This window comes from Hevea brasiliensis, chromosome 8 (assembly GCF_030052815.1).
Source record: "Hevea brasiliensis isolate MT/VB/25A 57/8 chromosome 8, ASM3005281v1, whole genome shotgun sequence".
Lineage (NCBI taxonomy): Eukaryota > Viridiplantae > Streptophyta > Magnoliopsida > Malpighiales > Euphorbiaceae > Hevea > Hevea brasiliensis.
This window is the reverse complement of record NC_079500.1, coordinates 34,937,642-35,009,730: the sequence shown is the minus strand read 5'-3', so window position 1 is coordinate 35,009,730 and position 72,089 is coordinate 34,937,642. Positions and strand designations below refer to the sequence as shown.

The 72,089-nt window shown below is 35.9% G+C and overlaps 1 non-coding gene across 1 annotated transcript; it reads left to right on the top strand.

The window, feature by feature from the left end:
* Window positions 1-25,544: 25,544 nt before the first annotated feature.
* On the top strand, window positions 25,545-25,651 carry LOC131182729 (small nucleolar RNA R71). The gene has a single exon (XR_009150989.1). It is a non-coding gene; the product is annotated as a small nucleolar RNA R71 (small nucleolar RNA).
* Window positions 25,652-72,089: the final 46,438 nt, after the last annotated feature.

The window sequence follows — 72,089 nt, the reverse complement described above, 5'->3', positions numbered from 1 at the left end:
GGACCACCTATAAAAGACACTTTGGATAGATGAACATCATCTTCAACCTCCAGCAACTGAACCAGCCGAATGCATCCCAAAGAAAACTCCATGGCCATTCATGCATGAAGCTCCAATCCTCCGTGATCAAGCCTTAGTTTCTTCAAGAGTCCTTCACTAAAGTTGTTCTATACAACTTGGGCGATAGGTAGGCAGCAAAAAATTTAAGTTTTGGTGAGGTTTTAAGAATTTCAAAAGTGGTAAGTATGTAGTTTTGATGCTTGCTTCATTAAAGTTTGTGAGGAGGTTATGGGTACTTGAATTGTGGAAAGAATTTTGAGGTTTGATGTTTTAAGGGAGAGCTGTATTTTTGGCAGCCATGGAAACTCCTTGAGGGCAGTTTATTTTTGCTTGTAAATTGTGGATTAAAGGATTGATTAAATATTTATGTGTGTAGGAAATTATTTGGGTGATGTATACTTAGTATATGTGAATGTGTATTTAAAATTTAAAGCTTAGGAATTAATGGAATGTAAATGCATGAATCGGCAGCCTGGTTTGGTGACCCATAAGGATGTTATTTTATGTTTGGATTATGGTATATTAATGTTGAATTGTGATAGTTGTTAGGACAGCTTGGGTATATGTGTGATGGTGTGAGGTTGGGCATGTGAATGAGCATGAATAGGTGGTTAAATTATTGTAATTGAGTTTGACAAATTCTGCACTTTATGGTGTATGTTGAATGTGATTGTAAGCTGCCAAAATGATCAACAATATGTGGTAAAATATGTTTAGGTTAGGGTACAAACCAGAATTGGCATGAAGGTGAAGTTTGGTAAGTGTTAAAGGTGATCTTTGATGAGTATGAACAAAATACAATAGGGCAGTTTGTGTTTTGGGCTTAGAACCTTAAGTGTGTGACTCCAATTGGTATGAGACCAATTGAAGGTGAAACTAGGCACAAAATGTGCCAACTTTCATGAAGGAAGCTTGCCAAAATTCTGCTTGTAAGGCAACTTGAAAAGTGACCAGATCCGGATTAGTGCAATTAAGGCCTGAAAATTGACCAATTGGGCAGCAGTTAGTGTTTAGGCCATAAGTCACTCAAAATAGGTCCAATTAACCAGAAATTTTGACCATGAGTAGTTAAGACCTATATATACAAGTCTTATGAAGACACCAAAGCCCAGAAATGACCATAAGTAAGTCAAACAGCTTGCACAAGTTCGGGTCCAAAAACTGGCCGAACCAAAATTGACCTAAAACGACCTAAAGTGACCAATTTTGATGCACTTTGACCAGCAATAGTAAAATGACCATAACTTGGTCTACGTAACTCAGAATGACCTGAAAATTTTCCCCGCGTGCAACAAGACATAGATCTACAAGTTTGTAGCATTGACCGAAACCCGAAAACCGAGGGAACTAGGTCGTCCGGCTAGGTCAAACTAGTATCCCGGAATCCAGCAAATTGTAAGAAAATGCAAGATACATGGAAATGAATTTGGTAACATGTACCAACCCTAAAAGACTATCGAATGTGACATATTAGTAATATTAAAACCTAATTTACCTAGAATGCATCGAGGGTCGACATATTAGGTTGACTAAGCAAATAATAGAATTCAGTGAATTAATTATCAAGCATTATCGTTAGAGACAGTTTAAATGAGTACTGAAACACCTCAAATTGTGTTTCTCAGTTAGCAAAGACTCAGGGAAAGGGAAGGAAACACTGAGTCAAGGCTGGAGACGATTATCAAAGGTTTGTGCACTGTGATTTATTTCTTTTGAATTTTCAATTGAAATAAATTATGGCTATTTGTATATTATTGTTTTCAATTATGGAAATGTGTTTGAATGGATACTTATTGCTTGAAAAGCATTGTAAATGGTTTGAAACTGTGGAAAAATTGATTTAGTGTGATTTATGAAAATTGAAGTTAATTATGAATTGTGTTGCCATTTTGTGAATGAAATTATGACTTTGGAAATTTATTGGGTTCTCACGAATCATTTGAATAAAATGTTTGGAATTGATTTTGTATTCACACTTAGCATGACAGTATCACATCATTCCTTCTCCATTTATGGGGTTGTGATCGTTTATTTTCCTTCTCCATTTATGGGGTTGTGATCGTTTATTTTTCTCCCTCTCTGGTTTACCAGTTGAGGTGATCGGATGAGTACTCATTATATAGCTAGCTTCCTTCCTCATTGATTTCGATTAGTGGGGTCGTGATTGCTTTCTCGTGATGTACAACGCGGCATTGATCGGAAAATTGTGTCATGGCTTAAGTTGTGTATGAACTGGCAATACTGTATTCTTAAATTATTTGACTAAATTGTGTTATTATGAGCTTTGATAAATTGTGAAATGGAGTTTAAATTCTTATTGGCATTCACTGTCTTTGAATTTAACTATGTTTTGATTTCTGAGACTTATTGTGATATTGTGTTAAATTCCTTATGACATTCATTGTCTTGAATTTAACTATGGTTTTACGTATCCACTATTTATATGATTTATGAATTGTGATTTAAAGTTGTATTTGGTTAATGTTGTGCACCACTGAGACATTGTCTCAGCGATAGCTTTTTATTGCTATCGCAGTTAGGCAGACGGATAGGACAGCAGACTATGCTGCTAGTGCATTCAGCGAGAGATCATCGGGTATATTGAGCATACCACATTTGCATTTTGTACTGTAATGTATGTTCATTGTACGTATATATTGTTCTTGATTTTGAGCAGTTGTAAATTAAAATTGTACATTGAAGTTGTAAAATAAATTATGAGTTATTTTGACTTGTAAAAAAAAATTATACTGTATTTCTTTTATCTCAGTCTTTGAAAAATTATTGTGGATTCGAGTTGAAAAACTTATTGTGTTGAATTATGTTGGAGTTTGAGATTAAGAAAAATATTGAAGTACTTTTTACAGGTTTTCTGAAGAAATGTTTTGTTCAAAATACAGATGGCACTCTGCCAAAATTTTTACAGAAATCCCTACTAGTCCAAGTGTGTTAGCTGTTTCACTTCAGTTCAAAAAGGTTTTTAACACCTGTAAATAGTGCTCACCACTGTAAAAAGAAGTAAGAAAAGTTTTAAAATCCCTTGTAGTATACTTAATGGGTTATCAGTAGACGAAGTTAGTAATTCATTAGGTATACTACGGGATCATGTTATGCCTTACAGAGGGGTAGGGTGTGACTTGTTTTAGTGGTATCAGAGCAAGTTTTTAAATTGTATTTTCACCTATAATTTGAATATTATTTCTTCATAGTACAACTGCTCAATATCATAGTTTGATACATACAGTATATTACATTATAAATATGCACTAACGGGAGGAAATCTCCTTGTGTTAATTATTTGGGAGGTCTAAGATCCTCGAATTGACTATGGAAGAGAGTGATCGTTCAGTCGATCAACTGATAGAGGCTGAGGTACAAGTTGAGGCCCCAGCTCCACAAAGTGTCGTAAGCCCGACTGTACCAGTTTTACCGGTACAAATTATTGTACAAATGGCCCAGCAAATGGCCACTTTCTTTTAGCAAATGGCTGATAATCTATCAGCTCAAGCCTAAGTACAGACCTAACCCCCACAAGGGCAACATGAGATAGAGAAGAGGGAGAAACCTATGGGTCAGAGCTTAAGCAGTAATTTGAGAAAGAGAAAAGAATATGAGGAACCCCTAGCTCAGTGATATAACAGAGGTGAATCATCAAGGCAGAGACAACCAAAGCCCAGTCGTCGAACAACTAGAAGTTCCTACCCTCCCTGCCAATGCGAAACTTATGGTAGAAATCATGGTGGGGTATGCTACAAGGCCATAGGAGCCTGTTATAACTGTGGAGGCATAGGACACTTAGCCAAGGACTGCACCAGTAGTCACAGAGTTGGACCACCTCCTACTACTGCAGAAGGGTCAGTTCAGAGCCCTGTCACCAGAAGTTCACAACCACCTAGCAGAGGTAGAGGCATGGTTAGAGGTAGCCCAGCAGGCAGCCAAGGCACAGTGAAACATTAAGAGCAAGATAGTGCTCCAGTTAGAATCTATGCAGTGAGACAGATAGAAGAGGCCGAGACATCTAATGTTGTGGCTCGTACCTTCTCAACTTTTAATCAAGACGTGCTTGTGTTATTTGATCCGGGTTCTACCCATTCTTATGTGAGTGCAAGCATCATTGATTGCATTGCGGTTCCATGTACAAAAATGGACTTTGAGGTGCTAGTAACAAGTCTGTTAGGACAGGAGGTTAGGGTTAATAAAATGTATAGGGACTGTCATTTGGTGATCCAAGGAAACACTTTTCTATCTGATTTCATTGAAATGCCCTTCAGAGATTATGATATCATCTTGGGCATGGATTGGTTAGCTTGGCATCATGCCATGATTGACTGTAGGCTGAAGACAGTCACTTTTGGTCTCCCTCAGTACAGTGATGTGGTAATACATGGGGAGAGCAGCTATTGCCATCAAACATCATTTTGGCTGCACTAGCCAGAAAAATGATAAAAAAGGGGTGTGAAGCATACTTGGCACATGTGGTAGACACCCAAGTGGGGAGTCCAGCATTGAAAGACAACCCTACAGTACATGACTTTCCAGATGTGTTTCCTGATGAATTGCCAGGATTACCTCCGGAAAGAGAAGTGCAGTTTGAAATTAACATTATGCCTGGTGTGGATCTAATTTCCATAACACCATACAGAATGGCACCAGTGGAGTTGAAGGAGTTGAAGGTACAGTTGCAAGAACTACTTTAAAAGGGCTTCATTCGCCCTAGTGTGTCACCTTGGGGAGCACCAGTATTGTTGTTAAGAAGAAGGATGGCACTCTTCGTTTATCTATTGTTTGACCTGGAACCTGCATACTTTTATGTTAGTGTTAGAACTATATGTTCTGTTATTATTCCTTTATAGGGGAATAAATTTTGATGCATTAGTGATTAGTCCTTTAAGATAAGGATTGTGATAATAAGTGAAATTAGTTTGAAAGAGTTTATCGGTGAAAAGTATTTTCTAACACACCATAAATTATAAAGCTAAATGGCAAGCCTACTTAATGTAAGGCAAGAGGACGTAAAAGTAAGATGCGGTAATAGAATTGTTCTAGATGAAGGCAGAAAGGTTACTGTTAGTAATTGTTAATGGATATTGTAATCAGAATAAATTTCGGATATCAATGAATTCAAAAAGGATAAAAGATAGGAAAGTTTGATCCATTGGGATGTATTGTAGTAACTATGCAATGTTCTTGATGTTTACACTGTAACCTGCAGATTACAGTACTGACTTGAGATTATTGTGTAGAGTTACGTACCACCCGATAGTACACCTAGATGAGAATAGTTGCCAACAGCATCTATTTTGGTATAGTTATGCCAGGACAGAATTTAATTGTTAGAAATAAGTTTGAAAATCCTACTTAGGGATCTAAAACTCAAAAGTTAGAATATCGAAAGGTTATAGTCAGTACAAAAGGAAGTAAGTTATAGAATATCGACAGATAAAAAGAGTTATGGACATAAAAATTCAAACAGTTGGTTCAGATATAACAAAGAAATGTTACGAATGTGAGGAAGACTATGGCAAGTCTCAGAGTTTCTCCTTTGTCCATGGTATATGAATTGAAAGCACAGCATGCCAGTTTAGAGATTGATGATGAGGGACAGACAGTAGTTGCATGGCATGTACAGCCAGTATTGATTGATCAGATCAGAATGGCTGTTCAGAATGATGATAAATATCAGAAGCTACTGAAAGAAGTCCAGCAGGGCAAGAAACCTGAATTTTCTGTGAAAGATGATGGTTTATTGCTACATCAGGGCAGAATGTGCATTCCTAATGATGCTGATTTGAGACAGATCATTATGAAGGAAGCACATGAGTCTCCTTTTGCTATGCACCCTGGTGGAACTAAAATGTATAGAGAGCTGAAAGAGCTTTACTGGTGGATGGGTATGAAGAGAGATATAGCTGAATTTGTTTCCAAATGCCTAACTTGTCAGCAAGTAAAGGCAGAACATCACATCAAGTTCCAGCTGGTTTGTTACATCCTTTGCCAGTACCAGAGTGGAAATGGGAACGAATAAATATGGATTTTGTTACAGGAATTCCAAGAACACAGAATAGTCATAATGCAGTATGGGTTATAGTTAACAGACTGACCAAGTATGCTCACTTTTTGCTAGTTCGGATGGACTATAGCCTGAAAAGATTGGCCAGATTGTACATATATGAGATTGTAAAACTGTAACACCCCTAAGTTCGGTAGTGCGTTCTGCTGCTCCGGTGACCAGTGTTGTCCGGACAGCGAGGATGCCTAGAACTACACTTCAATATGAGTGAGGAGACATAAAATAATGAAATACAAGAAAAGAAAATACAAGAAAAACAAAGGAAAAATAATAGCAAAGAAATGTAATCAAGTTAAGCGAGCCGGGAACCCTAATGATGGGGGAACGCACCGGGAAGTCACGGCGTGGACCGTTGACTGGCCCTGGACTGCGGAGAACCCTGGAAAACATTTTTAGGACTTAAATAGACCCTTATTGAAGAATAAATATCATTAGAAATATCAAAGATAAATTAAATAATTAGTACAAAGAAAAGTGAGAAATCGAAAAACAGACAAAACCCGGTGTTATCGAAAAATCGGGAATGTAACCCGAACAGGGGCATTATGGTCATTTGACACCCCGAATTGTCTTTTGACCTAAATGTCCATTAAAAATAAATAATATTACACTTAGAAAATGAAATGAAAAATTAATTTGGTGGTACCTAAAGTAAATAACAAAAATTAATGGTTAAATGTGGAATAAGTGGGAGTTAAGTTTATAATATGATTAAATTTATGAGTGGACCACTAATAAATAAAATAAACAAATAATGGGCCAGCTTTAACTCCATTATCCAAGCTGAAATGTTCATCTTCTCCAAAACATCAAACCAGCCGAATTGAAGAAGGGAAGAAACCACCATTGCCGTTTTGCATGAGCTCTCCTAACTCCTCCATTTCAACTCCAATCACTTAGGGTTCTTCATGAAAGTTTGTCTACACATCATAAGGAAGAGCTTGATACCAAATTTAAGAAGTTTAATCAAGGTTTGGCAAGTTCCAACCATAAGGTAAGTTAGCATTTTTGAAGATAGCTTTGTTAAACTTTGTGTTCATGTTATGAGTGTTGGTTTTGCGAAGAAAATTTTTAAGTTTGAAGAATATTTGAGATGCTCATTTTGGACAGCCATGGAGTTATGTATTTGATGAAATATTTGTGCATATATTTGATGAGGAATTATGTTGGTTATGGTGATTTAATATCCTAGTAAATTACTTCATATGTATATGGTGATTTTTGCACTTGGATGGAAATTGATGAATTGTAGGATATTTTGGTGTTGAGGAAGTTTTCGGCAGCCTTGAGATTCTTGGATGAATGTATATGTTCATGAAAGTATTGGCAGAATATTGACCTTGAGAATTGATGGATATGTGTATAGATTGATTGTGTAAGTGTATGTAAAAATTTGTAATGTTTAGGGTATATGTGATTGTACTTAGAACTTGTAAATGTGAGTTTAATTGGTGTATTGAGGATAATTGCAATCTGCCCAAAGTGAAATTTAAGTGAAGTGGAATATGGTTTTTGGTAATGTACCAAAACAAAAATGGTAAGGGAAGTGGACATATAGTAATATAAGTGTGTAATTGATGTATGTTAAGTAAGGTAGTTAAGGGCAGTATGTATTTTAGTCTATACCTTTACATGTGTAACCTCAATTGGTATGAGACCAATTGGAGGTAAAACTAGGCACAAAATGTGCCAACTTTCATTGAGAAAGCATACCAAAATTCTGCTTGCAAGGTGATATGAAAAATGACCAATTCGGATTGAGTACATTTGAGGCCTGAAATTTGACCAATTGGGCAGCAGTTAGTTATTAGGCCATAACTCACTCAAAACAGATCCAATTGACCTGAAATTTTAACCATGAATAGTTAAGACCCATACCTACAAGTCTTATGAAGACACCAAAGCCCAGAAATGACCAGAAGTAAGTCAAAAAGCTTGCACAAGTTCGGGTCCAAAAACTGGCCGAACCAAAGTTGACCAAATTGACCTAAAATTGACCTAATTTGATGCCATTTGACCAGCAATAGTATAATGACCATAAATTGGTCTACTTAACTCGTATTGACCTAAAATTTTGCCCCGCGTTCCGTAAGACATAGATATACAAGTTTGTAGTTTTGACCGAAACCCGAAAACCGAGGGAACTAGGTCGTCCGGCTAGGTCAAACTAGTATCCCGAAATCCAGCAATTTGCAATGAAATGCAAGAAAACGCAATATACGTAGAATTGAGTTTGGTAACATGTACCAATCCTAAAACATTATCGAATGTGACATATTAATGACACTATAACCTAATTTACCTAAAACACATCGAGGGTCGGTATATTAGGTGATTAAGCAAATAAAGGTATTCAGTGAATAATTGAGTTCAGTGAATTACTTATCGAACATTATCATTAGAGACAGTTTAATTTAGTACTGAAACACTTCAAATTGTGTTTCTCAATTACCAAAGACTCAGGAAAAGGGAAGGAAATAATCGAGTCGGACAGGAGACGCTTATCGAGGTTTGTGCACAACAACTATTTCTTTTGAATTATTTTCAATTGAAATAAATTATGACTATTTGCATATTATTGTTTTAAGTTGTGAAATTGTGAAAAATGGTTTGAATGATATTTGATGGATACTTATTGATTGAAAAGCACTGTAATTGGTTTGAAACCACAGCTATCATGTACATTGATTGTATTCCTCGCTAGCTTGTCTAGTGGGGTGAATTGAATTCCCTCTCTGGCTGAAGTGTTGAGGTGTGTGCCTGTTGAGGACGAATAGAATGAGTACTCATATTTTTGCTAGCTAGCTATGTTATTCCTCATTAGTCATCGACTTTTGGGATGAATTGAATACCTCATTAGCCATCGGCTTTTGGGATGAATTGAACTTGGGAACATGATTAAAGCTGTGTGTGATTTATTGATATGTATTGTGAGATTGTGAAATGAATTTAAACTCTTATTGACATATACTGTCTTTTGAATTCAATCATGATCTGATTTATTGAAATTATTGTGATATTGAGAAATGGAGTTTAAATTCTGGTTGACAATTATTGTCTTGAAATTAACTTTGGTTTTAAGTATCCACTATTTATATGATTTATGAATTGTGATTTAAATTGTATTTGGTTAATGTTGTGCACCATTGAGACATTATCTCAGCGATAGCTTTTTATTGCTGTCGCAGGTAGACAGACAGATAGGGCAGCAGACTAGGCTGCTAGTACCTCCGGCGAGAGACTACCGGGTATAATGAGTATACCAATATTTTGTATTTTTTAATGTAATGTATGTTCACTGTATGTATATATTGTTTTTGGTTTTGAGCAGTTGTAAATAAAAATTGTACATTGAAGTTGTAAAGTAAATTATGAGATATTTTGGCTTGTAAAATTGTATTATATTTTCTCTATCTTAGTCCTTGAAAAATTACTGTGAATTTGACTTGAAAAATGTGTTGGATTGAGAAAAATATTGAAGTTGAGATTTGGAAATTTATTGAAGTGCTTTTTACAGGTTTTCTGAAGAACTGTTTTATCCAAAATACAGATGGCACTCTGCCAAAATTTTTACAAAAACTCCAAATAATTCAAATGTGTTAGTTCTATCACTACAAATTAAAAAGGTTTTTAATACCTGTAAATAGTGCTCACCACGGTAAAAGAAGTAAGAAAAGTTTTTAAAATTCCTTGTAATGTATTTAATGAGTTATCAGTAGATGGAGTTGGTAATTCATTAGGTATACTATGGGATCATGTTATGCCTTACAGAGGGGTAGGGTGTGACATGTTTTAGTGGTATAAGAGCAAAGTTTTTAAATTCTATTTTCACCTGTTATTTGATTATTCTTTCTTCATAGTACAACTGCTCAATATCATTGTTTGATACATACAGTACATTACATTATAAATATGCACTAACGGGAGGAAATCTCCTTGTGTTATTGGTTCAGGAGATCTAAAATCCTCACATTGACTATGGAAGAGGGTGATCGTTCAGTCGATCAATCTATTGAGGCTGAGGTGCAAGGGGATGCCCCAGGCCTACATAATGTCAGTGGTTCAAAGAAGACCACCGCAGCACTCCCGCCTCGATTCGCTCAGCAGATGGCTGCAATGTTCCAACAAATGGCTGGCAATGTACCTACTCAAGTCCCAATGCAGACACCAGTGGTACAACCACAATCTCGTACCAGGCAGTATGATAAATTGATGAAATATGGGGCTAAAGAGTTCAAAGGGACAGTAGATCCTCTAGAAGCTGAACAGTGGTTAAAGAGGATGGATAGGGTATTCAAGAAACTGCATTGCACAGAAGAGCTCAGATTTGAATACTCTGTATCTTTGTTACAGGGGGATGCTTATGATTGGTGGAAAACCATTCCCCACAGTCTGGTAGAACCTGCAGTGCTGACCTGGAATGACTTTCTCAGGGAATTCAGACAGAAATATGTCCCTGATGCTTATGTAGACCAGAAGCTGCAAGAGTTCCTAAGTCTGAAACAGGGGAACAGATCAGTGGCTGAGTATGAAAGAGAATTTTCCCGCCTTAGCCATTATGCAGTGAGTCTACTCTCTACCAGCAGGGAGAGATGCAAGAGGTTTGAAACTGGCTTGAAGCCCAGTATCAGAGTACAAGTAATCGGCTTCAAACACACTAACTTCTCTGAACTTATTTCTCAAGCCCTAGAGTTGGAAAGAATTGAGATTGAGACTGCTCCTGAGAGAAAGAAATCAGAGAAGACAGAGAAAGAGGGAAAATCAGTATAGTGATGTGGTAATACAGGGGGAGAGGCAGTTATTGCCATCAAACATCATTTCGGCTGCACTAGCCAGAAAAATGGTCAGAAAGGGGTGTGAAGCCTACTTGGCACATGTGGTAGACACCCAAGTGGGGAGTCCAACATTGAAGGACATCCCTACAATATATGACTTTCCAGATGTGTTTCCTGATGAATTGCCAGAATTACCTCCGGAAAGAGAAGTGCAGTTTGAAATTAATGTTATGCCTGGTGTGGATCCAATCTCTATAACGCCATACAGAATGGCACCAGCAGAGTTGAAGGAGTTGAAGATACAGTTGCAAGAATTACTTGAAAAGGGCTTCATCCGCCCTAGTGTGTCACCTTGGGGAGCACCAGTGTTGTTTATTAAGAAGAAGGATGGTACTCTTCGCTTATGCATTGACTACCGGCAGTTGAATAAGGTGACAATAAAGAACAGATATCCATTGCCTCGCATTGATGATCTGTTTGATCAGTTGAAGGGTGCAGCTGTATTCTCCACAATTGATTTGCGATCTGGTTATTATCAGTTGATGGTGCAAGAGCAGAGTATTCCAAAAACTGCTTTCAGAACTCGGTATGGACACTATGAGTTTCTAGTAATGCCATTCAGGTTGACAAATGCTCCAGCTGCTTTTATGGATCTGATGAACACTATCTTCAGACCATATCTTGATCAATTTGTGGTGGTGTTTATTGATGACATTTTGATATATTTAAGGAATGCAGAGGAGCATGACAAACATCTGCGGATTGTACTGTAGACTTTAAGGGAGAAACAGCTATACGCCAAATTGTCGAAATGTGAATTTTGGCTGAAAGAAATCTCCTTTTTGGGACATGTTATGTCAGCTGAAGGTATCAAGGTAGATTCCAGCAAGGTAGAAGCTATCCTTAATTGGAAGCCGCCCAGGAACATCACAGAAATTCGCAGTTTTCTAGGTTTAGCTGGATATTACCGTCGGTTTGTGAAAGGGTTTTCTATGTTATCCTCTCCACTGACCAAACTGCTTCGGAAAGATGTAAAATTTCAGTGGACTGATAAATGCCAGCAAAGTTTTGATGAGTTGAAGAGGTGTTTAACTGAAGCTCCAGTCCTCACTTTACCTACTCCGGGTAAAGAATACACAGTTTATAGTGATGCTTCTCACAATGGGTTAGGCTGTGTACTGATGCAAGATCGGAATGTCATTGCTTATGCATCACACCAGCTGAAACCGCATGAGAGGAATTACCCAACACATGATCTGGAGCTAGCAGCTATTGTTTTTACTCTGAAGATCTGGAGACACTATCTGTATGGGGAGAAATGCTATATTTACACAGATCACAAGAGCTTGAAGTACTTAGGCACCCAGAAGGAATTAAATTTGAGGCAGAGGAGATGGTTAGAACTCATTAAAGATTATGATTGCTTAATAGACTATCAGCCAGGGAAAGCAAATGTGGTGGCTGACACCTTAAGTCGCAAGACTATGGCAAATCTCAGAGTTTCTCCCATGTCCATGGTATATGAGTTGAAAGCACAGCATGCCAGTTTAGAGATTGATGATGAGGGACAGACAGTAGTTGCATGGCATGTACAGCCAGTGTTGATTGATCATATCAGAATGGCTGCTCAGAGTGATGAAAAATATTAGAAGCTACTAAAAGAAGTCCAGCAGGGCAAGAAACCTGAATTCTCTGTGAGAGATGATGGTTTATTGTTACATCAGGGCAGAATGTGCGTTCCTAGTGATGTGGAATTGAGACAAATCATTATGAAGGAAGCACATGAGTCTCCATTTGCTATGCACCCTGGTGGAACTAAAATGTACAGAGGGCTGAAAGAGCCTTACTGGTGGATGGGTATGAAAAAAGATATAGCTGAATTTGTTTCCAAATGCCTAACTTGTTAGCAAGTAAAGGCAGAACATCAAGTTCCAGCTGGTTTGTTACATCCTTTGTCGATGCAGTGGAAATGGGAGCGAATAACTATGGATTTTGTTACAGGACTTCCAAGGACACAGAGTAGTCATGATGCAAGATGGGTTATAGTTGATGATTGACCAAGTCCGATCACTTTTTGCGATTCGATGGACTATAGCCTGGAAAGATTGGCCAGATTGTACATATATGAGATTGTAAAATTGCATGGAGTGCCAGTATCAATTGTATCTGACAGAGATCCTAGGTTCACTTCTAGATTCTGGGGTAGTCTTCAGAGAGCCCTAGGAACTAGACTGAACTTCAAAGACAAAGATTCCACCCACGCATGGATGGCCACCGAGAGGGTTATTCAGATATTGGAGGATATGCTACGGGCTTGTGTGATTGAATTTGAAGGTAGTTGGGATACACACTTGCCTTTGATTGAGTTTGCTTATAACAACAGCTATCAATCAAGCATTGGAATGCCTCCGTATGAAGCTTTGTATGGCAGAAAGTATAGAACTCCTATATGTTGGGATGAAGTAGGTGAAAGGAAGATGATTGGGCCAGAAATTGTTCAGCAGACAGAGGAAAAGATCAGATTGATTAGAGATAGACTCAAGGCTGCATCAGACCGTCAGAAGTCCTATGTTGATTTGAAAAGAAGAGATATTGAATATGCAGTGGGTGATAAGGTATTCCTCAAAGTTTCTCCTTGGAAGAGGATTATGAGATTTGGCAGAAAGGGGAAATTGAGTCCTCGTTTCATTGGACCACATGAGGTTCTGGAAAAAGTGGGTCCTTTGGCATATTGGTTGGCATTACCTCCAGAGCTAGCAAGGATACACAGTGTCTTCCATATGTCCATGTTAAGGAGGTACAGATCCGACCCATCTCATGTAATATCAGTTGAAGAGATTGAGGTAAATCTAGACCTCTCATATGAGGAAGAACCCATAAAAATTCTGGCATATGAGGTGAAGCAGCTGAGGAATAAACAGATACACCTGGTTAAAGTGCTGTGGAACCATCATTCAAGCCAGGAAGCTACTTGGGAACGTGAAGAGGATATGAGGAGACAGTACCCACAGCTGTTCAGAGACTAATGCCAGGTAAAATTTCGAGACGAAATTTATTTAAGGGGGGGGAGAATTGTAACACCCCTAAGTTCGGTAGTGCGTTCTGCTACTCCGGTGACCAGTGTTGCCCGGACAGCTAGGATGCCTACAACTACACTTCAATATGAGTGAGGAGACATAAAATAATAAAATACAAGAAAAGAAAATACAAGAAAAAACAAAGGAAAAATAATAGCAAAGAAATGTAATCAAGTTAAGCGAGCCGGGAACCCTAATGATGGGGGACCGCACTGGGAAGTCACGGCGTGGACCGTTGACTAGCCCTGGACTGCGGAGAACCCTGGAAAACATTTTTAGGACTTAAATAGACCCTTATTGAAGAATAAATCTCATTAGAAAGATCAAAGAAAAATTAAATAATTAGTACAAAGAAAAGTGAGAAATCGAAAAACAGACAAAACCCGGTGTTAACAAAAAATCAGGAATGTAACCCGAACAGGGGCATTATGGTCATTTGACACCCCGAATTGTCTTTTGACCTAAATGTCCATTAAAAATAAATAATATTACACTTAGAAAATGAAATGAAAAATTAATTTGGTGGTACCTAAAGTAAATAACAAAAATTAAAGGTTAAATGTGGAATAAGTGGGAGTTAAGTTTATAATATGATTAAATTTATGAGTGGACCACTAATGAATAAAATAAACACATAATGGGGCAGCTGTGACTCCATTATCCAAGCTGAAATGTTCATCTTCTCCAAAACATCAAACCAGCCGAATTGAAGAAGGGAAGAAACCACCATTGCCGTTTTGCATGAGCTCTCCTAACTCCTCCATTTCAACTCCAATCACTTAGGGTTCTTCATGAAAGTTTGTCTACACATCATAAGGAAGAGCTTGATACCAAATTTAAGAAGTTTAATCAAGGTTTGGCAAGTTCCAACCATAAGGTAAGTTAGCATTTTTGAAGATAGCTTTGTTAAACTTTGTGTTCATGTTATGGGTGTTGGTTTTGTGAAGAAAATTTTTAAGTTTGAAGAACATTTGAGATGTTCATTTTGGACAGCCATGGAGTTATGTATTTGATGCAATATTTGTGCATATATTTGATGAGGAATTATGTTGGTTATGGTGATTTAATATCCTAGTAAATTACTTCATATGTATATGGTGATTTTTGCACTTGCATGGAAATTGATGAATTGTAGGATATTTTGGTGTTGAGGGAGTTTTCAGCAGCCTTGATATTCTTGGATAAATGTATATGTTCATGAAAGTATTGGCAGAATATTGACCTTGAGAATTGATGGATATGTGAATAGATTGATTGTGTAAGTGTATGTAAAAATTTGTAATGTTTAGGGTATATGTGATTGTACTTAGAACTTGTAAATGTGAGTTTAATTGGTGTATTGAGGATAATTGCAATCTACCCAAAGTGACATTTAAGTGAAGTGGAATATGGTTTTTGGTAATGTACCAAAACAGAAATGGTAAGGGAAGTGGACATATAGTAATATAAGTGTGTAATTGATGTATGTTAAGTAAGGTAGTTAAGGGCAGTATGTATTTTAGTCTATACCTTTACATGTGTAACCTCAATTGGTATGAGACCAATTGGAGGTAAAACTAGGCACAAAATGTGCCAACTTTAATTGAGAAAGCATACCAAAATTCTGCTTGCAAGGTGATATGAAAAATGACCAATTCGGATTGAGTACATTTGAGGCCTGAAATTTGACCAATTAGGCAGCAGTTAGTGTTTAGGCCATAACTCACTCAAAACAGATCCAATTGACCTGAAATTTTAACCATGAATAGTTAAGACCCATACCTACAAGTCTTATGAAGACACCAAAGCCCAGAAATGACCAGAAGTAAGTCAGAAAGCTTGCACAAGTTCGGGTCCAAAAACTGGCCGAACCAAAGTTGACCAAATTGACCTAAAATTGACCTAATTTGATGCCATTTGACCAGCAATAGTATAATGACCATAACTTGGTCTACTTAACTCGGATTGACCTAAACTTTTGCCCCGCGTTCCGTAAGACATAGATCTACAAGTTTGTAGTTTTGACCGAAACCCGAAAATCGAGGGAACTAGGTCGTCCGGCTAGGTCAAACTAGTATCCCGAAATCCAGCAATTTGCAATGAAATGCAAGAAAACGCAATATACATAGAATTGAGTTTGGTAACACGTACCAATCCTAAAACATTATCGAATGTGACATATTAATGACACTACAACCTAATTTACCTAAAACGCATCGAGGGTCGGTATATTAGGTGATTAAGCAAATAAAGGTATTCAGTGAATAATTGAGTTCAGTGAATTACTTATCGAACATTATCGTTAGAGACGGTTTAATTTAGTACTGAAACACTTCAAATTGTGTTTCTCAGTTACCAATGACTCAGGAAAAGGGAAGGAAATACTGAGTCCAGACCCGGAGACAGTTATCAGAGGTTTGTGCACAACAACTATTTCTTTTGAATTATTTTCAATTGAAATAAATTATGACTATTTGCATATTATTGTTTTAAGTTGTGAAATTGTGAAAAATGGTTTGAATGATATTTGATGGATACTTATTGATTGAAAAGCACTGTAATTGGTTTGAAACCACAGCTATCATGTACATTGATTGTATTCCTCGCTAGCTTGTCTAGTGGGATGAATTGAATTCCCTCTCTGGCTGAAGTGTTGAGGTGTGTGCCTGTTGAGGACGAATAGAATGAGTACTCATATTTTTGCTAGCTAGCTATGTTATTCCTCATTAGTCATCGACTTTTGGGATGAATTGAATACCTCATTAGCCATCGGCTTTTGGGATGAATTGAACTTGGGAACATGATTAAAGCTGTGTGTGATTTATTGATATGTATTGTGAGATTGTGAAATGAATTTAAACTCTTATTGACATATACTGTCTTTTGAATTCAACCATGATCTGATTTATTGAAATTATTGTGATATTGAGAAATGGAGTTTAAATTCTGGTTGACAATTACTGTCTTGAAATTAACTATGGTTTTAAGTATCCACTATTTATATGATTTATGAATTGTGATTCAAATTGTATTTGGTTAATGTTGTGCACCACTGAGACATTGTCTCAGCGATAGCTTTTTATTGCTGTCGCAGGTAGACAGACAGATAGGGCAGCAGACTAGGCTGCTAGTACCTCCGGCGAGAGACTACCGGGTATAATGAGTATACCAATATTTTGTATTTTGTAATGTAATGTATGTTCACTGTATGTATATATTGTTTTTGGTTTTGAGCAGTTGTAAATAAAAATTGTACACTGAAGTTGTAAAGTAAATTATGAGATATTTTGACTTGTAAAATTTTTATTATATTTTCTCTATCTCAGTCCTTGAAAAATTACTGTGAATTTGACTTGAAAAATGTGTTGGATTGAGAAAAATGTTGAAGTTGAGATTTGGAAATTTATTGAAGTGCTTTTTACAGCTTTTCTGAAGAACTGTTTTATCCAAAATACAGATGGCACTCTGCCAAAATTTTTACAAAAACTCCAAATAATTCAAATGTGTTAGTTCTATCACTACAAATTAAAAAGGTTTTTAATACCTGTAAATAGTGCTCACCACGGTAAAAGAAGTAAGAAAAGTTTTTAAAATCCCTTGTAGTGTATTTGATGAGTTATCAGTAGACGGAGTTGGTAATTCATTAGGTATACTATGGGATCATGTTATGCCTTACAGAGGGGTAGGGTGTGACAAAAACTACATGGAGTGCCAGTATCAATTGTGTCTGACAGAGATCCTAGGTTCACTTCTAGATTCTGGGGTAGTCTTCAGGGAGCCCTAGGAACTAGATTGAACTTCAGCACAACATTCCACCCACAGACAGATGGCCAGTCTTAAAGGGTAATTCAGATATTGGAGGATATGCTACGGGCTTGTGTGATTGAGTTTGAAGGTAGTTGGAATACACACTTGCCTTTGATTGAGTTTGCTTATAACAATAGCTACCAATCAAGCATTGGGATGCCTCCATATGAAGCTTTGTATGGCAAAAAGTGCAGAACTCCCTTATGTTGGGATGAAGTAGGTGGATGGAAGATGATTGGGCTTGAAATTGTTCAACAGACAGAGGAAAAGATCAGATTGATCAGAGATAGACTCAAGGCTGCATCAGACCGTCAGAAGTCCTATGTTGATCTGAAGAGAAGAGATATTGAATATGCAGTGGGTGATAAGGTATTCCTCAAGGTTTCTCCTTGGAAGAAGATTATGAGATTTGGCAGAAAGGAGAAACTGAGTCCTCGTTTCATCAGACCAAATGAGGTTCCGAAAAGAGTGGGTCCTTTGGCATATCGATTGGCATTACCTCTGGAGTTAGCAAGGATACACAGTGTCTTCCATGTGTCCATGTTAAGGAGGTACAGATCAGACCCATCTCATGTACTCTCAGTTGAAGAGATTGAGGTAAATCCAGACATCTCATATGTGGAAGAACCCATAGAAATTCTGGCTTATGATGTGAAGCAGCTGAGGAACAAACAGATACACCTGGTTAAAGTGTTGTGGAACCATCATTCAGGCCAGGAAGCTACTTTGGAACGTGAAGAGGATATGAGGAGACAACACCCACAGCTGTTCAGAGACTAATGCCAGGTAAAATTTGAAGACGAAATTTTATTTTAAGGGGCGGGGGGAGAATTGTAACACCCCTATGTTCGGTAGTGCGTTCTATTGTTCCTGTGACCAGCATTGTCCGGACAGCTAGGATGCCTAGAACTACACTTTGATATGAGTGAAGAGACATAAAATAATAAAAGAAAAGAAAAGAAAATACAAGAAAAACAAAGGAAAAATAATAGCAAAGAAATGTAACCAAGTTAAGCGAGCCGATAACCCTAGCGATGGGTGACTGCACTGGGAAGTCACGGCGTCGACCATTGACTAGCCCTGGACTGTGGGGAACCCTGGTAAATATTTTTAGGACTTAAATAGACCCTATTGAAGTATAAATACCATTAGAAATATCAAATAAAAATTAAATAATTAGTACAAAGAAAAGTGAGAAATCGAAAAACGGACAAAACCCGGTGTTACCGAAAAATCGGGAATGCAACCAGAACAGGGGCATTGTGGTCATTTGACACCCCGAGTTGTCTTTTAACCTAAATGTCCATTAAAAATACATGATATTATATTTGTAAAATGTCATGAAAATTAAAATTGTGGTACATAGTATAAATGATGGAAGTTTGGGGCATAAAAATGAAAATTAAGAAAGTTTGAATAATTAAACATTAAAATAAGTTAAGTGCTCCACTAAGGTAGCTTGGACCACCTATAAAAGACACTTTGGACAGATGAACATCATCTTCAGCCTCCAGCAACTGAACCAGCTGAATGCATCCCAAAGAAAACTCCATGGCCATTCATGCATGAAGCTCCAATCCTCGGTGATCAAGCCCTAGTTTCTTCAAGAGTCCTTCACTAAAGTTGTTCTATACAATTTGGGCAGTAGATAAGCAGCAAGAAATTTAAGTTTTGGTGAGGTTTTGAAGAATTTCAAAAGTGGTAAGTATGTATTTTTTATGCTTGCTTCATTAAAGTTTGTGAGGAGGTTATGGGTGCTTGAATTGTGGAAAGAATTTTGAGGTTTGATGTTTAAAGGAAGAGCTGTATTTTTAGCAGCCATGGAAACTCCTTGAGGGCAGTTTATTTTTGCTTGTAAATGGTGGATTAAAGGATTGATTAAATGTTTATGTGTGTAGGAAATTATTTGGGTGATGTATACTTAGTACATGTGAATGTGTTTTTGAAATTTGGAGCTTAGGAATTAATGGAATGTAAATGCATGAATCGGCAACCTGGTTTGGTGAACCATAAGGATGTTATTTTATGTTTGGATTATGGTATATTAATGTTGAATTGTGATAGTTGTTAGGGAAGCTTGGGTATATGTGTGATGGTGTGAGGTTGGGCATGTAAATGAGCATGAATAGGTGGTTAAATTGTTGTAATTGAGTTTGACAAATTCTACACTTCATGGTGTATGTTGAATGTGATTGTAAGCTACCAAAATGATCAACAATATGTGATAAAATATGTTTAGGTTAGGGTACAAACCAGAATTGGCATGAAGGTAAAGTTTGGTAAGTGTTAAAGGTGATCTTTGATGAGTATGAACAAAATACAATAGAGCAGTTTGTGTTTTGGGCTTAGAACCTTAAGTGTGTGGCTCCAATTGGTATAAGACCAATTGGAGGTGAAACTAGGCACAAAATGTGCCAACTTTCATGAAGGAAGCTTGCCAAAATTCTGCTTGTAAGGTAACTTGAAAAGTGACCAAATCCGGTTTAGTGCAATTAAGGCCTGAAAATTGACCAATTGGGCAGCAGTTAGTGTTTAGGCCATAACTCACTCAAAACAGGTCCAATTGACTAGAAATTTTGACCATGAATTAAGACCTATATCTACAAGTCTTATGAAGACACCAAAGCCCAGAAATGACCATAAGTAAGTCAAACAGCTTACACAAGTTCGGGTCCAAAAACTGGCCAAACCAAAATTGACCTAAAATGACCTAAAGTGACCAATTTTGATGCACTTTGACCAGCAATAGTAAAATAACCATAACTTGGTCTACATAACTCAGAATGACCTGAAATTTTGCCCCGCGTGCAACAAGACATAGATCTACAAGTTTGTAGTTTTGACCGAAACCCGAAAACTGAGGGAACTAGGTCGTCCGGCTAGGTAAAACTAGTATCCCGGAATCCAGCAAATTGTAAGAAAATGCAAGATACATGGAAATGAATTTGGTAACGTGTACCAACCCTAAAAGACTATCGAATGTGACATATTAGTAACATTAAAACCTAATTTACCTAGAATGCATTGAGGGTCGACATATTAAGTTGACTAAGCAAATAATAGAATTCAGTGAATTAAATATCAAGCATTATCGCTAGAGACAGTTTAAATGAGTACTGAAACACCTCAAATTGTGTTTCTTAGTTAGCAAAGACTCAGGGAAAGGGAAGGAAACACTGAGTCAAGGCCAGGAGATAGTTATCAAAGGTTTGTGCACAACAGTTATTTCTTTTGGATTTTTCAATTGAAATAAATTATGACTATTTGTATATTATTGTTTTCAATTATGGAAATGTGTTTGAATGGATAATTATTGCTTGAAAAGCATTGTAAATGGTTTGAAACTGTGAAAAAATTGATTTAGTGTGATTTATGAAAATTGAAGTTAATTATGAATTGTGTTGCCATTTTGTGAATGAAATTATGACTTTGGAAATTTATTAGGTTCTCACGAATCATTTGAATAAAAATGTTTGGAATTGATTTTATGTTTACACTTAGCATGACAGTATCACATCATTCCTTCTCCATTTATGGGTTTGTGATCGTTTATTTTCCTTCTCCATTTATGGGGTTGTGATCATTTATTTTTCTCCCTCTCTGGTTTACCAGTTGAGGTGATCGGATGAGTACTCATTATATAGCTAGCTTCCTTCCTCATTGATTTCGATTAGTGGGGTCGTGATTGCTTTCTCGTGGTGTACAACGCGGCATTGATCGGAAAATTGTGTCATGGCTTAAGTTGTGTATGAACTGGCAACACTGTATTCTTAAATTATTTGACTAAATTGTGTTATTATGAGCTTTGATAAATTGTGAAATGGAGTTTAAATTCTTATTGGCATTCACTGTCTTTGAATTTAACTATGTTTTGATTTCTGAGACTTATTGTGATATTGTGTTAAATTTCTTATGACATTCATTGTCTTCAATTTAACTATGGTTTTACGTATCCACTATTTATATGATTTATGAATTGTGATTTAAAGTTGTATTTGGTTAATGTTGTGCACCACTGAGACATTGTCTCAGCGATAGCTTTTTATTGCTGTCGCAGGTAGACAGACGGATAGGGCAGCAGACTAGGCTGCTAGTGCATTCAGCGAGAGATCATCAGGTATATTGAGTATACCACATTTACATTTTGTACTGCAATGTATGTTCACTGTATGTATATATTGTTCTTGATTTTGAGCAGTTGTAAATTAAATTTGTACATTGAAGTTGTAAAATAAATTATGAGTTATTTTGGCTTGTAAAAAAAAAATTATACTGTATTTCTTTTATCTCAGTCTTTGAAAAATTATTATGGATTCGAGTTGAAAAACTTATTGTGTTGAATTATGTTGGAGTTTGAGATTGAGAAAAATATTGAAGTGCTTTTTACAGGTTTTCTGAAGAAATGTTTTGTTCAAAATACAGATGGCACTCTGCCAAAATTTTTACAGAAATTCCTACTAGTCCAAATGTGTTAGCTGTTTTACTTCAGTTCAAAAAGGTTTTTAACACCTATAAATAGTGCTCACCACTGTAAAAAGAAGTAAGAAAAGTTTTAAAATCCCTTGTAGTGTACTTAATAGGTTATCAGTAGACGAAGTTAGTAATTCATTAGGTATACTACGGGATCATGTTATGCCTTACAGAGGGGTAGGGTGTGACATTTTTTCTACCCATTTAGTCTTTTTAAATAAACTTATGCCATGTGTCAACATTGGATTGGGTGGGAGAATTTTAATGACATCATTATGATGTCAAAATTCGATTTTCTTTCATTTTCTATCCTTTTCTTGTATATTTAATTTCAATTAAATTTTTAACAATATTTATTCACATTTTATGTCATATAAATTATTTATTTAACTGGACAAGTTGGCCAAAAATCATCTCTGAAGATAAAATGACGAAAATGCCCTCCATTTGGCTTAACGAGCCAAAATTGTGTGTATCGATAGAAAAATTTTTCTAAGCATTTTCTTGGCATTCTAATGCCATAAGAACCTCAATGACCCTTCTCTGGAGTCCCAAAAATTATTTTATAATTTTTTCCCCAGTCTAGGGTTGTTAACGACCTTCACCGTTACTTCCCCTTCGGGTTACTCATCACTGGGGTTTCGGCTTGTTTAACCTTAGTGTATTTGGTTTCTAAAATTTTCCTTGATTTTTATGAGCATTATTTAGTTTCATTATAACTCCTCACTCTCATCTATTTATAATTTCAAATATTCTAGCTGCCCGGACTGACATTGGTTACCGAAACAGTAGACTGTATGGACTTGCTAAAATGAGGATGTTACACTAAAGGTAACTACAACATGTCCAATTAAATTGGAAAAAGGTAATTCCAAAAACAACCTAATTAAAGAGACAGATTTGGAAAATGAACCAGTTATGGTTATTTGATCATAACTTGAGCTAGAAAACTCTAAATGGGGTGATTCAAAAAGTGAAATGTAACTAGACATAATAAAGAACAACTTTGATTAAGAACACTTGGCTAAATTCTCACTGTAGAATGGTCTAATAGAACAGTGAACTCTAGCACCCAAAACTAAAATTTTTTATTTATTTTTCATTGGTTAGAAGTATGGATTGGCAACTAATGCCAACACTTTTGGGAACCAAAATGTGGTAAATCTATGCGATTAAAACTCATGTAACTATTATATAAGAGAAAGTCAATATTTTGACTTAATGACCAAATGAATAGTAACCACACATGTTAAGCATAAATATTCAAGAAATAACTTTGTAATATGCCCTAGTAGGCCTAATGTGATTGGTTTGGATAGGTTGGCATGCCAATAGGGTTCTGATAGCAGTACTGCGTATGATGTGTGGCTCCATGCCATTCTATAATATGATAGCCTATGGCTATACTGATTATGATGTTATACTTGGCTTTATGCCTTATTACTTTTATGGCTTATTAGCCATTCTGTTTGCACACCGGGAGACACATTGTGACTGATGGTGTAACGGCCTGAGGTACCTGGTACCCAGTGCTAGTTTACCTATTAGGCATAGAAAAGTATAAATGTAATTGAATTGATTATTAAAGGAAGTAAGAAAATTAAATATCAAGATAAAGAACAAGAATAATTACAATAAAATGAGGCTCAAAATCATCAAAGAAAATGATTAATAAAATGCTAGAAAGAATTGAAATGAACTGGACTAATGACAAAAAAAAAAGATATCAAATTTTAGAAACCTTATTGAAGCATAATTACATCTAAATTATCTGAACCATGTTTTATTTCCATATGTATTTTGTATATTATTTTCTTATTATATTATTGCACCACTAAGCAGCAATGCTTAGCACGATGGATTTGTTTCATCGCGCAGGTACTGAAGGTAAAGCCCAGTAAATATTAAACAGAGATTTTGAAGTTTTGATCTGTAGAAGTGTCTAAGGTATTCAAGGCTGTCACCTCCTCAGCAATGCATGTAGATAGGGCCCATATAGGTCATAATTTGCATGTTGTATAAAATGCTTAGTTATAGTATTGTAATGTAGATTATGAAAACGTAATTAATAGGTGTAAGATGTAAATTAATAAATCGGTTAGTTTATATGTGATTAAATTGTATATCATGTAAATTAATGAAGATTGAAAATTTTTATATAACAGTTGAGCAAGAATGGGAATGTATGGAAATGGATATGAATGAAATTGTATAGATTTGAATACGGAATTGAAATATGTAGATGATGCATGAAATGATGAGATTTTTATTTTAAAATATTATTGAAATTTTCAAATAGGTAAATAGTAAAACACGTCAAACGATAATAAAATAGGGGAAACTCCGTTAGTTTCTCCGTCGAAAAATAATTGATATTAAAAGATAATAACTTGAAAATGATTAAAGGAATAAGGTAAGATAAGATAGGGTGCTCCGACACCGAATGTAGCACACCTCACTCGGCTACACTGTAGTTGGGTGAGGGGTGTTGCAAACTGCTTTGCAATACTCCCTGGGTTCATCTTCGATTGACTAGGTAGTTTACCAGCAGCCTTACTTGAAGAACTTACTTGCTGAACAATTTGATTCTCCAGCATCTTATTATGGGTAGCAAGTTGGTCCATTCTGGAAGTCAGCTGTTTAATCAATTCATTCTGTTATTGTTGAGCTACTAGGAACCCATCCATCATGGATTCCATGGTCATCTTCGGTTCAGGTTACTGAAGTGGAGGAGGCGGTGGTGGTTGTGCAAAGTTTTGGCCTTTGTTCTGAAATCCAAGGGGTGCTGGCGGTTTGTCCCCCTGTTGCTTGTTTATTGGGTGGTTCTACTGATTGGACCATGAGAAATTTGGGTGGTTCCTCCATCTAGGGTTGTAAGTGTTTGAATATGGATTGTTGGGCTACCTCTGGTTGAAGTTTCCTCCATTATTCACATAGTTCATTTGTTCTGTGGAGGGTTCATTGAAGCTGTTATGTTCTAAATTCATGTACCCTTCTTCATAGCTATCCTCATGTTGACTATTTGTACCAATTGTGTTGGCTTGCATTCTGTCGAGTCTCTTTGTGAGCTGATCAAATTGAGCATTTATCATGCTTAGGGCGTTTACTTCCAGGACCCCTGCTATTCTCCTTGCATTTCCTCTTTCATTTGACCACTCATAATTATGGTATGCAACCCTCTCTAGAAGTTCAAGTGCTTGTGTTATTGTTTTCTCCATTAAGTCACCTTCTATAACTGAATCAACTGTGCTCCTTGTAGAGGGTAGTAACCCATTATAGAAATTTTGCACTAGTAGCCAATTCTCTATGCCATGGCGTGGAAATTCCCTCTGTAGGTCTTTATATCTTTCCCATGCATCATAGAGTGATTCACTTTCCTTTTGTCTGAAGGTGTTGAGCTCAAGTCTCAGTCTTAAAGTCTTTACAGGTGGAAAATACCATGCTAGAAAAGCTTGTGAGAGGTTTTCCCAAGTGTTGAATGTTCTAGCTGGTTAAGTTCTAGTTGGTTAAGAAAGTAACCACTTTCTTGCTCTGTCTCGAAGGGAAAATGGGAATGCTCTGAATCTTATGGCTTGATCAGACACTCCATTCATCTTAAATGCATCACAAAGAGCAAGAAAGCACTAGAGGTGATAATGTGGATCTTCTGTTGGTGAACCCACAAACCGGGTTTATTGAATTATTTGAAGCCATGCTGGTTTTAATTCAAAGTTGTTGGCTTCCACTGTGGGTCTAGTGACACTGGGCTGAAATCCTTGGACAAATGGAGCTCCGTAGCCTCTTAAAAGTCTTATCCTATCATTATTATCGACAATGGTTGGAATTTCAGGATCTTCTTGATCCTGCTCTTGATGTTTCCTTTCCCTCCTAATGGCTATCAGAGTTCTATCTATCTCTGGATCACAGTCCAAAATTTCTTCTTCTGGCTTTATTCTGGTCATATACCAGATCGGGCACCTGAGAGAAAAGAAAAGAAACAAAACAAATCAAATAAAATTAGATAATAAATATAATTTCCTAAATCAGCTAAATTGCCTATCGCTCAATATTACTAAAGCCAAATCCCTGGCAATGGTGCTAAAAACTTATTTCGCTGGTTTTATAACCCCGCAAGTGCACGGATCGCTAACAAGTAATAAAATGATGAGTAAAGTATTGTTCCCATGAGGAATTTGATTAGTAAGTACCAATCTACACAGTAATTTTGACTGTTTAGGCTATCGAATAATGAAGGAATGAAAGTTGTCTATTTTAAACACTAAAATGATAAACTTAAAATGAAGTAATCTATTTTGGAACAATTCTAGAATTAAGATTTCACACTTGAATCTTACTATGGATGTTATCTTGTTTATTGACTGGATTGAGAATCATTTGCCTTGATGGAAATCAGTCCTAAGGTATCCTAAGTCCTCTCTTAAGGCACCTATGGTTTATTCTAATTAACTTAAACTCGAATTTCATGGCGATCAAATTAATTAAAATCCTTTAAGGTCTTTGACTAATTTTGAAATTTCACAAAGGTATCAGCCTATGTCTAGGTCAGAATTCCTAAGTTAAAGATCTTGATTTTCTAATATTAATCTTCACCTTTCAGCCCTTCAATTAATATCTACAATCAATACTAAGTGGGTACCGACACATAGCATGCATTAAGATCACAAGAAATTAAATCAAGGAACAAATCTCAAATCCAATAAATAAAACTTAATGTTTATCCATAACAATGATTACAAGCATTACTCTCCCAATTCCAGAATATGAAAACTATTCACTCATGAGTTCAGCAAACATCATGATAAAAAGGTAAAGATAGTAAAAAGAAATCATGTATAATAAATAAAACAATAAAAATCCGTTTAAGGATATGGAATGAAGGAACCAAAGAGAGTTTGCAGCTTTGGAACTTCAGCTGGAAAACTCCTCTTGATACTGATATTTTTCTCCTCAAGACGGCTGGAGAGAGTGCAGAATGCGAGTCTTTTTAAAACTCCTAAAAAGTGCTGTCAAAGGATCCTCCTCCCCCTTTTTGGATGTTTTCTCTTTCTATTTATAATAGTTGTTCTAGGGTTTGGTCATTTTGAGTCCTAAAAGCCTTAGGAGTTTGATTTGAATGTGTAAACAAGAGTGAGAATTCAGGTTTGAAAACTGGCTGCCACATGGTACACGGTCCGTGTGTCACTACACGGCCCCAGGCTGTGTAACTTATTGGAGTGGAATTATGGAATCTTGCATTGGAGCAGAGACTTACATGGGTCTGCACTGGCTATACAGGCCATGTACTTTTGTTCTCAGAAAGTTCTTCAAGCTTGTGCCCGGCAGAGACTTACACGGGTCCCTGCAGATTACACGGGTCCAATTACACGACCCGTGTACTTTTGTTTCTCCATTGGCTCTCTGGCTTTCGTCTGGCAGAAGGTTACATGGGTCTATGGCTTTGCTTACATGGCCCGTGTACTTTGTATCAGTAGAAATTCTTAGTCTTTTTGTCACACGCTACTCCTCCGTAAGATGTGACATGATCTCGTAGTACACCTAATGAATTACCATACTTCGCCTACTGATAACCCATTAAATATACTACAAGGGATTTTAAATCAATTTTCGTGAAATTTAAATCATCGATTAAAATCTGGTGTGATAAAATTTTTTTAAAAATTTCGGCAGAGTGTCGACTGTATTTTGTGAAAACAGTTCTTTAAACATGAAAAGGAAAACACTCCCATTATGCTTTCTCAAATACAACTCTAATAAACTTCATTTCATCTCATAATTCAATCTCAATAATCAAATCGTTTCATTTTCAAACCAACCTTATCATAAAAGAAACATTTCATTGATTACAAGACTCAAAAATTAATATTACAAAACTATACAGGTAAATGAAATCTCAAATTCACATTACAATAATTTACATTTAATTACATACCAAAATATTTTACAAGAGTTTTTATACAACTGCTCAAATAATTTACATACATATTATTACATGCATACATCAAAACCTATATACATGGGTATACCTATGATATACCTGGAGCAGATCTGAATGTGTCTTCAAAGAAGCTTACTCAACTGCTCTATGCTCTTTTCACCTACGACAGCATACAAAGCTATCGCTGAGTGGTGAACTCAGTGGTCCACAACTATAATTTAAAACATAGTACAATATACATTGACAAAATTATATCAATTAATTTGAAAGTCTCGAAATTCAATAAAATTCCAAAAGTCAAAATCTTCATTGCCAATAATATAAATCATTAGTTAAAATGACTTTGAGTAAGAAATTCAATTTATCAAATCACAATTGGACATTTAAAGTAATGCAAACAATCATGGAAATAAAGATTAATTCCAACAAAATCAATTATGCATAAATCTCATTTGAAATCGAAATTCTTTACTATTCAAAAACCATTCTTTATCTCACTAACTGTGCAAAACTAATCCAAAAGGGCCATCTTCGGGGTGATTCTAACTTCCTATGGTCAGGGAGGTCAAATCAGATTCTAACTCCCTATGGTCAGGGAGGTCGAATCATCGTGCACAGTACACACTACAATAATGAAACTTCCGAAAGGGCCATAACAAATAAAACTTAGATCTAACCTCTAATCAGAGGAGAATCTAAGCCTGTGCACGTACCATGGTAATCAAAACAAAGCTAACTGCATTGTCTCCTCAACAAATCAGAGAGACGGGTAATAACCTAGTTAAGCATCTATAGTGAGATACAAAACAATATCATAAATCTCCTTGTCCTTTTTGTGAGCATAAATCACAACACAATTCGATTCAAAGTCAATTCCAATATCCAATAATTTTTATGCTCATCAAAATTCAAAATATAAATTTGCATTTTTCCATACAAATTTCCCATCGCAATTCAAAACATATTCTATCACAATTTTCCAAAACATAATTTATTCAATCCACAACAATGCTTAATACTTGTTGAAATACCATTTCACAAAGCTAAATTCATACATACTATAATAATTTCAATAATCATTGAATTAAATCCAATACTTGGTAAACATAATACATAAGGAAAATAACTTCATTTAATCATATGAAATATTCAGAACAAAATCAATTAAAAACTAATTGTGCACAAACCTCTGATGAGTCGCCTCTTGGCCTTGACTCAGTGGATCTTTTCCCTTCCCAATGTCTTTTCTAACTGAAACACACAATTTAAAGCGTTTTAGTACTCATTTAAATTGTTTCAAACAATAAGGTTCAATAATTAAATTTTATTAATACTATTCTTTTCATTAGTCAACTTATAATGTTGACTTTTAATGCACACTAGGTGAATTAGTTTTAATGTCACTAATATGCTCCATTTTTCATTCCTCACATGTTGATATATGTTGCCAATTTCATTTCAAAGCTTATTGCATTTTATTGTAATTATTCAAATTTCATGGCTAATGTTTACTATCTATTGGACCAAGCTACAGTGTAAATTTAACATATTTCTCTTCATTAAATTGTTTCTCATTGTGTCTTCTTTAATTTCCTTTTTGAATCACTCCATTCGGAGTTGTATAGCTCAAGTTATGGTTAATTAACCATAATTAGGTCAAATCTAAATTTTAGTTTCCTTTTTAGGCATTTTCAGTTCTGACTTTACTAATTTATTTGGACTATTTGTAATCACATTGAGGTCAGCATTCTCCACAAGTATTGTTGCTCTATGTCTTAGGGACAACTAGAAATTTTTCTTACCATTTTTCAAGTCTTATAGAATTCTTTATAGACAAATTGTTAACTTGGACTCAAAGGTCCTATATTGGCATAGTCCTCAATTAGGTCAATGGATTTAACCTTAAATTCTGACCTTATACATTTATAATTTGAGGAAGTTGTCTAAAACAATGTTTTAGGTCTCTTTCTTAGCTTTCCAGATTGGTATGGCTCATTTAAATTGGACACCTCTGGTGGGAGATATGCTTATTTGAATTTTCTGGATTTTATGATCAAATGTGCTAATTCCAGATTTAGTGTGCCAACTTAATCATGTTAATTGACCTAGTTCCCTTGATTTTTGGGTTTTGGTCAAATTACCAATATTGTAGATCTATGTCTTATTGCAATTTTGGGACTGATTTCATGTCATTTGGAGTTCTATGGACAAAGTTATGGTCATTTTACTAATACTGGTCAAGTTGCACTTATATTGTAAAGTTTAGGTCATTTTTAGGTCAAGTCAATTCGGCTAGTTTTTGTAACCCAACTTGTGCAAGCATTTTTACTTGGTTATAGTCATTTCTGGGCTTTGGTGTCTTCATAAGAGTTGTAGCTCTATTTCTAAGCTTTCCATGGTATAAATTTGAGGTCATTTGGACTTGTTTTGAGTGAGTTATGGCCAAAATACTGACTGCTATTCAAATGGTCAATTTTCAGGTTTGCAAAGTCACTAATCCGAATTTGGTCAATCTTCATGTCACTTTCCGGATAGAATTCAGGTAGGCTTCCAACATAAATATTTGGAAATTTTGTGCCTAGTTTCACCTCCAATTAGCCTCATACCAATTGGAGTCACACAAGTCCATTTATAGCCTAAAACACATACTGCCCTTTTACATGTCTCTCAAACACAAATCCACATACACATTAATCTTGTTATAAGTCCACTTCTCTACCGAATTCTGAATTGGTACTAAACCATAACCACTCAACACATCACATTTAGGTCAACTTGGGTACAATATAACAATTCACAATAAATCAATTACAACTCAGAATTTTAAAGTTCAATTTCAACAATACCTACACATGAATACCTCCCATTAATACATCTAATTTCCCACCAATATTTACATATACATTCTGCCATCCTTGGTACCATAATTCACTAAACTATTTCATGAATTTAAACACTCTACCATGCATCACAAGGCTTCCCAATTTACACATATACTTCAATCTCTCATATTGACTTCCTAACCTCACTTTTAATGCACAATTCACACATATACATGGTAATCAAGCTCTTATACATTTAAGTACTTTAATTAACCTCATTACCCATCAAATACAAGTGAAAATAGATTAAGTTTCTTCAACAATCATGGCTGCCAAAATGGAACATCCCATAACTCAACCATTTCTTCAAATTTCTTCACCCAAAATACTCCTCATAACCTCAACACAAACTTTAATAAAGCAAGTTAAGAAAATAAGCACTTACCTCTTCTGGAGCTTGTGAAAATCTTCACCAAAACCTTCCTTTCTTCTTCTCAATCTCTTCCCCAAGTTGTATGGACCAAGTTTAATGAAAACACTTGCAAGAACTATGGCATGATCATGGTAGTTTAAAGCTCATGCATGAAATGGCTATGGAGGTTCTTTAGGGAGAATGAATACGGTAAAGATGAAGAATGAAGAAGATGATGTTAGTGCTGCCCTCTTTGTCCACTAATGGCCTTAAATATGTCCACTAATTCCCCCACTAAGTATAATTAACATTTAAATAATCCAAGGTTTTTCTCTAATTGCAATTATGCCCTCATTTTTCACTATTTACATTATGTGTAATATTTCTTATTTTCATGGCATTGTCAAAATTTAATACTACTTATTTTTAATGGACATTTAGGTCAAAAAGGTAACTCGGGGTGTCAATTGACCAAAATGCCCCTATTCGGTTTGTATTCCCGACTTTTCGGTAACACCGATTTTTGTTTGTTTCTTGATATTTATTTTTCTTTGTACTAATGTATTAATTTTTCTTTGATATTTCTAATGTCATTTATACCTCAATAGATGTTTAATTAGGTCCCAAAAATATTTTTCAGGGTTCCCCGCAGTCCAGGGCTAGTCAACGGTCCTCGCCGCAACTTCCCGGTGCAGTCACCCATCGCTACGGTTTTTGGCTCGTTTAACTTAATGACATTTCATTACTCTTATTTTTTCTTTGTTTTTCTTGTATTTTCCTCTATTTTATTTCATTATTTTATGTCTCCTTACTAATATTTAAGTATAATTTCAAGCATCCTAGCTATCCAGATAGACACCGGTCATTGGAATAGTAGAACGCATTACCGAATATAGGGGTGTTACACTTTTGACCTCTCTAAGCTTCCCTTTTGCACTCCTATACTCTGGGGCTTCACCCAAACACTTGAAATGATGCAGAAAACATGGAATTAAGGGCTTGACAATGGAAATTACAAAAACTAATGAAATCAACTACTATGCATGAGATTACTTACCTAAATGCTATGAGATAGTATATAATTGTGCTTAAAAACATCTATACAATTCAAGTGTATCAGTATTTTATTTAATTATTAAATTTTAATATGCATGATGGATGATCGTGGACAATAAAAGACCGATGTGATTGGATTTATTTTTTTTATTTTTCTTTGGGATGTAAAATAATTAATTTTATTTTAGTGGCATATATTATAAATGTTGTAATAATTTGGCTTGTAATTTCATTTGTTTGAGGACTTTAAAGTCCATATTCTTGTAAATTCGCCTTGGTATACCAAGGATTACAATGTAATTGGATTGCAAGAAGATCAAGGAGGTCAAGAGCATTGGTGGGACCAGTGGGAGGAAATCAAGATCATGTGTTGATTATGTACTCCTTTAGCAACTCTTGTAAAATGAATGAATGAAATACACCTAGGAATGCCCTGATTCAATTCTTGGTGGCTCAGAATTGAATCCCTTAGAAAGTCCATGAGCATACCATATTATTTTTTTATCCATGAATGCATGAGATATATGTGAATGTATGCAAGTATATGATATATGCATGCTAATTGGATAATGTTCAAAGTGAGACCATAATAGTAATTAAGTCGACCACAAAATCTTCCAAACAAATGATTAAGTTAGAAATGATATAATTAAGGTAACTATATCATGGCCCTCCATTGAGATAATTATTTTAAGAAATTTTAAATACTTACATGTGATGTATTTATTTAAGAGATTTTCTTAAGAATAATTATTAAGTATAAGATGTTGTAAATATGTAAATAGTTGGTGGCCAATAATGGATCTGCCTAAGGACATTAAAATTATTTGCATGTTTACTGGCTCAATGGGATCAACTTAACTAGTGCAAGATAAATTCATAATAGATGTGCCTGAGATTTTGAGCATTAGGGGCTAAATAAATGATTGAACCTCACATGATATGTGATGGGCAAGGAGTTGCTCACTTATAGTTTATTATAATTCTAATAATAGATGTGCCTGAGAATGATCAATAATACTATAAGAATTCAATCACCCACTAGAAATCTATCCAACTAGGATTTCCGTCTCCTACTTTGGAAGTGTAGGATTTGCCAAGCTAGTGGGAGGACCAATTTGATTAAAAGACCATAATCATTTTGGCTAATTACTTGATACATTTACTAATTAATCTAGTTATTTTTTGTAGTTAATTTTTTTTTGATAATAATGAGCACACAATAACCACCACCATCCAATATCCTTACGAGCATACTTGATCACAAATAGGTTGACGACACCTAATCTTTTTGATTGGCTCAGAAATTTAAAACTTGTCCTGAATCTAGAACGTATTGGATATGTTTTAGACTCAAAGGTTCCTAGTTCCTTACCTCCAAAGGCCACACAAAAGGAACTAGACACTTTGGACAAGTGGAAGGAGCATGATATGAGAGCCAAAAGTTACATGCTTGCTTCTATAACTAATTATAACACCCCTATGTTCGGTAGTGCGTTCTACTGTTTCGGTGACCAGTGTTGTCCGGACAGCTAAGATGCCTAGAACTACACTTCGATATGAGCGAGGAGACATAAAATAATGAAATACAAGAAAAGAAAACACAAGAAAAACAAAAGGAAAAATAATAGCAAAGAAATGTAACCAAGTTAAGCGAGCCGAGAACCCTAGCGATGGGTGACCGCACCGGGAAGTCACGGTGTGGACCGTTGATTAAACCTGGACTGCGGGGAACCCTAGAAAAAATTTTTAGGACTTAAATAGACCCTTATTGAAGAATAAATATCATTAAAAGATCAAAGAAAAATTAAATAATTAGTACAAAGAAAAGTAAGAAATCGAAAAACAGACAAAACCCGGTATTACCGAAAAATCAGGAATGCAACCCGAACAGGGGCATTATGGTCAATTGACATCCCGAATTGTCTTTTGACCTAAATGTCCATTAAAAATAAATAATATTACACTTAGAAAATAAAATGAAAAATTAATTTGGTGGTACCTAAAGTGAATAGCAAGAATTAAGGGTTTAATGTGGAATAAGTGGGAATTTAACTTATTAAATGATTAAATTGTGTGAGTGGGCCACTAATGAATAAACTAAAAGCAAAATGGGGCAGCTGTAATTCCATTACACCATCAGAAACTTCATCTTCTCCAAATCACCAAACCTTGCCGAAATGAAGAATTAAAAGACCTCCATTGCCGTTTTCTCTCAAGCTTACCTAACCTCCTCATTTCACTTCCAATCATTTAGGGCTCTTCATTAAAGATTGTCTACACATCATAAGGAAGAGCTTGATACCAAAATCAAGAAGTTTAATCAAGGTTTAGCAAGTTCCAAGCATAGGTAAGTTTACATTTTTGAATATTGCTTTGTTAAACTTTGTGTACATGTTATGGGTGTTGGATTTGTGAAGAAAATTTTCAAGTTTGAGGAGTTATTGATATGTCCATTTTGGACAGCCATGGAGTTATGTATTTAATGATTTATTATTACATATATTTGATATAAATTCATGTTGAGTAGAGGGATTTAATATCTTAGTAAGTTATTTCCATGAAAATGTGGTGATTGTGCACTTAAATTGGAGATTGACGAATTGTGGGACACTTTGGCATTGTAGAACATTTCAACAGCCTTGGGACACTTTGATAAATGTATGAGTTCATGAAGGTATTGGCACAATATTGACATTGAGGATTGATGGATATGTATATAGATTGGTTTTGTAAAGTGTATGTAAGAATGAGTAATGTTTAGGTGTATATGTGATTGTACTTAGACTTTGTAAATTTGAGTTTATTTGGTGTATTGAGGATGTGTGTAATCTGCCCAAAGTGACTTTAAAGTGAAGTGGTATATGGTTTTGGTAATGTACCAAAACAGAATTGGTAAGGGAAGTGGACATATAGTAAGGTGAATGTGTCATTGATGTATGTTTACGCAAGGTAATTAAGGGCAGTATGCATTTTAGCCTATAACTTTAAATGTGTAACCTCAATTGGTATGAGACCAATTGGAGGTGAAACTAGGCATAAAATGTGCCAAATTTCATTGAGAAAGCATATCAAAATTCTGCTTGCAAGGTGATATGAAAAATGACCAATTCGGATTAAGTGCAAGTGAGGCCTGAAAATTGACCATTTGAGCAGCAGTTAGTGTTTAGGCTGTAACTCACTCAAACCAGGTCCAATTGACCTGAAATTTTAACCATGAATAGTTAAGACCCATACCTACAAGTCTTATGAAGACACCAAAGCCAAAAATGACCAGAAGCAAGTCAAACAGCTTGCACAAGTTCGGGTCCAAAAACTGGCCGAACAAAAGTTGACCAAATTGACCTAAAATGACCAAATTTGATGCCATTTGACCAGCAATAGTAAAATGACCATAACTTGGTCTACATAACTCGGATTGACCTAAAATTTATTCCCGCGTTCCGTAAGACATAGATCTACAAGTTTGTAATTTTGACCAAAACCCGAAAACCAAGGGAACTAGGTCTTTTTGCTAGGTCAAACTAGTATCCCGGAATCCTGCAAGTTGCATTAAAATTCACTAAACAAGGAAATGAGTTTGGTAAAACGTACCAACCCTAAAACCCTATCGTATGTGACATATTAATGACACCAAAACCTAATTTACCTAAAACGCATCGAGGGTCGGTATATTAGGTGATTGAGCAAATAATAGCCTTCAGTGAATTACTTATCAAACATTATCGTTAGAGACAGTTTAATTTAGTACTGAAACACTTCAAATTGTGTTTCTCAGTTACCAAAGACTCAGGAAAAGGGGAGGAAACACTGAGTCCAGACCGAGAGACAGTTATCAGAGGTTTGTGCACAACTAGTTTTTAACTGATTTTGTTTGAATATTTCATATGATTAAATGACATACTTTTCTTATGTATTATGTTTAACAAGCATTGGATTTAATTCAATGATTATTGAAAATTGTTATAGTATGTATGAATTTAGCTTTGTGAAATGGTATTTCCACAAGTATTAAGCATTGTTATGGATTGAATAAATTATGTTTTAGAAAATTGTGATAGAACATGTTTCGAATTGTGATGGTAATTTTCATGGAAAAATGCAAAATTATGATTTGAATTGTGATGAGCATAAAAATTATTGGATATTGGAATTGAATTTGAATCGAATTATATTGTGATTTATGCTCACTAAAAGGATTGTGATATTGTTTTATATCTCACTATAGATGCTTGACTAGGTTATTACCCGTCTCTCTCATTTGTTGAGAAGACAATGGAGTTAGTTGTGTTTTGATTACCATGGTACGTGCACAGGCTTAGATTTTCCTCTGATTTGAGGTTAGATCTAAGTTTATTTTATCGTTATGGCCCTTGCGGAAGATTCATTATTGTGATGGTACTGTGCATGATGATTCGACTTCCCCGACCATAGGGAGTTAGAATCTGATTCGACCTCCCCGACCATAGGGAGTTAGAATCACCCCGAAGATGGCCCTTTCGGATTAGTCTTGCATAGTTAGTGAGATAAAGAATGGCTTTTGAGATAAAGAATGATTTGTGAGATTCAGCATGGTTTTTAAGCTACAGCTGTTTTTTGAGATACAACATGGTTTTGAGATAAAGATTGATTTTTGAGATACATAATGATTTTTGAGATACAGAATGGCTTTTGAATGGTAAAGAATTGTGATTTCAATTATGGTTTATGTATAATTGATTTTGTTGGAATTACTTAAATGGTTAGTCATGATTTGATAAATTGAATTTTGTGATCAAAGTCATTTATACAAATGATTTACATTATTGGCAATGAATATTTTGAGTTTTGGAATTTGATGAGTATTCAGATTTCCAAATTATTTACTGCAAATTTTGTCAATGTATATTGTACTATGTTTTAAATTATAGTTGTACTGCACCAGGTTCACCACTCGTGATAGCTTTGTATCTTGTCGCAGTAAGAAGAGCATAGAGCGATGAGTAAGTTTCTTTGAAGACACTTTCGGACCGACTCGGGTATATTATAGGTATACCCATGTACATAGGTCTGATGTATGCATGTAATAATATGTATGTAAATTATTTGAGCAGTTGTAAATTAAAATTGTACATTGAAGTTGTAAAGTGAATTATGAGTTATTTTGACTTGTAAAATTTGTATTATATTTCTTTTATCTCATCCTTTGAAAATACTGAAAAATTGTTGTGGATTGAATTGAGAAAAATATTGTGTTGAATTTTGTTGGAGTTGAGATTTGGAAAAATATTGAAGTGCTTTTACTGAGTTTTACAAGAACTGTTTTATCCAAAATACAGATGGCACTCTGCCAAAATTTTTACAGAAATTCCAAATAAGTCAAATGTGTTAGTTCTATCACTTCAGTTCACAAAAGTTTTTAAAATCCCTTGTAGTGTATTTAATGGGTTATCAGTAGACGGAGTTGATAATTCATTAGGTATACTACGGGATCATGTCATGCCTTACAGAGGGGTAGGGTGTGACATGTTTAAGTGGTATCAGAGCAATGATTTTAAAGTAAATTTTGAACTGTGAATTTGAAATCTTTTTGTCAGAACTACAACTGCTCAAATGTTTGATACATATAGTACATTTACATCATAAATGTGAACTAATGGAGAGGAATCTCCTTGTGTTGGTTGTACAGGAATAGAAAATTCTGTGAAAAAAAAAATGGAATAGAAGAATGAAACAATAGAACAGTCCGTGATGGCAGAAGTACAAGTTGAGGCCCCAACTCCACAAAGTGTCGAAGGCCCGACTGTACCAGCTTTACCAGTACAAATTACTGCACAAATGGCCCAGCAAATGGCCACTTTCTTTCAACAAATGGCTGATAATCACAGCCAAGCCCAATCTGAGACCCAACCCCCACAAGGGCAGTGTGAAATGGAAAAGAGGGAGAAACCTATGGGTCAGAGTTCAAACAGTAATTTGGGGAAGAGAAAAGAATTTAAGGAACCCCGAGCTCAGAAATATGATAGAGGCGGATCATCAGGGCAGAGACCACTAAGATCTAGTCGTCGAACAACCAGAAGTTCCTATCCTGCCCGTTTTTGCCATGTTTGTGGTAAGCTACATGGAGGTATTTGTCGTAAGGCCTCTGGAGCCTGTTACAATTGTGGAAAACTTGGACACTTTGCTAAAGATTATGCTAAACCACCTTGATCTGCTCTCCGGAGTTCACAAACCGTCAGTCAGAGTCGAGATAGAAATAGAGTTGGTACTCCTCACCACTATAACACAGTGAATCAACCCGAATATAGTAGCGCACCAGTCAGAGAGTCCACTATGCGCCAAGTAAAAGGAGTAGAAACTTCAGATGTAGCTGCTGGTAAGTTCTTAATTTTTGAAAGAAACAATTAGTTATTATTTGATCCCAGCACTACTTAGTTGTGTGTTAGTGTCAGAACTATATGTTCTGTTGTTATTCCTTTACATGGAAATGAATATTGATGCGTTAGTGACTAGTCTTTTAGGATCAAAACTGCAATAACAAGTATGATTGACATTAATTTTGAAAGAATTGTTAGCTAAAAGTATTTTCTAACATACTATAAATTATAAAGCTAATTAATGAGCCAACTTAATGTAAGGCAAGAAGACCTAAAAGTAAGTTACAGTAATAGAATTGCTCTAGATGAGGGCAAAGATGTTACTGTTAGTAATTGTCAAAGGAAATTGTAATCAGAATCGATTTAGGATATTAGTGGATTCGAGAAAGATAAGATGTTAGAAAACCTAGTCCATGAGGTTATAACGTAGTGACTATGTAATGTTCTCGATGTTTGTATTGTAAGCTGCAGATTCTGATGCAGGCACGGATTATTGTGTAGAGCTACGTACTTCCTCGTGATACAGTAAATTAAGAATATTTGTAAGTAATCTATAAATTGATACAGTTGCACCCGAATAGAGTACTATTACTGGAAATAAATGTGAAAATTTTAGTAAGAAATGTAAAACTTCAGAACTAGCCTATCAAACGACTACACTTGTAAGGTAGCTAGAGTCAGTGACTCAGTTATATTAATGTGAATTACCTGTACCACAGTAATTGCTATAAGCTTAAAGATATCAGTACGACTTATCATCCTCAAACGGATGGACAGTCGAAACAAGTGATTCAGGTAAATTTTAAAACTCGTTGAGTTTCTATAAATAATAAAATGAAATGATAATAATAACCTGTAAAATGGAATAAACCCTCGAGAATATACTGAGAACTTCTGTCCTTGAATCCGAGAGATATGAGACAGATACATCCCATTAACAGAATTTGTATATAATAATATGTGTCATGCTAGCATACAAACAGCACCCTATGAAACATTGTAAGGGAACAAATAACTATGGATTTTGTGATGAAACTTCCGAGGACACAGAATAGTCAAGATGCAGTATAGGTCATAATTGACAGACTAACCAAGTCTGCTCACTTTTTGCCAGTCCGGATGGACTATAGCACAGAAAGATTGGCGGATTGTACATATATGAGATTGTAAAATTGCATGGAGTGCCAGTATCAATTGTATCTGACAGGGATCCTAGGTTCACTTCTAGATTCTGGGGTAGTCTTCAGAGAGCCCTAGGAACTAGATTGAACTTCAGCACAGCATTCCACCCACAGACAGATGGCCAGTCTGAAAGGGTTATTCAGACATTGGAGGATATGCTACGGGCTTGTGTGATTGAATTTGAAGGTAGTTGGGATACACACTTGCCTTTGATTGAGTTTGCTTATAACAACAGCTACCAATCAAGCATTGGGATGCCTCCATATGAAGCTTTGTATGGCAGAAAGTGCAGAACTCCCTTATGTTGGTGTGAAGTAGGTGAAAGGAAGATGATTGGGCCAAAAAAATTGTTCAGCAGACAGAGGAAAAGATTATATTGATCAGAGATAGACTCAAGGCTGCATCAGATCGTCAGAAGTCCTATGTTGATCTGAAAAGAAGAGATATTGAGTATGCAGTGGGTGATAAGGTATTCCTCAAAGTTTCTCCTTGGAAGAGGATTATGAGATTTGGCAGAAAGGGGAAACTGAGTCCTCGTTTCATCGGACCATATGAAGTTCTGGAAAGAGTGGGTCCTTTGGCATATCGGTTAGCATTACCTCTAGAGCTAGCAAGGATACACAACGTATTCCATGTGTCCATGTTAAGGAGGTATAGATTCGACCCATCTCATGTACTATCAGTTGAAGAGATTGAGGTAAATCTAGACCTCTCATATGAGGAAGAACCCATAAAAATTCTGGCATATGAGGTGAAGCAGCTGAGGAACAAACAGATTGTAACACCCCTAAGTTCGGTAGTGCGTTCTACTGTACCGGTGACCAGTGTTATCCGGACAGCTAGGATGCTTAGAACTACACTTCAATATGAGTGAGGAGACATAAAATAATGAAATACAAGAAAAGAAAGTACAAGAAAAACAAAGGAAAAATCATAGCAAAGAAATGTAACCGAGTAAGTGAGCCAGGAAACCTAGCGATGGGTGACCGCACCGGGAAGTCACGGCGTGGACCGTTGACTGGCCCTGGACTGCGGGGAACCCTGGAAAACATTTTTAGGACATAAATAGAACCTTATTGAAGTATAAATCTCATTAGAAAGATTAAAGAAAAATTAAATAATTAGTACAAAGAAAAGTGAGAAATCGAAAAACAGACAAAATACGGTTTTACCGAAAAATCGGGAATGCAACCCGAACAGGGGCATTATGGTCATTTGACATCCCGAAGTATCTTTTGACCTAAATGTCCATTAAAAATAAATAGTATTACACTTAGAAAATAAAATGAAAAATTAAATTGGTGGTACCTAAAATAAATAGTGGAAATAATGGGTTAAATGTGGAATAAATGGGAATTTGGCTTATTATATTGTTAAATGGGTGAGTGGTCCACTAATGAATAAATTAAACATGTAATGGGGCAGGTGTAAGTCAAAAATGCCATCTGAAATTCCATCTCCCTCAAATCCTCTCAAATTGACTAATTGAAGATCCCTTGATATCTCCATGATCGTTTTCTTTGAGCTTGATTTCCTACCTCCATTTCAACTCCATTCACTTAGGTTCTTTCATGAAAAATGGTCTACACACCACAAGGAAGATATTGATACCAATTTTGAGAAGTTTGGTGAAGGTTTAGCAATTTACAATTAAAGGTAAGTTTGCATTTTTGAGAAGTTCTTTGTTAAAGTTTATGTTTATGTTATGGGTGTTAGTTTGGTGGAGGAAAATTTTGAGTTTGAAGGGTTATTATTGTTTCCATTTTGGACAGCCATGGGGTCACGTTTTTGATGATTTAATATGCATATAATTGATGAGAAATAATGTTGATCATGGTGATTTAGTAACCTAGTGATTTACTTCATGTTTATATGGTGATTTATGCACTTGGATGGGAAATTGTATATTGGTACGGCAATGGGATGTTGAAGAATGGTTTGTGGCAGCTTGTGGACACTTGAGTGATGGTGTATATTGAAGGAAGTTTGGGCAGAATATTGACCTAGAAGGATTGATGATATGTATGTAAATTAAAGTTGTAAAGTGTATGTAAGGTTTGTAATGTTTAGGTGTGTTTGTAATGGTAATTAGAAATTGTAATTGTGAATGATATTTGGTGTGTTGAGGGTGATTGGAATCTGCCCAAAATAATGCTTATGTAATGTAGAAAATGTTTTTGGTAATGTGCCAAAACAGTTTGGTAGGGTATGGAAGTAAACCTTGCAAGGTAAATAATGTGCTTGAAGTTGGGGTGTGAAATGCATATTGAGGGCAGTGTATATTTTAGCCTATAACCTTGAATGTGTAACCTCAATTGGTATGAGACCGATTTGAGGTGAAACTAGGCACAAAATGTGCCAACTTTCATTGAGAAACCATGCCAAAATTCTGCTTGCAAGGTGACCTAAAAAAATGACCAATTCGGATTAGGTGCAATTAGGACCTGAAAAATGACCAATTGGGCAGCAGTGAGTGTTTAGGCCATAACTCACTCAAACCAGGTCCAATTGACCTGAAATTTTGACCAAGAATAGTTAAGACCCATACCTACAAGTCTTATGAAGACACCAAAGCCCAGAAATGACCATAAGCAAGTCAAACAACTTGCACAAGTTCGGGTCCAAAAACTGGCCGAACCAGAATTGACCAATTTGACCTAAAATTGACCTAAAATGATACCATTTGACCAGCAATAGTGTAATGACCATAACTTGGTCTACTTAACTCGGATTGACCTGAAATTTTGCACCGCGTGCAATAAGACCTAGATCTACAAGTTTGTAGTTTCGACCGAGACCCGAAAACCGAGGGAACTAGATCGTCCGGTTAGGTCAAACCAGTGTCCCGGAATCCAGCAATTTGCATTAAAATGCACTAAACAAGGAAATGACTTTGGTAAAACGTACCAAACCTAAAACCCTATCAAATGTGACATATTAACGACACTAAAACCTAATTTACCTAAAGCATAGCGAGGGTCGGTATATTAGGTGATTAAGTGAATAATTGAGTTCAGTGCATTATTTACCAAACACCATCGTTAGAGGCAAATTAAATTAGCACTGAAACACTTCAAATTGTGTTTCTCAGTTACTAAAGACTCAGGGAAAGGGAAGGAAACACTGAGTCCAGACCAGGGAGACAGTCATCAGAGGTTTGTGCACAACGGCTATTGCTTTTGAATTTTTCAATTGAAATAAATATTGAATATTTGTATATTATTATTTTAAATTGTGTTTGTGCACAACAACTGTTTCTTTTGAATTATTTTCAATGGAAATAAATATTGACTATTTGCATATCATTGTTTTAAATTGTGGAAATGTGTTTGGTGGACACTTATTTATTGAAAAACATTGTGAATGGTTTGAAACTGTGAAAAATTGTTTGAATGATATTGATGGAAACGTATTGATTGAAAAGCACTGTAAATGGTTTTTGTGGAAATTGAAGTTAATTATGAATTGGGTTGCCATTTTATGAATGAAACTAGGAGTTTGGAAATTTATTGGATTCTCACGAATCATTTGAATAAAATGTTTGGAATTGATTTTGTGTTCACACTTAGCATGACAGTATCGTATCATTCCTTCTCCATTTATGGAGTCGTGATCGTTTATTTTTCCCTCTCTGGTTTACCAGTTGAGGTGATCGGATGAGTACTCATTATATAGCTAGCTCCCCTTCCTCATTGATTTCGATTAGTGAGGTTGTGATTGCTTTGTCGTGGTGTACAACACGGCATTGATCGGAAATTTGTGTCATGGCTTAAGTTGTGAATGAATTGGCAACACTGTATTCTTAAATTATTCGACTAAATTGCATTATTATGTATTGTGAGATTGTGAAATTGATTTAAACTCTCATTGACATATATTGTCTTTTGAATTCAAACATGATCTGACTTATGGAAAATTATTGTGATATTGACAAATGGAGTTTAAATTCTTGTTGACATTTATTGTGTTGAATTTAACTATGATTTTAAGTATCCACTATTTACATGACTTATGAATTGTGATTTGAAATTGTATTTGGTTAATGTTGTGCACCACTGAGACATTGTCTCAGTGACTTTTATTCTTTGCCGCAGTGAGTGACAGACAGACAGCAGATTAGGCTGCATATACCTCCAGCGAGAGATTTTTCGGGTATAATGAGTATACCAATATTTTGCATTTTGTACTGTAATGTATGACACTGTATGTACATATTGTTTTTGGTTTTGAGCAGTTGTAAATTTAAGTTGTACATTGAAGTTGTAAAATAATTATGAGTTATTTGGCTTCTAAAAATTGTGTTATATTTTTGTATCTTAGTCTTTGAAAATCACTGTGGATTTGATTTGAGAAATGTGTTGTGTTGATAAAAATGTTGGAGTTGAGACTTGGAAAAATATTGAAGTGCTTTTTACAGGTTTTCTGAAGAACTGTTTTATCCAAAATACAGATGGCACTCTGCCAAAATTTTTACAGAAATTCCAAATAAACCAATTGAGTTAGTTATTTCACTCAGTTCACCAAAGTCTTTAACACCTGTAAATGGTGCTCACCACTGTAAAAGAAGTAAGAAAAGTTTTTAAAATCCCTTGTAGTGTATTTAATGGGTTATCAGTAGACGGAGTTGGTAATTCATTAGGTATACTACGGGATCATGTTATGCCTTACTGAGGGGTAGGGTGTGACACAGATACACCTGGTTAAAGTGCTGTGGAACCATCATTCAGGCCAGGAAGCTACTTGGGAACGTGAAGAGGATATGAGGAGACAGTACCCACAGCTGTTCAGAGACTAATACCAGGTAAAATTTCGAGACGAAATTTATTTAAGGGGGGGAGAATTGTAACACCCCTATATTCGGTAGTGCGTTCTACTGTTTCGGTGACCAGTATTGTCCGGACAGCTAGGATGCCTAGAACTACACTTCGATATGAGCGAGGAGACATAAAATAATGAAATACAAGAAAAGAAAACACAAGAAAAAAAAAGGAAAAATAATAGCAAAGAAATGTAATCAAGTTAAGTGAGCCGAGAACCTTAGCGATGGGTGACCGCACCGGGAAGTCACGGCGTGGACCGTTGACTAACCCTGGACTGCGGGGAACCCTGGAAAACATTTTTAGGACTTAAATAGACCCTTATTGAAGAATAAATATCATTAGGAAGATCAAAGAAAAATTAAATAATTAGTACAAAGAAATGTGAAAAATCGAAAAACAGACAAAACCCGGTGTTACCGAAAAATCGGGAATGCAACCCGAACAGGGGCATTATGGTCAATCGACATCCCGAATTGTCTTTTGACCTAAATGTCCATTAAAAATAAATAATATTACACTTAGAAAATAAAATGAAAAATTAATTTGGTGGTACCTAAAGTGAATAGCAAGAATTAAGGGTTTAATGTGGAATAAGTGGGAATTTAACTTATTAAATGATTAAATTGTGTGAGTGGGCCACTAATGAATAAACTAAAAGCAAAATGGGGCAGCTGTAATTCCATTACACCATCAGAAACTTCATCTTCTCCAAATCACCAAACCTTGCCGAAATGAAGAATTAAAAGACCTCCATTGCCGTTTTCTCTCAAGCTCACCTAACCTCCTCATTTCACTTCCAATCATTTAGGGCTCTTCATTAAAGATTGTCTACACATCATAAGGAAGAGCTTGATACCAAAATCAAGAAGTTTAATCAAGGTTTAGCAAGTTCCAAGCATAGGTAAGTTTACATTTTTGAATATTGCTTTGTTAAACTTTGTGTACATGTTATGGGTGTTGGATTTGTGAAGAAAATTTTCAAGTTTGAGGAGTTATTGATATGTCCATTTTGGACAGCCATGGAGTTATGTATTTAATGATTTATTATTACATATATTTGATGTAAATTCATGTTGAGTAGAGGGATTTAATATCTTAGTAAGTTATTTCCATGAAAATGTGGTGATTGTGCACTTAAATTGGAGATTGACGAATTGTGGGACACTTTGGCATTGTAGAACATTTCGGCAGCCTTGGGACACTTTGATAAATGTATGAGTTCATGAAGGTATTGGCACAATATTGACATTGAGGATTGATGGATATGTATATAGATTGGTTGTGTAAAGTGTATGTAAGAATGAGTAATGTTTAGGTGTATATGTGATTGTACTTAGACTTTGTAAATTTGAGTTTATTTGGTGTATTGAGGATGTGTGTAATCTGCCCAAAGTGACTTTAAAGTGAAGTGGTATATGGTTTTGGTAATGTACCAAAACAGAATTGGTAAGAGAAGTGGACATATAGTAAGGTGAATGTGTCATTGATGTATGTTTACGCAAGGTAATTAAGGGCAGTATGCATTTTAGCCTATAACTTTAAATGTGTAACCTCAATTGGTATGAGACCAATTAGAGGTGAAACTAGGCATAAAATGTGCCAACTTTCATTGAGAAAGCATATCAAAATTCTGCTTGCAAGGTGATATGAAAAATGACCAATTCGGATTAAGTGCAAGTGAGGCCTGAAAATTGACCATTTGAGCAGCAGTTAGTGTTTAGGCTGTAACTCACTCAAACCAGGTCCAATTGACCTGAAATTTTAACCATGAATAGTTAAGACCCATACCTACAAGTCTTATGAAGACACCAAAGCCAGAAATGACCAGAAGCAAGTCAAACAGCTTGCACAAGTTCGGGTCCAAAAACTGGCCGAACAAAAGTTGACCAAATTGACCTAAAATGACCAAATTTGATGCCATTTGACCAGCAATAGTAAAATGACCATAACTTGGTCTACATAACTCGGATTAACCTAAAATTTTTCCCCGCGTTCCGTAAGACATAGATCTACAAGTTTTTAGTTTTGACCAAAACCCGAAAACCAAGGGAACTAGGTCTTTCTGCTAGGTCAAACTAGTATCCCGGAATCCAGCAAGTTGCATTAAAATTCACTAAACAAGGAAATGAGTTTGGTAAAACGTACCAACCCTAAAACCCTATCGAATGTGACATATTAATGACACTAAAACCTAATTTACCTAAAACGCATCGAGGGTCGGTATATTAGGTGATTGAGCAAATAATAGCCTTCAGTGAATTACTTATCGAACATTATCGTTAGAGACAGTTTAATTTAGTACTGAAACACTTCAAATTGTGTTTCTCGATTACAAAGACTCAGGAAAAGGGAGGAAACACTGAGTCGGACCAGAGACGATTATCGAGAGGTTTGTGCACAACTAGTTTTTAACTGATTTTGTTTGAATATTTCATATGATTAAATGACATACTTTTCTTATGTATTATGTTTAACAAGCATTGGATTTAATTCAATGATTATTGAAAATTGTTATAGTATGTATGAATTTAGCTTTGTGAAATGGTATTTCCACAAGTATTAAGCATTGTTATGGATTGAATAAATTATGTTTTAGAAAATTGTGATAGAACATGTTTCGAATTGTGATGGTAATTTTCATGGAAAAATGCAAAATTATGATTTGAATTGTGATGAGCATAAAAATTATTGGATATTGGAATTGAATTTGAATCGAATTATATTGTGATTTATGCTCACTAAAAGGATTGTGATATTGTTTTATATCTCACTATAGATGCTTGACTAGGTTATTACCCGTCTCTCTCATTTGTTGAGAAGACAATGGAGTTAGTTGTGTTTTGATTACCATGGTACGTGCACAGGCTTAGATTTTCCTCTGATTTGAGGTTAGATCTAAGTTTATTTTATCGTTATGGCCCTTGTGGAAGATTCATTATTGTGATGGTACTGTGCACGATGATTCGACCTCCCCGACCATAGGGAGTTAGAATCTGATTCGACCTCCCCGACCATAGGGAGTTAGAATCACCCCGAAGATGGCCCTTTCGGATTAGTCTTGCATAGTTAGTGAGATAAAGAATGGCTTTTGAGATAAAGAATGATTTGTGAGATTCAGCATGGTTTTTAAGCTACAGCGTGTTTTTTGAGATACAACATGGTTTTGAGATAAAGATTGATTTTTGAGATACATAATGATTTTTGAGATACATAATGGCTTTTGAATGGTAAAGAATTGTGATTTCAATTATGGTTTATGTATAATTGATTTTGTTGGAATTACTTAAATGGTTAGTCATGATTTGATAAATTGAATTTTGTGATCAAAGTCATTTATACAAATGATTTACATTATTGGCAATGAATATTTTGAGTTTTGGAATTTGATGAGTATTCAGATTTCCAAATTATTTACTGTAAATTTTGTCAATGTATATTGTACTATGTTTTAAATTATAGTTGTGCACCACTGAGTTCACCACTCAGGGATAGCTTTGTATGCTGTCGCAGGTAAGAAGAGCATAGAGCAGTGAGTAAGTTTCTTTGAAGATACTTTCAGACCAGCTCTAGGTATATTATAGGTATACCCATGTACATAGGTCTGATGTATGCATGTAATAATATGTATGTAAATTATTTGAGCAGTTGTAAATCAAAATTGTACATTGAAGTTGTAAAGTGAATTATGAGTTATTTTGACTTGTAAAATTTGTATTATATTTCTTTTATCTCATCCTTTGAAAATATTGAAAAATTGTTGTGGATTGAGTTGAGAAAAATATTATGTTGAATTTTGTTGGAGTTGAGATTTGGAAAAATATTAAAGTGCTTTTTACAGGTTTTCTGAAGAACTGTTTTATCCAAAATACAGATGGCACTCTGCCAAAATTTTTATAGAAATTCCAAATAAGTCAAATGTGTTAGTTCTATCACTTCAGTTCATAAAAGTTTTTAAAATCCCTTGTAGTGTATTTAATGGGTTATCAGTAGACGGAGTTGATAATTCATTAGGTATACTACGGGATCATGTCATGCCTTACAGAGGGGTAGGGTGTGACACTAATGAGTTACAAAAGTAGCATGAAAATATGCAGAATGCAAGTGAGATCCTCCTTCACGTGCAAGAGTTGTATGGTGAGCACAACAGGATTGCTAGGTATGAGATATCTAGACAGCTATTTCGCATGAGGATATCTGAGGGACAGAATGTTGGAGATCATGTCCACAAGATAATTCAGCTTATTGAGTAGCTAGAACATCTTGATTTTCACATGGATTTCCAACTGCATACAGATTTGATCCTTTAGTCCTAGTCTGAGTCATTTGGGAATTTTGTGACAAATTTCCATATGATAAAGCAAGAGTGTACTTTGACTGGGTTGCTTAACATGCTAGTTATTGCCCAAAAGAATATGCCGGGCAATAAAGAAAAAGAGGTGCCTTTTTTATTATATCTTCTTCTTCTGTTGAAAAGTCCCAAAAGAAGAAGGGCAATAAGAATAAGAAACCTCAAATTCCTAGACCTTCCAAGAAGATAGCCAAACAAAAGGGCAAGATCGAAGCTGATAAAGGCAAGGGAAAGTATTTCCACTGCCAGAAGGATGGGCACTGGAAAAGGAACTGCCCAGAGTATCTTGCTTTTCTGAAGGACAAGAAGGATAGACCTTCAGAAGGTATGTCTGTGTCTTGTTATTTAGATTCTGATGATACTCATAATTCATCTACAGCTTGGGTTTTAGATACTGGTACTAGTTCTCACATTACTTATGATATGCAAGAACTAGTAAATAGTAGCAGCTTGCAGTCACGAGATATTAAACTCCGAATTGGCAATGGCTCAACTATTGAAGCTTTAGCAATAGGATCTAAATCTTTATACATGTGTGGACATGTTTTGTATTTAAATAATGTTTTGCATGTACCTGATGCTTTTAAGAACATCATTTCTATATCTAGTTTGACTAGAAATGGTTATGAATTTCAGTTCACAAATGATGTTTACAATATTTATTTTGGAAATAAATATGTTAGCTCGGGTTATATGCATAATGGACTTTATTATTTAGATAATAATGTTAAATACAAATCTAATGCAAGCAATCTAAATGAATGTAACGCCATGATGAAAATTAACTCAAGTTCAAAATATATTTGGCACTTAAGATTAGGTCATATTGCAAAAGATAGGATTGCTGTAACACCCCTCACCCGACTACAGTGTAGCCGAGCAAAGCATGCTACATTTGGTTCTGGAGCACCCTAACTTACCTTACTTTATTTCTTTAAAAATTTTGTTCTCGTTATATTTAATATCGATTATTTTTCGACGAAGAAACTAACGAACTTTTCCCTATTTTATTATCGTTTGACGTATTTCAATATTCACTTGTTTGAAATTCAATAATATTTTCAAAATAAAATCTTATCCATGCTAATCATAATTATCTCATGAATCACTCTCATAATTTTCTCATATTTCAAATCTCATCCATACATTTCAATTTCATAATCATTTCCATACATTTCCATTCATACTCAATTCATATGTAAACATTATCAAATTACATAAGCAACATTTTCAAATTTCCTTAATTTACATAATTTACAAAATAATTACAAAATTTCATAATTTACATGATATATAAATTAATTATATATGAAAAAGCTAATTTATTAATTTACATCGCATTTCTAGTGATTACCTGTTCATAATATACATTACAATACAATATCTAAGCATTTTATACAAAATATAAAATATGATCTATATGGGCCCTATCTACATGCATTGCTGAGGAGGTGACTATCTTGAATACTTCAGATACTTCTGCAGATCAAAACTCCCAAAATTCCTAGTCAAACGTCCATTGGGTTCTAGCTTCAGTACCTGCGCGAAGGAAACAATTCCATCACGCTAAGCATTGCTGCTTAGTGGTGCAATAATATAACAAGGAAATAATATACAAATAAAGATAGAAATAAAACATAATTCAAATAATTAAGATTTATTTATACTTCACATGCGGTTTCTAAAATTTAATATGTTTTATCCTAATTTAGTTTTCCTTGAAAGTGTTTATTTCGCCAATGTACAGTAATAATGTACAAAGAAAAATGATCTGAAAATAATAAATTTATGCTTATATTATTATATAAGTCACATTTGCAATATTTATTTATGTTATAATTTTCTTTGCTAATCTTTTAGCATTTTCTCTATACTTGCTAGGTTGTCTCAGATTATTTCATAATAAGTAAATTTTGATATCGGTCCAGTTCATTTCGATTCTTTCTAATAAATAAATATTCTAATTTATTTTAGGTCATCTTACTCATTTATTTAATTTCTAATATTTTTAATTACTAATATTCTTAACTTATTTCAATAAATTTCACTGCCCAAGTAACCTATGACAGGCTTACTAAAATGGATAACAGGTCGTTGGCACTAGACACCGCGGTGTCTCGGGCAGTCATACCATGGGACGCAGAACGTCAACCACGTATGCAGTCAGTATGGCTAAAAAGTCATGATAACACATAATCAGGCATAAAAGCCATGAATGTTGGCATAAAGCCATGAATGCGGGCATAAAGCCATGAATACGGGCACAAAGCCATGAATACAGGCATAAAGCTTTTCGCAGTACTGCTAAAACAATACCTTATTGGCATGCCAAACTATCCAATCTGACACACATGTCTAGGCAATACAAGGGCACATAATATCATTAAATATTAATATATTATGTTTTATGACTTTATTATTTCATGATAAATTTCATAATTTATACATTCATCATAATATTCATACATTCCTTACATCATTCCTATTGATCACAATTCACAACAATGGTGTTCATATACCATTGTACTCAAAATATTTTTCCTTGCTCTTATAAAGAAAACTAATGTTCCATTCATATTTTCATGTTATTCATTTATTCATTACAATATTTATATGAATTCATAACTCATACAAGGTGTTATTATCTTATTTGTAATAGAAACATATATCCTAATGTAAATCTCATCCCATTTATACTCAACAATCCATCTAGGTTAATGTTATTTCATATTCAAGTGGTATTACTTATGTTTTATTAGACCTACAAGTAATGGAAATAAATCTTAACTATATACTCACATAACTTAAATGTTCATTAAGCCATTTAGGTGATTTACTATTTCTATTCCAAATAATCCATGAATGTTTCATGGATTCCAAATTTCATACCTTAATTTCCTCTACCAATTTAGTTATTATACTTTGTGTCTTTGTATTACTATTCACATTACTATTCACTCAAATTGTTGACTTTTTAATACATAATAAATTTATTGAACCTAAGTTCTCCAAGATACCACATTTTTCATTCAAAATTTGTTGGTATTGGTTGCCAATACCGTTTCCAAGCTTAATATTAATTAGGCAGAATTTTCAGTTTTCATGCCTTGTGTTTACTGTTCCATTGGTCAATTTTGCAGTGGGAATTTGGCAAAATGATCAACATAAAAGTTGTTCCTTATTTTGTGTAGTTAAATTTCCTTTTTTGAATCACTCCATTTGGAGTTTTGTAGCTCAAGTTATGATCCAAAAACCACAACTGGCCGGATTGAAATTTTTCTGGACTGACCATATCTACAGTGCAGTGAATAGTAACTTCAACTCACTTGTTGGATAGGTTCTGGTCATAATTTGGGTTAGATTTTTTCATGAAAGTTGTTGGTCTATATCTCATCTTGTTGTGCGTAAAATTTCAGGTCAATTGGACCATTCTACACTGAGTTATGGCTAAATGACCAAATGCTATTCATTTGGTCATTCTGCAGAAACAGACTGCAGGTCACCGGGATTGGGGCAACTTTTGGTCCACTTGGTTTGGTCTTATGGGCATAGTTTCTTCACCAAAGTTGTTTCATTATATGTCTAGTTTCATTTCCAATTATCCAAACACTAATTGAACCTCTACAATTCAAGTTATGGCTGCCCAAACCTGCTGGACTCATGTCTAATTCTGCAGGTCACCTAGGGCAGCCACACTAAACCTAAATCCCATCACTAAACACACTTCATTTCTTGTTTACCAATAACCAAATGGTCACTAATTGACCATTAAAACTCACTTTCATCATTACATGATCAAAGTCTCAATTTCATGCTAAAACCCTAACTCCAATTTCCAATTCATGGCATACACACACCAAACCCATACCAAATCACTTTATCCATCATCTATACTCATCAATAACATAATTAAGCCACTTAATTTCATTAAAAACCAACAATCCTTAAACTTTCTCATGGCTGCCAAATTTAGAGATTTCATTTACTCAAGTTTTTCTTTTAATTTCACACAATTTCTACTTGATTTAGCATGCTTACAAGATTAAAGAAAGAAAAGAAATTGTTTAGGGCACTAACCTCTTGTAGCTCAAATCCAAGCCAACCAAGACTTTAATTTTTCTTTACTTTCTTACTCTTTCTTGGCTGCCAAATAATTCTCCTTGTTGTGGGTATAATTTTTAGTTAAGGGAGGATAAGGTTTTAAGGTGAATTGAAGTGGGAAATGAAGCTTAAAGGAGCTTTAATGGTGGAACCTCTTCTCTCTCTCTCTCTCAACGTTTTTTGCTGCCCAAAGGTTGAAGATGCAGATTGGTTTTTCAATTTTTTGGTCTCTTTTATCTCTTTTATTGAGTTTAACAAATTGTGATTGGTGGAGGAAATTTAAATGACATCATATGATGTCATAATTAGCATTTTCTTTTATTTTTTTTTCTTCTCTTCTCTACTCATTTTCAATTTAATTTTTAGTAATATTTATTCATATTTTAGATCATAATAATTATTTACTTAACTGGACAAGTCGGCCAAAAATCATCTCTGAAGACGAAATGACCAAAATGCCCTCCGTTTGGCTTATTGAGCCAAAATTGTCTGTATCGATTGAAAAATTTTCCTAAGTATTTTCTTGGCATTCTAATGCCATAGAAATCTCAATGACCCTTCTCTGGAGTCCCAAAAATTATTTTATGAATTTTTCCCTAGGTCTAGGGCTCCTAGTTGCGAGAACCGCAACTTCCTACTAGGTTACCCATCGCTTGGGCACTGGCTCATTTAACTTGGTTGTATTTTATTTCTAAAATTTTTCCTAAATTTTTCTTATTAATATTTGAGTTATTTATGACTCCTCACTCTAGTCTAATTATTTTTCTAGACGTTCTAGCTGTTCGGACCAACACCGGTCACCGAAACAGTTGAATGTACGGAATTGCTATAGTGAGGGTGTTACAATTGCAAAGCTAGAGAAAATGGGGATTTTATCCTCATTGGGTTCTGAACCTACTCCAACTTTTGAATCCTACCTTCAAGGCAAAATGACTAGATCACCTTTTGTTGGATAAGGGTTATGTAACACCCTCACTGTAGCCATTCCATACATTCTACTGTTTTGGTGACCACTGTTGGTTCGGACTGTGACACCCCTTACCCATCTACAGTGTAACCGAGCAAGATATGCTACACAGTGTACCGGAACACCCTATTTTAATTCAATCATTTTTATTCTTCCTAATTTATTTTTTTTTTCATAGTTGTGGAGTACAATTTGTGAAATATAATTCATTTCAGTCATTTATTGAAATCATAAATTTATTTGAGGTTCTGCAAATTTTATAGAAAATCCGGCAAAGTACTGGCTAAAAATGGAGAAAACAGTTCTTCGGAACCTGTGAAAAACACTTCCAATATTTTCATTCAATCCTAAACTCCATTTCATCAACAAAATCCCAATATGTTTTTCAACAACATTTCCATTTCTCAATCATTCATCTCATATGATAATCATGTAAAAGTCATAAATAAATATTCACTTTTTCATTCATAAACACAATTTCCACTATTTACATTAATACCAAAATACATTACATAAGTTTCAATTACATATGAGAAAATAAAAGTTAATTACAAAATACCCAAAATGAAACCTAGTGTCCTACCAATGCACTGACGTCGGTGAGTTGACACGGACACTATGCAGAGCTGCAGAAGGTCTCACCCAGTCTGTGGTCTACTGAGCTCTCGGTCTGTCTCTCGGTCGGTCACATTGGTAATCTTATTTATTATGTACTTGTTCTATTCATTATTTCATTTAATTTGTTCACTTTCATTTTTGGGTGCCCAAGTAACCTAAACAGGATGACTGGACTGGATAAACGAGTAAACTGGCACTGGGTATCTAGTACCTCGGGCCATCACACCATCGGTCACATATGCATCTCCCGGTGTGCAACAGAACAGCTAATAAGCTGTAATAACAATAGGCACAAGGCCAAATATCAACACAATGTCAGAATGGCTAAAAGCCATGAAATCACAAAATGGCATAATGCTATGTGCAGTACTACTAACTGAACCCTATTGGCATGCCAAGCTATCCAAACCAATCTTGCTAGGTATACTAGGGCATTTCACACTTTTAAGTTTCACAATTTTTGGAATTTAAGTTTTAGTGTTACTATTCCATTCATTGGTCAACTAAAATGTTGACTTTTGCATAGGCAATAGGTACATTGGTTTTAATATCATCAACATACCATATTTTACATTCAAAATTTGTTGGTATTGGTTGCCAATACCATTTCTAAGCTTAATGTTAGTTGGGCAGAATTTTCACTTTTTATGCCTTGTTTTTCCTATTCCATTGGTCAATTTTGCAGTGGGAATTTGGCAAACTGATCAACATGAAAGTTGTTCCTTATTTTGTCTAGTTGCATTTCCTTTTTTGAATCACTATATTTGGAGTTTTGTAGCTCAAGTTACGGTCCAAAAACCACAACTAGCGAGATTGAAATTTTTCTGGACTGACCATATCTACAGTGCAGTGAACAGTGACTACAACTTACTTATTGGATAGGTTCTGGTCATAATTTGGGTTAGGTTTGAAAGTTGTTGGTCTATATCTCAGCTTGTTGCTGGTAAAATTTCAGGTCAATTGGACCTTTCTACACTGATTTATGGCCAAATGACCAAACACTGTTCATTTGGTCATTTTGCCCAGGCAGACTGCAGGTCACCCGGATTAGGGCAAGCTTTTGGTCCACTTGGTTTGGTTTTATGGGCATGGTTTCTTCACTAAAGTTGTGCCATTATGTGTCTAGTTTCATGTCCAATTGGGCTTGCACCAATTGAACCTCTACAATTCAAGTTATGGCTGCCCAAACCTGCTGGACTCATGCCTAGCCCTGCAGGTCACCAAGGGCAGCCACACCAACTTCATTTCCCACTACATAAACCACTTCATTTCTCGTTCACACATAACCAAATGGTCACTAATTGACCATTAAAACTTACTTTCACCATTACATGATCAACATCTTAATTTTGGGTCCAAACCCTAGCTCTACCATTTCAATTTTTCAAACACATATAATCAATGGATCAATTCATACTCCTAATGATGCATATACAAGTTTAAAGAATTAATTGACATTAACCTTTGTTGGAGAGTTTCCCTAGCTTAGAAAACTTCTTGATTTTTCTTTCTTTTTGCTGCCCAAAGCTTCCTCAGGGTGCTAGTTTAATTTTTTGTGAAGAAGGCTAGGGTTTTGGAGTGAGATTTGGTGAGGTTAGGAGCTTGGGTGAGCTTTAATGGAGTTTTCCTTCCTCTCTCTCTCTCTCCACCTTTTTGGCTGCCCCAAAGGTTGAAGAAGCAACTGATTTTTCTTTCTTTTTTTCTGCCCATTAAGTCATTTTAAATAAGTTAATGCCATGTGTCAAAGTTTGATTGGGTGGGAGGATTTTTAATGACATCATAATGATGTCATAATTCTAATTCTTTAATTTTCTTTCCTTTTCTTGTCTACTAAATTTCAATTTAATTTTTAGCAATATTTTTTCACATTTTATGTCATAATAATTATTTACTTAACTGGACAAGTCGGCCAAAAATCATCTTTGAAGACGAAATGACCAAAATACCCTCTGTTTGGCTTAACAGACTAAAATTATTTGTACCGATTGAAAAATTTTTTCTAAACCTTTTCTTGGCATTCTAATGCCATAGAAACCTCAATGACCCTTCTTTGGAGTCTCAAAATTTATTTTATGAATTTTCCCCCGGGTCTAGGGCTCATAGTTGCGAGAACCGCAACTTCCCACTGGTTTACCCATCGCTAGGGCACCGGCTCATTTAACTTGGTTGTATTTTATTTCTAAAATTTTTCCTAAATTTTTATTATTAATATTTGAGTTAATTATGGTTCCTCACTTTAGTTTAAATATTTTTCCAGACGTTCTAGCTGTCCGGACCGACACTAGTCACCGGAACAGTAGAATGTACGGAATTGCTATAGGGAGGGTGTTATAACTCTTCCCCTCTAATTTAAATTTCGTCCTCAAAATTTACCTGATGCAAACTGTTGAGGGAACTATTGCCTCATCATCTCTTCACTTTCCCAAGTTGCCTCCTCGGTGTTGTGGTGCCTCCAAAGCACTTTCACCAGTGGAATTTGCTTATTCCTCAACTCTTTCACTTCCCGAGCCAAGATCCGTATGGATTCTTCTTCATATGTCAAATCCGGTTGTACTTCAATTTCTTCCATGGAGATGACATGTGAAGGATCTGAGCAGTATCTTCTTAACATAGATACGTGGAACACATTGTGGATCTTATCCAACTTTGGAGGTAAAGCTAGCCTGTAGGCCACTGGACCCACACGTTCAATGACTTCATATGGGCCAATGAACCTAGGGCTTAACTTACCTTTTCTTCCAAACCTTAGTACCTTTTTCCATGGCGACACCTTGAGGAACACTTTGTCGCCAACCGCATATTCTATTTCTTTTCTCTTCAGGTCGGCATAATTATCTTTACCTTCTCCTCAGTCTGTTTCACCAGGTCTGGCCCTACCAGTTTTTCTTCGCCCAATTCAGTCCAGCACACTGGAGTTCTACATTTCCTCCCATACAGTGCTTCATACGGGACCATTTGGATACTAGCTTGGTAGCTATTGTTGTATACAAATTCTGCAAGTGGGAGGTATCTATCCCATCTTCCCTCAAACTCAATGACATAACTCCTCAGCATATCCTCAAGGACCTGACATATATTTTAATGTTATTATTATCATTTCAGTTTAATATTTGTATTAGTTCAATTGGTTTCAATTGATTACCTGGATTACTCTTTCTGATTGCCCATCCGTCTGAGGATGGAAAGCTGTGCTGAAGTGAAGTTGTGTACCCAAGGATTCATGCAACTTCTTCCAAAATCACAATGTAAACCTTGGGTCTCGATCAGATATGATGGAAAGTGGGATTCCATGCAGTCTAACTATCTCACTGATATATAATTCTGCTAACTTCTCTAGTGAGTAGTTAGCCCTAACTGGCAGAAAGTGTGCTGACTTCGTCAATCTATCTACTATCACCCATGCTGCATCATGCTTCTTTTGGGTGAGAGGTTGACCACTTACAAAATCCATAGTGACCTGATCCCATTTCCATTCAGGTATACGTATAGGCTGTAGCAATCCCGATGGAACTTGATGTTCTGCCTTGACTTGCTGACATGTCAAGCATTTAGTCACATAGTCAGCTATGTCCTTCTTCATACCAGGCCACCAATACTGAAGCTTCAGATCATGATACATTTTTGTACGTCCTGGGTGCATAGCATACACACTGGTGTGTGCCTCTTTTAGAATACTGGCCTTTAATTCCCCATCATCTGGTACACACAGTCTTCCTTTATAGTACAGACACCCATCTATTTTCACTTCATAGTCAGTTTCTTTCCCTTCTAAGATTTTTCTCATAATAGCCTTTAGCTTCTCATCTACCTTCTACCCATCTAAAATCTATTGTAACAGGTTTGGCCTCACTTGCAACTCAGCCAAAATAGCTCCATCTCGAACCAAAGATAGACGAGCATTCAATGATCTCAAAGCTGTGATGGATTTTCTGCTCAAAGCATTAGCAACTACATTTGCCTTCCTAGGATGGTAGTCAATTACACAATCATAGTCCTTCAGGAACTCAATCCATCGCCTTTGTCTAAGGTTGAGCTCCTTCTGAGTTGGCAAATATTTTAGACTTTTGTGGTCTGTGTAAATGTAGCACTTTTCCCCATATAAGTAGTGCCTTCATATCTTCAGTGTGAAGATAATTGCTGTAAGTTCTAAATCATGGGTAGGGTAATTCTGTTCATGTGGCCTTAGCTGCCTGGAAGCATAAGAGATCACCTTTCCCTCTTGCATCAGTACACACCCTAACCCATTATGAGAGGCATCACTGTAGACCACAAAGTCCTTTCTCGACACTGGCTGTGTTAACACTGGTGCCTCTATCAACATGGCCTTCAACTTCTCAAAAATGGTCTGACATTTGTCATTCCAGTCAAATCTGACATTTTTGTGTAACAACTTGGTCATTGGAGCAGCTATTAAAGAAAATCCCTTCACAAATCTTCTGTAATACCCAGCTAGCCCCAAGAAACTTCTAACCTCAGTTGTATTTCTGGGAGGCTTCCATTCCATCATTGCTTCTATTTTCTTGGGATCCACCCTAATCCCATCAGCTGACACTATGTGTCCAAGGAATGCAATCTCATTGAACCAGAAGTCACACTTGGACAACTTAGCATACAACTTCTTTTCTCTCAGGGTTTGCAGAACAATCCTCAAATGCTCATCATGTTCTTCACTGGTCTTGGAATACACCAAAATATCATCAATAAAGACCACTACGAACTGATCTAGGTATGGATGGAAGATACGGTTCATAAGGTCCATGAATGCTGCTGGTGCAATTGTTAGGCCAAAGGGCATCACTAAAAACTCATAATGCCCATACCGAGTTCTGAATGCAGTGTTTGGCACATTTGTATCTTTCACCCTCAACTGATGATACCTTGATCTGAGATCAATTTTGAAAAATACTCCTGCTCCCTTCAACTGATCAAACAGATCATCAATTCTAGGTAATGGATACTTATTCTTCACAGTCACTTTATTCAACTGCCAGTAATCAATGCATAACCTCAAAGTCCCATCCTTCTTTTTTCACAAACAGCACTGGAGCTCCCCATGGTGACAAACTGGGGCATATGAACCCCTTATCCAGTAACTCCTGTAACTGGATTTTCAGTTCCTTCAATTCTGTGGGCGCCATCCTATAAGGAGCAATAGAGATTTGTGCTGTGACACCCCTTACCCGACTACAGTGTAGCCGAGCAAGTTATGCCACTCAGTGTGCCGAGCACTCTATTTTATCTTAATTAATTTATATCATGCTTTTGAATATAATTTGTGAAATATAATTTATTTAAGTCATTTATCGAAATTATAATTTATTTGAGGTTCCGAGAATTTTATAGAAAATCCGGCAGAGTACCGGCTAAAAATAGAGAAAACATTTCTTCGGAACCTGTGAAAAACACTTCCTATGATCATATTCAATCAATCCCAACTCCAATTATCAACAAAGTCTCAGAATAATTTCATCAATTTCATTTATTTTTCAACCATTCATCTAATGGTACCCATATACAATTCACATTTTGTATCACATCAATTTACAGCAATTTCTTAACGATTTCTCTATTTGTCATTTCACATCATCGTTAGACTCAAATCATAAATAAATTCTCACATGTGATTTATAATCACAAATTACAAGTACTTACATTAATACAAAATTATATTACATTTGTTCAAATACATATGATAAAATAAGAGTTTAATTACCAAATTTAAAAAAATCTCAAAATACAAAATGGGACCTAGTGTCCTACCAATGCACTGTAGACGGTGAGGTGACACGGAAACTATGCAGAACTGTGAACTGCCTTACCGAATCTGAGGTCTACTGGGCCCTCTGTCCAAATCTTCAGTACCTACACGTTGCAAAAGCGACGCGCTAAGCATAAAGCTTAGTGGTGCCAATAATACAAGAAAATATAATATGCAAATAAAAATAATAATTTCCTTGCTAATGTGTTCATAAGAGATGAATAATGACTAACTTATTGTTTAGTCGAGGGCTAATCATGTTTTATGATATTAACTTCTTCATGCATTTCGTTAATTATTTTCTTCATAATCATGAGCTTCTTTGTATTTTTGTAATCATTCCTGATACTTAATTTTCGTATTTCCTTTAATAATCAGTTCAATCACAGTTATATTTTTCCATGCCCAAGTAACCTATACTGGACGACTGGACTGGATAACGGGTCGTTGGCACTGGACACCGCGGTGCCTCCGGCCGTCATACCATGGGACGCAGAACGTCAACCATGTATGCAGTCAGTATGGCTAAAAAGCCATGATATCACATAATCGGGCATAAAAGCCATGAATACAGGCATAAAAGCCATGAATACGGGCATAAAGCCATGAACACAGGCATAAAGCCTTTCACAGTACTGCTAAAACAATACCCTATTGGCATGCCAAACTATCCAAACCAATCACATTAGGCCTACTAGGGCATTTTGCATTTTTAAGTTTCACATTTTTGAATTTCAAGTTTTGGTGTCACTATTCACTTCATTAGTCAAACAAAAAGTTGACTTTTGCATAGAAAGTAGGTACATTGGCTTTGGCACTTCAAACATACCACATTTTTTATTTAAAACTTGTTGGAAGTGATCACCATTACCATTTCTAGGCTTAAACCAAGGGAAACAAAATTTTCAGTTTTTGAAGCTTAACTTTACTATTCCATTAAGCGCTGTTACAGTGGGAATTTGAGGAAATGGTAAACATGAAAGTTGTTTCTTATTTTGTCTAGTTGAATTTCCTTTTTTGAATCACTCCATTTGAAGTTTTGTAGCTCAAGTTATGGCCAAAATAATTTTACTGTTCACGTGTACTGTTCATGCTGCAATTTTGGGTTTTGGCAGATTTTGGTCCAACTTTGGTCAGTAGTTTAATCAAGTTAAGTTCATAATTTGGTCTAACTTTCTTCATATGAAATGTTCTACCATACCTTAGGTTTCCATCGGTTCAAGAATAGCCTAAATCCAAGTTTTCTAGAGAGAGTTATAGCCATCCAAACATTACTGCTCAAGTGAAAATCTGCAGAGTTGCAGGTTTGATAACTTAACTTTGCCCAATAATTTGAATGGGTTAATGACATAATTTGGGATAATGTTCTTCATGAAAGTTGTTTGTCTATATCATATCTTGTTGCTGTAAATATTTCAGGTCAATTTGACCATTCTAGAGTGAGTTATGGCCAAATGAACAGTTACTGTTCATTTGGTCATTTCGCAGTCTGGTTGCGGTGGTATCCGGATTGGGGCCAACTTTTGGTCCTCTTGCTTTGGTCTTTTGGGCATGGTTTCTTCAGCAAAAATGTGCCATTATAATCCTAGTTTCATGTCCAATTGGCCAAACACCAATTGGACCTACACAGCCAAGGTTATGGCGGTCCAAGTGGACTGAAATTTCAGTCACTCTACTGCTGTCCTAGGGCAACCTACACATTCACTTTGCCATACTATATTTCAGTCCAAATTGTAATCAACTTACCTAAAATGGTTACTAATTGACCATTAAAATGTTCTCTAACAATTTCCTAAGCCAAGTCAAATTTTCACTCCTAAACCCTAGATCAAAGTCATGGTTTTCACAATTTCTTTAGTTAACTCTTTCATTCTTGTATATATATATATATATGTATACACTTTAAACATAATCTCCAATTCACTCTAAGTCCATTAATACAATCAAACTCATTCCTTCCTAGGGCTGCCAAAAATTCATAAGATCCATATACATAGGTTCCATTCATTTAATTCACAAAACCATACTCACTTTAAGTCTTTAACATGAATTAAAAGAGATTTAAGTGTAAATAGGCACTAACCTTTAAGTGGTAGAATTTCTCCAAGCTTAACTTCACTTTCCTTGTACTCTCTTGGCTGCCAAACACTTCCTCTAGGTCCAAGGATTCATTTTAGTGTTGGGGTCTTGAGGAAATATGGTGAGGAAGCATGAGAAATGAAGCTTTTGTTTGAAAATCAATAGAGGGAGAAGAGGGAGAGATTCACGTCTTGAGGAAGAAGAAGAAGAAGAGCAGCTGGTTTTTAATTCCTTTAGCCTTCATTTTGTCTCTTTTATTAGTTAGTCACTTGGTTGTTTGAATGCAATTGGTTATAGTTCTTAATGACATCATCAAGATGTCATAAATGAGCCTTTCTTTGATTTTTTTTTTCTTTTCATCACTACTCAATTTTAATTTAATTTTTAGTAATATTTATTCATATTTTAGATCATAATAATTATTTACTCAACTGGACAAGTCAGCCAAAAATCACCTCTGAATGCGAAATGACCAAAATGCCCTCCGTTTGGCTTAACGGGTCAAAATTGTCTGTACTGATTGAAAAATTTTTCTAAATATTTTCTTGGCATTCTAATGCTATAGGAACCTCAATGACCCTTCTCTGGAGTCTCAAAAATTATTTTATGAATTTTTCCCCGGGTCTAGGGCTCCTCGTTGCGAGAACCGCAACTTCCCTCTGGTTACCCATCGCTTGGGCACCGGCTCATTTGACTTATTTTTATTTTATTTCTAAAATTTTTACTAAATTTTTCTTATCAATATTTGAGTTATTTATGGTTCCTCACTTTAGTTTAAATATTTTTCCGAACGTTCTAGCTGTCCGGACCGACACCGGTCACCGAAACAGTAGAATGTACGGAGTTGCTACCGGGAGGGTGTTACAACTCTTCCCCTCTTATTTAAATTTCGTCCTCGAAATTTACCTGACTTAAGTAATCGGGGAGTTACTACCTCCTTGTTTCTTCACTTCCTTGCATCGCCTCATCAGTGTCTGGGTTAGGCTCTTCCTGAGCTTCCATAGCATATACTTGTGGTGCCACCATGACTTCAGGCTTTTCAACTGTCTCATAAACAATCTTCTGTGAAATGTCAGCCGTTTCTGCTCTACCCGATCTTTTACCCCTTTGAACTATAGGGGAAGATCTATCAACTTGTACCGGAGCTATTGAACCACTCCTCTGAGGGCAATCTCTTATGAAATGATCCGTAGCCCCACACTTGAAACATTCTCCAGTTAACAGTCGACACTCCCCTCTGTGTCTTCTACCAAAATGCATACATTCAGGCACTGGGGTTGATCTCCTTGTTATTGTGCCCGGGGAACTAGCTATACATATTCCAATCTGGCCTCTGTGGCCCTGTGTCTGATCTTGTGAACTAGAACCCTTAAACTTCTTACTATCAGTTGGTATACTTGACTGTCCTGGTCCAAATTCCCTCTTACGCTGCCTATCTTTCCTATTTTGTTCATTTATTCTCACTTTCTCCACTTTTAATGCAGCTTCCACTATCTTGGTGAAGTCTGTGATTCCCAAGGCAGTGATCATGATCTTTATATTGTCATTTAATCCTTCTTCAAATCTCTTACACCTTTCCGCCTCATTAGGGACTATCTCCCTTCCGTAGCGGCTTAATCTGAAAAATTCCTTCTCATACTCAGCCACTGACAACTGTCTCTGCCTTAGGTTAATAAATTCCCTTCTTCTCTCTTCTAGGTATACAGTACCCACATATTTCTTCTTAAACTCGGAGAGAAAGAAGTCTCATGTCATAACTTCTGGCTGCACCTCACTGGATACCGTGTCCCACCACTCATAGGCATCATCTTGCAACAGAGATATGGCAGCATCTAAATTTTGCTCTGGGGTGCAGTGGAGTTGTTTTAGAACTCACTGCCTGCTCAACCAATTCCTACCGCAATGTAATCATCTTCTCTCTTACCATAGAAGTCCACTGCTCCAAACTTTCTCAGTTTTTCCAGGTGTGATTTCTGCTGTGGAGTTGGTGGTGGTGGTGGTGCTGGCATTACCCCTGCCATTTGTCTGAAGAAATCGGCCATTTGCTGGAACATGGCCTGTGGAGGCTGAGCAGGCTCTGCTTGAGTTGGCGGAGTAGGTTCTCCCCTACCCCCAGTCTCAGCTATTGCAGGTGGAGCATGACTCTCCACTTCCTTCTCGACTGCTCTCTGAGATGAAGGGTCCATATCCTATTCATAATAAGAAAGATAAACAGATCTGCATTAGTGTCACCTCGACTCTTACAAATGCAATGCATGGTATGCAATCTATCTAGGTCCAGAAACGCCTAAACCGTGCTCTGATACCACTAAATGTGACACCCCTTACCCGACTACAGTGTAGCCGAGCAAGTTATGCCACTCAGTGTGCCGAGCACTCTATTTTATCTTAATTAATTTATATCATGCTTTTGAATATAATTTGTGAAATATAATTTATTTAAGTCATTTATCAAAATTATAATTTATTTGAGGTTCCGAGAATTTTATAGAAAATCCGGCAGAGTACCGGCTAAAAATAGAGAAAACAGTTCTTCGGAACCTGTGAAAAACACTTCCTATGATCATATTCAATCAATCCCAACTCCAATTATCAACAAAGTCTCAGAATAATTTCATCAATTTCATTTATTTCTCAATCATTCATCTCATGGTACCCATATACAATTCACATTTTGTATCACATCAATTTACAGCAATTTCTTAACGATTCCTCTATTTGTCATTTCACATCATCGTTAGACTCAAATCATAAATAAATTCTCACATGTGATTTATAATCACAAATTAAAAGTACTTACATTAATACAAAATTATATTACATTTGTTAAAATACATATGATAAAATAAGAGTTTAATTACCAAATTTACAAAAATCTCAAAAAACAAAATAGGACCTAGTGTCCTACCAATGCACTGTAGACGGTGAGGTGACACGGACACTATGCAGAACTGTGAACTGCCTTACCGAATCTGTGGTCTACTGGGCCCTCTGTCCAAATCTTGATCTACGCTGGCGTTGCAAAAGCGACGCGCTAAGCATAAAGCTTAGTGGTGCCAATAATACAAGAAAATATAATATGCAAATAAAATAATAATTTCCTTGCTATTGTGTTCATAAGAGATGAATAATTACTAACTTATTGTTTAGTCGAGGGCTAATCATGTTTTATGATATTAACTTCTTCATGCATTTCGTTAATTATTTTCTTCATGATCATGAGCTTCTTTGTATTTTTGTAATCGTTCCTGATACTTAATTTTCGTATTTCCTATAATAATCAGTTCAATCACAGTTATACTTTTCCATGCCCAAGTAACCTATCTTAACCGGATCGATCGATAACGGTCGTTGGCACCGACACCGCGGTGTGCTCTCGTCATACCATGGGACGCAGAACGTCAACCATGTATGCAGTCAGTATGGCTAAAAAGCCATGATATCACATAATCGGGCATAAAAGCCATGAATACGGGCATAAAAGCCATGAATACGGGCATAAAGCCATGAACACAGGCATAAAGCCTTTCGCAGTACTGCTAAAACAATACCCTATTGGCATGCCAAACTATCCAAACCAATCACATTAGGCCTACTAGGGCATTTTGCATTTTTAAGTTTCACATTTTTGAATTTCAAGTTTTGGTGTCACTATTCACTTCATTAGTCAAACAAAAAGTTGACTTTTGCATAGAAAGTAGGTACATTGGCTTTGACACTTCAAACATACCACATTTTTCATTTAAAACTTGTTGGAAGTGATCACCATTACCATTTCTAGGCTTAAACCAAGGGAAACAAAATTTTCAGTTTTTGAAGCTTAACTTTACTATTCCATTAAGCATCATTACGTGGGAATTTGAGGAAATGGTAAACATAAAAGTTGTTCCTTATTTTGTCTATTTGAATTTCCTTTTTTGAATCACTCCATTTGGAGTTTTGTAGCTCAAGTTATGGCCAAAATAAGTTTACTGTTCATGTGTACTGTTCATGCTGCAATTTTGGGTTTTGGCAGATTTTGGTCCAATTTTGGTCAGTAGTTTGATCAAGTTAAGTTCATAATTTGGTATAACTTTCTTCATATGAAATGTTCTACCATACCTTAGTTTCCATCGGTTCAAGAATCGCCTAAATCCAAGTTTTCTAGAGAGAGTTATAGCCATCCAAACATTACTGCTCAAGTGAAAATCTGCAGAGTTGCAGGTTTGATAACTTAACTTTGCCCAATAATTTGAATGGGTTAATGGCATAATTTGGGGTAATGTTCTTCAAGAAAGTTGTTTGTCTATATCATATCTTGTTGCTGTAAAACTTTCAGGTCAATTTGACCATTCTACAATGAGTTATGGCCAAATGAACAGTTACTATTCATTTGGTCATTTCTGCAGGTGCTGGTTGCAGGGTATCCGGATTGGGGCCAACTTTTGGTCCTCTCTCTTTGGTCTTTTGGGCATGGTTTCTTCAGCAAAAATGTGCCATTATAAGCCTAGTTTCATGTCTAATTGGCCAAACACCAATTGGACCTACACATCCAAGGTTATGGCAGTCCAAGTGGACTGAAATTTTAGTCACTCTGCTGCTGTCCTAGGGTAGCCTACACATTCACTTTGCCATGCTATATTTCAGTCTAAATTGTGGTCAACTTACCTAAAATGGTTACTAATTGACCATTAAAATGTTCTCTAACAATTTCCTAAGCCAAGTCAAATTTTCACTCCTAAACCCTAGCTCAAAGTCATGGTTTTCACAATTTCTTTAGTTAACTCTTTCATTCTTGTATATATATATATGTATACACTTTAAATATAATCTCCAATTCACTCTAAGTCCATTAATACAATCAAACTCATTCCTTCCTAGGGCTGCCAAAAATTCATAGGGTCCATATACATAGGCTCCATTCATTTAATTCACAAAACGTTACTCACTTTAAGTCTTTAACATGAATTAAAAGAGATTTAAGTGTAAATAGGCACTAACCTTTAAGTGGCAGAATTTCTCCAAGCTTAACTTCACTTTCCTTGTGCTCTCTTGGCTGCCAAACACTTCCTCTAGGTCCAAGGATTCATTTTAGTGTTGGGGTCTTGAGGAAATATGGTGAGGAAGCATGAGAAATGAAGCTTTTGTTTGAAAATCAATGGAGGGAGAAGAGGGAGAGATTCACGTCTTGAGGAAGAAGAAGAAGAAGAAGAGCAGCTGGTTTTTAATTCCTTTAGCCTTCATTTTATCTCTTTTATTAGTTAGTCACTTGGTTGTTTGAATGCAATTGGTTATAGTTCTTAATGACATCATCAAGATGTCATAAATGAGCCTTTCTTTGATTTTTCTTTTCTTTTCATCACTACTCAATTTCAATTTAATTTTTAGTAATATTTATTCATATTTTAGATCATAATAATTATTTACTCAACTGGACAAGTCGGCCAAAAATCACCTCTGAAGGCGAAATGACCAAAATGCCCTCCGTTTGGCTTAACGGGTTAAAATTGTCTGTACCGATTGAAAAATTTTTCTAAATATTTTCTTGGCATTCTAATGCCATAGGAACCTCAATGACCCTTCTCTGGAGTTCCAAAAATTATTTTATGAATTTTTCCCCGGGTCTAGGGCTCCTCGTTGCGAGAACCGCAACTTCCCTCTGGTTACCCATCGCTTGGGCACCGGCTCATTTGACTTGTTTGTATTTTATTTCTAAAATTTTTACTAAATTTTTCTTATCAATATTTGAGTTATTTATGGTTCCTCACTTTAGTTTAAATATTTTTCCGAACGTTCTAGCTGTCCGGACCGACACTGGTCACCGGAACAGTAGAATGTAAGGAGTTGCTACCGGGATGGTGTTACAGGTGCTGTACCCGGCAATATCTCAATAGCAGATTCAACTTCCCTTTCTGGTGGCAAACCAGGCAATTCTTCAGGGAACATCTGGGAAGTCTTTTACTGTGGGTATGTCACGCAGATCTGGCTTAGCTTGCCTAGTATCTACCACATGTGCTAGGTAGGCTTCACAACCTTTTCTCATCAGTTTTCTTGCAATTGTGGTTTAGATGACATTAGATAAGAAATCTGTCCTTTCCCCACAACTGTAATCTCATTACCCTCAGGAGTTTTCAAAGAAATTCTCTTCAATTTACAATCAACTATTGCCTGATGATGTGATAACCAGTCCATTCCCAAAATCACGTCAAACTCATGGAAAGGCAACTCAATCAGGTCTGCCAAGAATTCATACCCCTGAATCCTTAATGGGCAACCTTTGTACACTTTGTTCACCACTACACTGTGGCCCAATGGATTAGTGACTAGAATGTCTTGGTCACTCTCTCCTACTAATATTCCCCTCTCTATGGGTAGGTTGATGCAGATGTATGAATGAGTGGATCCTGGATCCACCAATGCATGCACAAATGTATTGTAGAGGGAGAATGTACCCCTGATGACGTCCGGGGCATCTTGCTCCCCCTGAGCTCTGATGGCATAGGCTCTGGCAGGTGGTCTGCCCTCGGGCCTCTCTGCTGGCTCATATGCAAGCCTCTGTGATGGTCCCACTGCCTCAGATTTGCTAGATTTCCTACCCCTTTGTGGTGCGGGAGTAGGTCTGTCTACTTGTATTGGAGCAGCTGTAGTAGTTCTGTGTGGACAGTTCCTTAGCTGATGCTCTATCAACCCACACCTTAAGCAGGCACCAGTCACTCTCCAACACTCCCCCTTATGCCACTTCAGGCAATGTGGACATGCAGAAGATGCTGGGGCTGGTCCCCTGAACCCCGTCCCTAGAGAGCTGCCCACTGATGGTGTGGACTGACCTCTCCTAGGGGTGAACTGTGGCCTGGGCCCCTGGGTCTAACCCTGACTTTGTGGTTGTCCTGAACTTTGTGCAGGTGGACCTTTGAACTTCTTTCCTAGTGCAGAAGATGAGCTAGACTGACCCGGGCCCCTCTTCTGCTGTCTCTCTCTTTTGGTTTGCTCAATTATTCTAACCTTTTCAACTTTTATTTTAGCTTCCACAAACTTGGTGAAGTCTGTGATTCCCAAGGTAGTGATCATGATCTTTATATTGTCATTTAATCCCTCTTCAAATCTCTTAGACCAAATTATGAACTTCACTTGGTCAAATTACTGACCAAAGTTGGACCAAAATCTGCCAAAACCCAAAATCTCAGCAGGAACAGTACACGTGAACAGTAAACTTATTTTGGCCATAACTTGAGCTACAAAACTCCAAATGAAGTGATTCAAAAAAATAAATTCAACTAGACAAAATAAGGAACATTTTCTATGAAGGAAGTTTTGTCAAATTCCAACAGTAAATCGACCAATGAAACAGTGTAACTTCGGAGCACCAAAACCAAAAATTGGCAATTTTGCCAAAATGACCTAAGCTTTGAGAAAGTGACTAAAACCAACAAGTTTTAAATGAAAAATGTAGTATGTTTGAAGTGCCAAAGTCAATGTACATATTTTCTATGCAAAAATCAACATTTTAGTTGACTAATGAAGTGAATAGTGACATGAAAACTTGATATAAGCTTGGAAATGGATTTGGTAATTAATTCCAACAAGTTTTAAATGCAAAATGTGGTACATTGGGAGTGTTAAAACCAATGCACCTATAATCTATGCAAAAGTCAACTTTTTGTTGACTATTGAAGTGAATAGTGACATAAAAACTTGAAATTCAAAAATTGAAGAATTCAAAAGTATCAAATGCCCTAGTAGGCCTAATGTGATTGGTTTGGATAGGTTGGCATGCCAATAGGGTTACGATAGCGATCTGCGTATGATGTATGGCTTCATTGCCATTACAGGATGTGATAGCCTATGGCTATACCGATTATGATGTTTTACTTGTCTTTAGGCGTTATTGCTTTTATGGCTTATTAGCCATTCTGCTTGCACACCGAGACACATTGTGACCGATGGTGTGACGAGGTACACGGTACCAAAGGCTAGTTTACCCGTTTATCCAGTCCGGTTAATTTGTATAGGTTACTTGGGCATGGAAAAGTATAACTGTAATTGAACTGATTGTTAAAGAAAATACGAAAATTAAATATCAGAAATGATTACGATAGAATACAAAGAAACTCAAGATCATGAAGAAAATAAATAAACAAAATGCATGAAGAAGTTAATATCATAAAACGTAATTAGCCCTCGACTAAACATTAAGTTGGTAATTATTCAGTTCTTATGAACACAATGGCTAAGAAATTATGATTTTTATTTGCATATTATTTCTTTCTATTTTATTATTTGCACCACTAAGCTTTATGCTTAGCGCGTCGCTTTTGCAACGCGTAGGTACTGAAGATACTGATCGAGAGCCAGTAGACCACAGATTGGGTAAGTCCATCCTGCAGTTTTGCATAGTGTTAGTGTCACCTCACAGGCTACAGTGTATTGGTAGGACACTAGGTGTCATTTTGGTATTTTGTAATTGATCTTATTTTCTCATGTGTAAATGAACTTATGAAATGTAATTTGATGCTCATGTAAATAATGAGAATTGTGTTTGTAATTGAAAAAGTGAATGTTTATCTGTGATATATATATGATTATCACATGAAATGAATGATTGAGAAATGAATGTGAACTGAAAAATATTGAGATTTTGATAAATGGAGTTGAGATGAATGAATAAGAATATAGGAAGTGTTTTTCACAGGTTCCGAAGAACGGTTTTCTCTATTTTTAGCCAGATCACGGATTTTCTTTAAAATTTTCGGAACCTCAAATAAATTACAATTTCAATAAATGAATTATATTTCACAAGTTATATTCAAAATTATGATGAAAATTAATTAAGGTATATTAGAGTGTGCCGGTACACCGTGTGGCATTACTTACTCGGGTATACAGTACATGGGTAAGGGGTGTCACATTTAGTGGTATCAGAGCACGGTTTAGGCATTTTTTGGGCCTAGATTGAGTCCATACCATGCATTGAATTTGTAAGAGTCGAGGTGACACTAATGCAGATCTATTTATCTTTCTTATTTTGAATAGGATATGGACCCTTCATCTCAGAGAGCAGTCGAGGAGGAAGTGGAGAGTTATGCTCCACCAAAGCGGTGAGACTGGGGCATGAGAGAATCTGCTCCACTCTCAAGCAGAGCTGCTCAGCCTCTACAGCCATGTTTCAAAGCAAATGGCCGATTTCTTTAGACAAATGGCCGGGTAATGCCAAGACCACCACCACCACCAGCTCCACAGCAGAAATCACATCTGGAAAGGCTAAGAAAGTTTGGAGCAGTGGATTTCTATGGCAAGAGAGAAGATGACTCTGTTGCAGCCGAAAATTGGTTGAACAGAATGGGCAGAGTCTTAAAACAACTCCACTGCACCCTGAGCGTAACTTAGAAGTCTTTGTATCCTTGTTACAAGACGATGCTCG